Raw genomic sequence first — 72089 nt, 5'->3', positions numbered from 1 at the left:
ATCCCATGGACTGTAGACTGCCCAGCTCCTCTGCTCGTGGAATTCTCCAGGCATGAACACTGGAGTGGGTTTCTATTGTTTTTCAGTCGCTAAGTCATGTCTGACTCTGCAACCCCATGAACAGTCACATGCCAGGCTTCCGTGTCTTTCACTATCTCCTGGAGTTTACTGAAACACATGTCCATTGAGTTGGTGATAACATCCAACCATCTCATTTTCTGTTGTCCTCTTCTCCTCCCGCCCTCAACCTTTCCCAGCATCTGGGTCTTTTCCAATGACTCAGCTCTTTGCATCACAGGGGCTTCCCTTGTGGCTCAGCTGATAAAGAATCTGCTTGCAATGCAGGAGACCTGGGTTCGATCCCTGGGTCGGGAAGATCCCCTGGAGAAGGCAAAGGCTACCCACTCTAGTATTCTGGCCTAGAGAATACCTTGGACAGTCCATGGGGTCTCAAAGAGTCAGACACGACTGAGCAACTTTCACCTCACCTCGCATAACATGGTGGCCAAAGTATTACAGCTTCAGCTTCAGCAATCGGTCTTTCCAATGAATATTCAGGGTTGATTTTCTTTAGGATCGACTGGTTTGACCTCCTTGCAGTCCAAGGGACTCACAAGAGTCTTCTCCAACACCATGATTCAAAAGCATCAATTCTTTGGCAATCAGTCTTCTCTATGGTCCAACTCTCACATCTGTACATGATTACAAAAAACCGTAGCTTTGACTATATGGACCTTTGTTGGCAAAGTGGTGTCTCTTTTAATATACCATCTAGGTTTGTCAGAGCTTTTCATCCAGGAAGCAAGTGTCTTTTAATTTCATGGCTGCAGTCACCACTGGAGTGTATAGCCATTCCCTTCTCCAGGGGATCTTTCTGACCCAGGGATTGAACCCAGGTCTCCTGCATTGCAAGCAGGTTCTTTACTGTCTGAGCCACCAGAGAAGCCCTATGTTCGTTTGTGCATTCCTTCTTTCTCTAAGACAAAAAATTGTGCCGATTCGACACTGCCTCAGTAGTGTGGCCTTGAATTTGAAGGCTGCTACAATAATCTCCTGCAAGGGCTCGGAGCAGCAGTTTAAAATTTTGATTGCCTGAAAACCACTTCATTGTGTTTCTGGGTCCTGCTTTTCTTATACAACTTCAGGGAAGGACTTGAATTCCATCCAATTAAATGTGTACAACTTCAACTGTTTTGAATCTGCCTTCATGCAAATGATACTCTAAGGAACTGGTTCTTCAGGATGAAAAAAAGGGGACTGAATATCGCCTTGGATTTTTTTAACCTTTGCAGGCAAGCCCTTTTAATGACAAAGAATACAATTTTCCCTAAAAGTATTTATTCCTTTAAAAAAGAGAAATAAAAACAGTGTTTTCACTACATTCTTTCTTTCTCCTGTTTTCCCCTACAAGTGAATTTGTTCCAGCCACTGTGTTTTTGGTTGCCATTTTTCTTGCTTTGAGACTATTTGTCTCCATGACTCAGATGACCATCCTGGCTGATTTTTTTCCTCATCAGTGCACCGTTTTGGTAATGTGCAGAAACAACTTGAGGTGATTTGCAGGCAGTGACTGGTTACTGCACCAGAAGCAAATCTGCCAATTCCATCTGGGGCTTGTCACGGTTTCACATGCAGGTGACTGAATGGCACCTGCCTGCCTCTGCCTCCTCCATCACCAACACACACACACACACACACACACACACACACACACACACGCACTGCTGTGGGCTTCAGCCAACTCTGTACAGTGCAGTGCTCAACTGAAACTCATCAGAACACTTGGAAATGACAGAGTGAACACCAGGAGCCTGTTTCTAATGATATTTTCAATCACCAAGGATTTCCCTCTAAGCCATGCTTGTCTGTTTTTTCAAATTGCTAGAAAGGACATTAATAACGTTATCCTTCCCTCAAAATAGGGTAAGAATTTCATTGAAAAGGGGCTGATGGACTGGGTTTGAAACTCTGGGCTCCCTCCTTCTCCTCCAGTTAAAGGGTCAAACCAGGCGGGCAGCTCTAACACGCTGAGAAGTCAGAAATTCCCTTGTGAAATGATTCTTAATGTTTAAAAACAGAAATATTAAGCCGCAGTATTTTTGTTTGCTGTCAACCACTACTCTCACATAACAAGGGACAATGAGACCAAGAAATCAAAGACGAAGAAAACCCATGGAATCTCCAAAAACATTACTTCTTCTATCAATGTCTGTATCAATGCTACACCCTCCCACTCCATTTTCCTTAGTCAGCAACAAGAGGAAGACTGGCATGGAGGAAAGAGCATTGTCCCAGAGAGTCTGCAGACTGGGCTCAAATTCCAGCTCCTATGAGACTGGGAAAGCCACCTTACCTCTCTGGCCTCAGTTTCCTCATCTCTAATCCCAGCCTTTTGCACCTCAGTTATCAATATTGACATGAGCGAAGCATATCAGAGACACTGGCAATTCCCAATCCATTCTAAGAAATGATTGCTTTTACTGACCAGGAGGGCAAAAGAATTAGCAAAGGTCCATGAGGGAAGTACATGCAGGTGGGACTGCAGATCATCGCTAACACAATGGACCCATGAATGAGACTCCCCATTGCTATGCAGGTAAGTGAGGATGAGGAGGGGGTGGCAGGTAGGGACTGCAGTGGTCTTCTGCTCAGAAAGTAAATAATTTCCCCTCACTATCCACCTATCTGAGATCTGAAAAAGTAAGCAAATGACTCATATGCAGCCCTTGCCAACCTTTTATTTCTGCCTAGTATGGCAGGGAAAAAAAAGGCTCTGAAGTTCCCTTTGCATGTAAATAAAAAATTCTGGATAAAATATAAAAATTATATTTTAAACATACCACTAAAGTATCAAAATCAAAGAAATACACAGATAACAAAGATAAAGTGAAAGCAAGAACTCTGGCAGCTAAATGGGTTCCAAGCCTAGACTTGCTCTGAAAGTCTCTTCTGAAATCTGAAGACCCTGAATTTTAATTTTGAGGGCTTTGTTGGAGATAAGGTAAGAAGTCTATATGTGTGACTCTGATGTAAAGGTGGGATTGCATACTCTGTAAAAGGGCAAATGGTAAGTAAACCTGCTGCTCAGAAAAGGTCAACAAGTAAACCTGTCTATTTCGGCCTGAGTGTTGGATGGAAAAAAATTTCTTCCACCAGAACCTATATCTACAAGCTGGATCTCACACAGGATTTTGGTCTGAATTCATGCTACTTATGCGGCCCAGTAAATCTTAAGGTTTGATCCTGGAAACATGGATGAATCTCAAAAACATTATGCTAAATGAAAGAAACCCAGATGCAAAATACCACATATTATATGATTCTATTTATATGAAATGTCCAGAAACAGCAAATTTATAGAAGACTAGTGACTGCCTGGGGCTAAAGGTGAAATGCTGAATAAATATAAGTGGGCAAAAGGATCTTTGGGGAATTATGGGAAAGTTTTTTTAACTTTTTATTTTATATTGGACTACAGTCAATTAACAATGTTGTGATAATTTCAGGTGGACAGCAAAAGGACTCAGGATACATATATATATATAAGTATCCATTCTCCCCCGAACTCCCCTCCCGTTCTGCAGAGACCTCTGTGCTATATTCAGTAGGACCTTGTTGGTTATCCATTTTAAATATAGCAGTGTGTACATGTCGATTCCAGACTCTCTAACTGTTCCTTCCAGAAAAGTTTTTAAACTGGATTGTGGTGATGTTTGCTCAACATTGTAAACATACTGAAACTCATTGAATGGTATGTTTAGAATTTTGTGGTATGTGTGTGATGCCTCAATTAGTTTTTAAAAATTGTCCCAGGTGTACAGGCAACCAGCGAAAGGAGTGCAAGTCCTCACTAGAGAAATAAAACTTAAGAAAGAATTCCCACAGATAAAATTCCAAGTAAGATGAACAACTCATAGATGAATATCATAAAACACAAGAAACCAAAACATTATGAATTAGGACTAGCAAAAACATAAATAGCAGATCAAGCCTACATAAATGTCAGATGATGGAATTAACTGACAGAATAAATAATAACTACACTGCTAACTTTATTAATTATAACTATGAAGGAAAAGAGACACTTCAAAAGGCTCTAAATTCTACCAAGCATATTTGGAAGAGATATTCCAGAAATATTATATATTTATTTATTTATACTATATTTTTTTTTTCAATGGGTTTTGTCATACATTGATATGAATCAGCCATAGAGTTACACGTATTCCCCATCCCGATCCCCCCTCCCACCTCCCTCCCCACCCGATTCCTCTGGGTCTTCCCAGCCCACCAGGCCCGAGCACTTGACTCATGCATCCCACCTGGGCTGGTGATCTGTTTCACCATAGATAATATACATGCTGTTCTTTCGAAACATCCCACCCTCACCTTCTCCCACAGAGTTCAAAAGTCTGTTCTGTACTTTTTATACTATATTTATACGTAAAATGTAAAATTGCATATATAAAACATATTATAATAATATATAATTGGCCACACTGCACAGCTTGCAGGATCTTAGTTCCTTAACCAAGAATCAAACCTAGGCCACAGCAGTGAAAGTGCCAAGTCCTAACCACTGGATCACTAGGAAATTCCCAAAAACTATATTTTTAAATGCACCACAGAGCATAAGAAACACACAAATAACAAAGATAAAGTGGCAATACAGATAAAGTGAAAGCAAGAGTTCTGAAGGCTGAAGCTTATATACATTTTATATACACACATAAGCTTGAACTTGAAATTTTATTTTTTTTAATCTTTACTGAATTTGTTACAATATTGCTTCTATTTTATGTTTTGGTTTTTCAGCCATGAGACATGTGGGATTTTAGCTCCCTGACCGGGGATTGAACCCTCAGACCCTGCATTGGAAGGTGAAGTCTTAACCACTGGACCACCAGGGAAATCCCTGAACTTGAAATTTTAACGGACTGCTTAAAAAATAGGTTAATAGTAGTTAAAAAAGGAATTAGTAAAGTGGAAGGTAGATCTAAAGAAGTTAATCAGAAGCCAGGGCAGAGAGTTTACAAGACATGCAGGGTAGATTGAGAAGGTTTCTCAGATGGCTAACCAGGGTTCCTAAAAGACGCGCGAGAGAGTATGGAAGAAGAAATATTTGAAGAAATAATGGCTAATAATTTTTCAAAACTGTTGAAAAGACATCACTCCTCAAAATCAGGAAGCCCGAAATAAGTTGAGCCACCATAGTACAACTGGAGAAACACCAAAGACTAAAAGAAAATATTCAAAATAGGCTGGAAGATGTGAGAGTACGCCTACAAAGGAATGGCAGTTTGAATGACGGCTGACTTCTCAGCACGACAGTGAAAGCCAGAACCCAGTGCACTAATATCATCAATGACCTGACAGAATACAACAGTCACCTTAGTGTCCTACAGCCAGAAAAGCTCTCTTTCACAAACTCATTGAAAACAAAAAGTTTTTTAACCAAAGAGAGAGAAGCAAAAAGGAAGAACACACTACCAAGAAATTATCATTAAAGGAAACTCCTAAGGGTGTCCTTTTGTCAGACAGAAAATAATTTCCAGAGGCGAAAAGGAATGATGAGTAACAGACCAAAAATATTCACATGTGTATGAATAAATATGGATAAGTGTGAGTAAAATAAACAAGCATTGGTTATACAAACAATATTAATAATGTCCAAGTTGTGTAACTGAAAACAAAACTAAAAATTAATCAAAACTAAAACAAAAAACAAAACTAAAATCCAACAGAACTAAGCATAATGCAATAGTGGCCAATAAAAGGCACAAGGGGTGATCAGAGTTAAAGCATTATAAGATCTTTGTACTGTTCAAGAAGACGATAAAGATATTTAAGCTTTGTTAAGCTAACTAGGCAATTATAAATGAACAGGGTAATCATAAGAGAACATATAAATCATAAAAGAAGGGAAAAATAAAATGAGGATATTTTTAAAAAACTCAATCCAAAAGAAGGGAAGGAAAACATAAAAGCCAGAGAAGTATCAACAATATCAAATGATAAAAATAAATGCAAATATATCATTAATCAAAATAAATCCATTTAAATAAGCCAGATTATTTTGTTAAAACACATAGCCAAGACACTGAAGTAACCTAAATGTCCATCACGAGATGAATGGAAAAAGATGTGGTATATACATGAAACAGCATACTGCTGCTGCTGCTGCTAAGTCGCTTCAGTTGTGTCCGACTCTGTGCGACCCCATAGACAGAAGCCCACCAGGCTCCCCTGTCCCTGGGGTTCTCCAGGCAAGAACACTGGAGTGGGTTGCCATTTCCTTCTCCAATGCATGAAAGTGAAAAGTGAAAGGGAAGTTGCTCATTCATGTCCGACTCTTAGCGACCCCATGGACTGCAGTCTACTAGGCTCCTCCATCCATGGGATTTTCCAGGCAAGAGTACTGGAGTGGGGTGCCATTGCCTTCTCCACAATAGCATACTATTCAGCCATAAAAAAGAATAAATAATGCCAGTTGCAGCAACGTGACTGGACCTAGAGATTATCGTACTAAAGTGAAGCAAGTTAGACAGAGAAAGATAAATATCATATGATATCACTTGTATATGGAATCTAAAATATGATACAAATGAACTTATTTACAAAACAGAAATAGACTCACAGATATAGAAACCAAACTTATAGTTTTGTTTTCGTTATTATTATTGTTCATTCACTAAGTTGTGTCCAACTCTTTGTGATTTAAATAATAAAGTAAATAAGATATGAAACATCAAAAATTATTAAAAAATTTTTAAAGCACACTGTTAGCTTTATTAGTCAATAGAGGCCAAGTTAGGCTGAGGTTAAAAATAAGTGACCAAAAATCTTAGCTGCTTACAACAAAGATCTGTTTTAGTTATTTATTGCTTCAACAAGTTACCCCAAGTCTTAATGGATTATAACAATGACAATCTCTTATTGTTCATGATACGGTGGTCTGGTTGGGCAGTTCTATGCATGCTCATGGGCACTCATCTGCTAGGTCAGTAGGAGCTGCAAGTCTAACCCAGCCTCACCTTGGTAGGAACAGCTAGAAGGTGGAACGGTCTCCATAAAGTCTGTCAGCCAGCAGTCTAACCCAAGCTTCTTTACAATGCAGCTGGGTCCCAGGAGAGTGAAAGCATCTTGTGGCTTAGACTCTGGAGCTCATTCAATGTCACTTCCACCACAATCTAACAGTCAAAGAAAATCACAAGCCAGCCCAGATTCAAGGAAAGGGCAGCATAGACACACAGCCTACCCAGTTCTTTTCCCAGTCAAGCAACACGTCCATTGCAGGGCCATTCCATGCTGTTTTCAACCCAGGCTGATGAAAGTTTCAAAATATTTCCAGTGTCAGGTCAAAGTTAGAAGAGATCATGGTAAAGAACATGAGGGCTCCTAAAGTTCCCAAAGTGATCTTTGCTCATATTTCCAAATATGTAATTGGCCAAAGCAAATTACATGGCCAAGCCTGTTGGAGTGTGCTGGCTTTTCAAGGGGACTTTAAGAGAGATCATCATTAGAAATGTTACTGAAGTGTGAGCTAGTTGGATGAGGAGAGAAGAGGAAACCACAAAATGCCTCAATAATATGCAATGCTAAGAATCAGAGGCCAAGAGAATATTCTATGTGATGCTAACAGAATTAACTGACACTGACAGTTACAGGCTATTACGGAGCCCACGCCCAAGATACCAAGTTATTAGAAAGAGTCTCAAAGGGCTTATATCACTTCTGTGTTCAGCACACACCAAGTCCCCTACTGCCATGGAAAGATTTCTGGTTATAAAACTGCTAGAATCCCCCAAATTTTCCTCTAGGCCAGCTTACTCCCCTGAGGATCACAGGTACAGGAAAATGTTAGGATAAGTCAGTGTCAGTGACCATTTACTGACCATCTCCTCTCTATGTGGGCTTCCCTGATAGCTCAGTTGGTAAAGAATCTGACTGCAAGGCAGAGACCCCAGTTCAATTCCTAGGTCCGGAAAATCCTCTGGAGAAGAAATAGGCCACCACTCCAGTCTTCTTGGGCTTCTCTTGTGGCTCAGCTGGCAAGAATCCTCCAGCAATGTGGGAGACCTGGGTTCGATCCCTGGGTTGGGAAGATTCCCTGGAGAAGGGAAAGGCTACCCACTCCAGTATTCTAGCCTGGAGAATTCCATGGACTATATAGTCTATGGATGGAAAGATTCGGACACAACTGAGTGACTTTCACTTCATTTCTTCACTTCACTTCTCTGTGTGCTGTAGTGAATGCCAAACTGAAAGATAACCTCAAAGGTCAGGGAGGAAAGATGTCAAATAATAAAACATCAACACAAAAGCTTACACATAACAGATAGCTATTGTCTGCTTTCTGCTCTCCAGGCCACAGAGGCCACTGAGATATCTGTACTTCTGTCTACTTTCTAAGACACAGGAAAGTAGAGCAACCAACACGGCAACCTGTAAATGATAAAGCAAGCAGGAGAGAGTCAGGTGCTGGAAAAGATCCAAGGGAGGAAAAACCGCCAAAGACCGAAACGGTCATATGGAAGGAGGAGGAACCAGCGATGACTCAGATGGTGACACAAAATTATCCTTAGAAAGAAATGGAAAGCTTTTATAAAAAGTGGTAACAACATGAGCCAGGCCACTCTCCCCAGAAAGTCCCCAGAGAATGGGGTACAGGAAAGAACAGAAAGAAGTGTCCTGCAAAGAATTACATTATGACTTCCTCCGTTTGGGCGCCAAATCTCAACACCCCCACACACACAGAAAAACACTAGCAAGAGGCTAGAGCAGGTGACCCACTCTTCCCTAAGTTGGTCAAGCCGCCAATTCAAATAACCTCCCACTTATTTCCACTTTTGCTGGTTTGTTGTTGTCCAGTGACTAAGTCACGTCTGACTCCTGCGACCCCATGGGCTGCAGCACTCCGGGTTCATCTGTCCTCCCCTATCTCCCAGTGTTTGCTCAAATTCATGTCCATTGAGTCAGTGATGCTATAAGGGGAAGATAAGGGGTCTTGTTGACATTGTTTGAACCCCTAGGTAACTCCCCCAATGCTGGGCAGGGCTAAACCTGGAAATTGGAAAAATACTTCCTCTTCTAGGTCCCTTTCCTCCTGCTCTCTTTCCCTCTGTGGATGGCACCATGTTCTCTCCAATCCCAGCTACCTGCCATTGTCACACTTTTTACACCTTCAAGCTAATCAAAATATATAATCTCGGTGGGACTTCCTGCCAATGCAGTGATTAAGACTTCCTCTTCCAATGCAGAGAGTTTGAGTTCTATCCCTAATTGGGAAGGTAAGATTTCACATGCCTCATGGTAAAAAAAAGAAAAGAAAAAAAAAAAAACTCAAAACATAAAACAGAAGCAAAATTGTAACAAAATTCAGTGAAGACTTTAAAAATGGTCCACATGAAAAAATCTTTTAAATATATGGAAAAAAACTTTTAAATATATTTCTATAATATTGGGGGGAAATCTGATAAACTAATTTATCCTAACTTATAAATGGTTACTTGAGTTTAAAGAAATGTCCAAAGAAGCAAATCACTCAAAGCAGAATTTCAAGTGTTAGCAAGGTAGCAAGGAAGTTATTCTGAGGGGCAGATGTTTTTGCCTGAGCCCCTGAAATTCCAGAATTTCCTCTGGCTCCTCCTATATCTGGGCTGCCCTGGTGGATCAGACAGCAAGGAATCCACCTGCACTGTGGGAAACCTGGGTTCGATCCCTGGGTTGGGAAGATCCCCTGGAGGAGAGCAAGGCAACGGACTCCAGTATTCTTGCCTGGAGAATCCCCATGGACAGAGGAGCCTGGCAGACTACAGTCCGTGGGGTCACAAAGAGTTGGATACAACTGAGCTACTAAGCACCTCCTGCATCTAACACTTTGGGCCTATACCAAATCTTTTCTATCAATTCTTACTACTTCCTGCTTACAGCAAGCTTAAAAAAAAATCTATAGGGTATTTATTGCCTCCCTGAGCAAGAAAAAAAAGAGATGAAATTATATCAACTCCTCCTTCAATGCCCTATTGCAGTAGGAGAGCTTGACTATCAAGTAATTTCACATCATATGATATAAAAATGGAAGAGTGAAATCTGGCATTTTTGTTACATTAAATACATTTTTGCTTCTGAGCTAGCCAGATAAATACAGAATATGTGTCCTCCAAAAGTCAGGAGAGATGAGCACAGCACTTAAGAGTTTGTTGTTGTTCAGTCGCTAAGTTGTGTTCAACTCTTTGCGACCCCATGGACTGCCACGCCAGACTTCCCTGTCCTTCACTATCTCCCGAGTTTCCTCAAACTCATGTCCATTGAGTCGGTGATGCCATCCAACCATCTCATCCTCGGTTGCCCCCTTCTGCTTCTGCCCTCAATCTTTCCCAGCATCAAGGTTTTTTCCCAATGAGTTGGCTCTTTGCATCAGGTGGCCAGAGTACTGGAGCTTCAGCTTCAGCATCAGTCCTTAAAATGAATACTCAGGGTTGATTTCCTTTATGATTAGCTGGTTTGATCTCCTTGCTGTTCAAAGGACTCTCAAGAGTGTTCTCCAACACCACAGTTTGAAAATATCAATTTTTCCACACTCAGCCTTCTTTATGGTCCAGCTCTCACATCTCTACATGACTACTAGAAGAACTATAGCTTTGACTATATGGGCCTTAGTTGGCAGAGTGATGTCTCTGCTATTTAATACACATCTAAGTTTGTCATAGCTTTCCTTGCAAGGAGCAGGTGCTTTTAATTTCATGGCTGCACCATCCACTGCGATTTTGGAGCCCAAGGAAATAAAATCTGTCACTGCTTCCACTTTTCCCCTTCTATTTGCCATGAAGGGATGGGACCGGATGCCATGATCTTAGTTTTTTGAATGTTAAGTTTTAAGCCAGCTTTTTCACTCTCCTCTTTCACTTTCATCATGAGGCTCTTTAGTTCCTCTTCACTTTCTGCCAGTAGGGTGGTATCATCTGCATATCTGAAGTTATTGATACTTCTCCCAGGAATCTCGATTCCAGCTTGAGTTAATAATGTGCTATTAAAACTCCATGTGTCAAATTATTTCATGCACATTGCAAATGTATGATATGTCACAATTAGGACAGTGCTATGGTCTGAATGTTTGTGTTCCCCCACAACTCATATTGAAATCTTGGCACACACACACACCCCACCCCCACCCCCGCCCTCCTCAAAGGTGATGGTATCGGGACTTAATCACCTTTGGATGGTGCTTAAGTCATGATGGTAAAACCCTCATGAACAGGATTGCAGGCTCCAGGAATATCCTTAGCTCTTTCCACCAGGAGAGGACACAGCACACAGGTGTCAACTGTGAACTAGGAGGAGTACCCTCATCTGACTGTGTTAGTGCCTTGATCTCAGACTTCTCAGTTTCCCAGAAATGTATTTGAGAAACAAATTTCTGTTATTTATAAGCCACCCAGTCTTTGGTACTTTAGTTATAACAGCCTGAACAGACCAAGACAGTGTTGATATGCCCGAGGGCCAAGCTAAATTCTGGGCCTAAAATATTTAGGTTTCTGCCACAACCTTACAGGACTGACTAGGCAGGTAAAAATCTCCTACTGTCTGCTTTCACAGATCCCATTTTTCAAGGGTTAAGACAGTAATTTGGTTTAATCTTAGTGGTAAACATTTGCCTGGGCCGAGAAACAGGAGACTTGCTCGTGGGAGGTTTTGGTTAGAACATTCACAGAGTTTAGTGTGACGGAAGAACACAAGAGTCACCACCCTGCCAGGTTTATTGGTGCCCGGTGGAGCTAGAGCCCGTCTGCTTCCACGCATACAGCTCTGGGTACAGTCTAGGCCCCACACACACCTAGAGGGGAAGTCCCAACTGTTCAGGTGTGATGTACATTCCCATAGCCCCTGATCTAGAGTTTTTCTTGAACTGTATACATCGGTTGGGTCCAGATATGTGTCCTCTTTGATTGTATTTCCCACCCCCTTCCAAGCCACACTCTTGAATCATGGACACATTTTTTTCCTTCTCTTCAATAAGTATCTCTAACATGAGTCAGAGTACACTTCCTGTTTTACTACAACAGCCTCACAATGCTTCTCCCAGCTTCAGTCTTCCCTTTTATGAGCAAGTGCCCGGGCTCCCTCAGTTCCTGTTAAACCAGGCTTGTACAGAGTCACTAGCCTGCTTATTTAGGACTAATAAATGTCTTTGCTTTCTATCCCATTCCAAAGAGTTGATTCTCTCCTATTTCTTCCCCTCCTTTCTCCCCATTCTTCTCTCTCAATTTACAGACCTAAACTATGGGGGTAATAGGCCTGCCACTGAAGACACCCTACAAGAAAGCTAAAAATAATTTTAGCATATTAACAGTTAATTGATATCTCAGGATATATCTTCACAGTAGCTGGCATTATGGACAGTTGCAAAACAAATAGAAGGAAGGCAATCTGCAAGAAGCCAAAGGGTTAGCTTAAGTTGACCCAGGTATATCCCTAGCAGCTATGCACCCCTAAACGGCCTCCTTTCCCTTTGTTCTCAGGTAGAAAAAAAGATGGTAGGGGCTATTTGGAGTGGAGCTTGGACAAAAGCACTTGATAAACAAGGTCACCTCCTTTTCCCAAAGCCAACTGCAAAGTTTCCATCTAATGTCAGGAAGCCATCCTCCCCCAGCAGTCAATTCTTAGTAATCCAAAAACGTACTTATTTATCCCACTGTCAACAGAAATAAATTATGTCCTTCTTCCCTGTCTTTTCTCATTAAGGAAGGGGGCGGAGGGGGGGGGGGAATGAAGGAATGTAATCTATTTCCGTTGTGATTAACACTGGGCTTGAGGAACATTTCCCAAACCTTTGCCCCGGCAACTTTCCCCCTGGCAGAGGATAAAAGGGTGAGAGCCTTGGAGTTCCCCCTCAGACATCTAACTGGACTCCAAAAGCGGGAATCCCAAGAAAGAGAGCGGTTTCCTGCGAGGCTGTCAACTCACACGCATTTCTCATCCCACTGCCGCCCTCCTTCATTTTAGGCGCCCTGATCACCTAAAGTAGGCATCCGGTTTTTTTACTTTCAAAGCACTCTGGGCTGGAGAGAGGCCCTCCTCCAGGCAAATCCCGCCCGGCCAGTCCTCGGAGCGCGAGAAGGCGCTGTTGCCGCGGTAAAAGGACCAAGGCCGAGCGGCGAAAAGCATCAGTGAGCAACACTCACGAAACCTTCTGCTGAGTTTGGATCGCGGACCTAGGTCTGCAGCCGTGTGCGCCACGCCCGCCTCCGCCCTGCGGTGACTCGGTCCACCGCCAATCTCCAGTGCCGAAACGGTGCTGGGCCCCCCGGTTCTCCCCATCCGACTCTGGGGAATCCAGGGAGAGCGAAGCCTGGCATGACCCCTGTGCTCAGACTACCCAATCTGTCCCCACAGCACTCCTGCGTCTAGGCAGAGAGAGGAAAGGGGTGGGGTAGACTGAAAGTTAAAGGCTTTATCCCCACCCTCCTAAGCTTTCCAACCGCACAGAAACTAGTCAGAGAAGCTCGGACTCGCACCCTGGGCTGGAGCACCATCCGGCTGGCCTGCGAGATGCAATGTCCTCCGCGGAGAAGAAATCCAATCCATCCTCTGCCTTCCAAGACGAGTTGCCGCTCACGACAGAGATGAGAACGGCCCGGGGCCTGCAGAGGCACTGCCAAGCCTAAGGAGAAGCTTCAGGATGTAGAGGGCAAACGGCCTCTGGCATTTGCTCGAGGCCCAGGGGGCAGGGCGACGGTCCGCACAGACCACAGCCTGGGGAGTCCCGGGCCGCCTGCGGAAGGCGGGGCCGGGCTAGCCCTGCGCGGAGAGAAGAGAAATAGGAATACCCAGCGGGCGCGGTAGGCCGCCGCGCGAGGCCAAATTCTTTCTCCCAGCGAAAGAAGGCTCCCAGAGCAGGAATACAGAAGGGGCGGAAGACCCGTTTGTAAACCAAAGCCGCACCGCTTAAAACTGGCCCTTCCCTTCTCTTTGGAAACTCTACACTGGAGCCTAGAGACCTACGAGTTCGGTCCTACCCGAAAGGTGGGACGCTCAGAACAGGCCAGCACTTTCTTCCGAGAACCCGCCGAAGCGGGGCTGAAGAAGAGAGGAACGACTCGAGTTGAAATGTTTGCACTCTGTCCCTTGATTATTACGTGGAAAGACTAGAAGAGTTCTCGTTGCCTGTGCGTAATTCATTCTGCAACTCTCTGTCCCCGTTTCTTTTCCGTAAAGAGGGCCGGTCTCAACTGACAAAGTTTCAGATGTGGCTGTAACCCCAGTCCTGCTCTCAGGCGTAAAGATCGCAAGATAGAATAGGTCTGAGTTTACCATTCAGATATCCATTTCTCTGAGCCAACAGTCTCCTCCGCCACCTCCGAGTCTCCCGCCCCCATCCCGGAGAAAAAGAAAATCACTGTCTGATTTATATCTTAGCTTCTCCGGGTCAGAGGGTCCCGAAGCTTGCAGCGGGTATCCAGAGCTGGGCGCTAAGGTCAGCTCTAGATTTCCCCCCAGAAGCCAGTAAAAAGTGAAAGAAGCAAGAGGGAAAGTGCACCATAACCGGAAACTAGATTTGACTTTGGGAGTGAAAGACGCATTTAATCTAGAGATTTTCCCCGCTATTGCGGTTTAGCCCCACATCACCACTACCCACCCAACAGGTTTGCAAACCCGGCCTCAAGCCTAGGGAACTTGAGTCCCGCGCATCTAGGAGAGGGCAGTCTAGTGCCTGAAGTCACACGATTACAAACCGGACTTGCTCTCACGCAGCGCTGGAGCCGGCAGCGGCTTGCGCGCGTGTTGACTACGGCGCACAGTCGGTCTGCGGTGCCTTCCACCCGCCAGCACCGGGCTGTTCTCTTAATGAATTACTAATGAGTTAAAATTGGGCAGCAGGCTTAATTAAAGCGTAGAGGCAATGTGTTTACCACATTGTAATTGAACTCATTAGGGCTATGGCTTTTTGTTTTTTAAGCAGCCGCCTTCCTTCTCTGCGTCGAATAATCTATGGGAAGCGTTTATTAGAGAAGGAGGGGGTAGCGGAGAAACAGTCCATCAATTCTTTCAATGAAAAAGACAGGATGAGAATGGTGGGGGGTGGGGTGAGGAAGGAACCTCCAATCCGTGGACCCAGGGCTAGACCGAGGCTTCCCAAAGTTCCAAGGGAAGAGGGACCGGCGTTCGGAAAGTTGCCTAGGGAGAGACCAGGCGGGAATCAGAAAGATGACCTCTGTGACACCCCAGTACTCCCAAATGTGGCCCATATCCCCACCATCCCCCCGGACTTCGACTGGACTCGCCCCTCCAAGCGTCTGACACTCATAACGAGATGGATTCGGCTAACTTTTAAAAGCAGCATATGAGTTGGTTCCAGAGCTTTTCTCCCTGGTGGTGCTGAGATGGACTAATTCTCCTTTCGCCAGTTTCCTGGCACCCCTCCCCACCGCGCCCCATTCCCTGCTGAAGACGCATAAAGGGTGCCCGCGACCAGCGCTCCCTGCGGACTCCGCCCTCCGGGCCTGACCTCACCTCAGGTGGTCTTTTCCCCAGAGGACTGGGGGAGGGTGCCGGCTTTTAGCCTAGGCCCTCGGGCAGCGAGAGAGACGCGCACCTGCGCGCCCTGCGATAACCCTGCTCCTGGCAGGGAGCCCAAGCTTGCCTGCCCGGGCTGCACGCCCCCAGAGCAAATTGTTCCCTCTTGCCTCTGGCCGCGCTCCAGTTATCAGGCCTCCAACTCTGGCCTGCCTTCCCTTAGTTTGTACCACTGGGCGTGGAAGGGTGACGGGTGGGAAGCCGAGGTTGGCGCAGCGCTCCTCTCCTTGCCCTGCCCTGCCTGACCAACAGGCGGCGTCAGAGACCTAGGTCTGGGCTGGGGAGTGGGGTGGGGGGTGCGGATCTGAGCAAGCTAAGCGGAGAAGCTGGGCTCGAGGAGAGCGACCCTCACCCCAAACTTACGAACTTGCCCGGGAAGGGAGTAGGAAGAGCTAGGTGTCTGCGGAAGACCGCAGAGAGCGGGAGAGATCGGACGGGACAGAGTCGCGGCGGAAAACCCGACCGCGAGCGGGAGTGCAGAGGACCGCGGGCGGCGGAGAGCGGCAGAGCCGCGGCGGAGCGCGAGGCAGGAGCGGCGGACCGCGCGCGGACGGCTGAAGACCGCGAGGGCGGCGCAGACAGGTAAGTGGCCCCGTCCTCCGCGCTCGGCCTCCCCTCCTTTGGAGAAAACTGGGTTGAAGTGGACTCCAGGAACTTCTGATCGCCGCCACAGTCCTACAGCTGACCCCTACCTCCTCTCCTTCCTCACTCCCCACCCCGCCTCGCTTTAAACGCACACCCATTCCCAATCCCCACCCCGCACCGTTTGTGGATTTTGTCAAACTCTTCCACCCTATCCTACCTCCTCTCTCCGCCTGACCCGGAAGGTTGAGGTAAATTGTCTCTAATTTGTTGCTAAAAGATTAATTGCAGAGGGTGGGTCGATTTGATTAAGGCAATTAATCTTTGGTTACAACGTTCTAGTGCCACTTGCGGGGGTGGGGCGGGGACTGGAGAGAGAGATAGAGAAGATTTTTTTTTTTCAAGACGCTGTGGAAAGAGACTTCCCTGCCTGGGACTGCGGCCGCATCTTCCCTCCCACACCCCCGCAGCCCGCAGCCCCAGAGCCCACGTGCGGCTTCAGCAGCTCTAAGCTGGGACAGCGACTCCCTCGAGCGCGCCTGGTAACTTCCGGTCCCGGGAGTTCACACCTGGCCGGCGGAGCAGGCGCTGACCCGGAGCTTACACTTCGCAGGCAGAGGCCTGAGCTGACCCAGACGAGGAGTACACCCTCCCGCGTCCCCAGTGCCCAACCATTGGGCTTCTCTTTCCCCACTTCAAAGCAGGATCCAACCAAACTGAAAATCCCCAAGACTCAAGCCCACCCGGAGGCGGGAAAGGCAGAAACCCCCAAATGCTCCTAGTAAAGTTCCCAAAGCTGGAGTTTTCTCTTTTCGTGAATAATTAACGCTGGTCATAAATAACTGATGGAGGTAGTGGAGAAAGGAAGGAGGAGGAGGCACCGAAGAGCCAGGGCGGCCAAAGAGAGATCGAAGAGTTTGTTAAAGGACCATTAAGTAAGCCTTGCTGGGAACGGCATTTCTCTGTAGATGGCAGAGCGGTTCCACCCAGGCACCCAGTCATGGGGTAGAAGCAGGGAAGCAAGGCACCCAGGGGAATGGGGGTTGTGCTGACCAAGCCTGGAGCACCCATCCAAGACCCAGTCTCAGCACTTTACCCATTCCCTCCCCTCTGGCCCAGATCTATCTTCCCAGAGCTCTCTGAACCTCTAGTCACCCTCCAGCCATCCGTCATTCCCAAAGCGCTGACGTTCTAGGCTAAATAGTAGACGCAGGGGTGAGCCTATGCTTTGAGCTCTGTCAGTTCTGCCCAGGCCTTTGACAAGTTCTGCCCAATCCCAGCTTGCAGGCACCTTCCGAAAGCCACCTCCTCACTCCATCCCAAACTATACCATTTCATTCATTTTAAAACCTGTCTGAAATTTCGGGACTTCAGCCTCTTGCTGGTTCATTCTCATCTTTCCACATTAGAACCTTGAAGAACATGGTAGTACACACACACACACACACACACACACACACACACACACCACTGCTAAATGCTCTTATCCTGCCCCTCCGTCATCTCCAATTCCTGACTTTCTTTGAGGGTCTTAAGCATGCTGACCTCTGGCACCTTGTATTCACCCCAGTTCTGAACTGAGACTTTTAGGCAGGGGTCTCAGAATCTGGAAGAAAGCCCAAGAGGAAACCCTTGCTCCTAGGTTGGAGGCCAATGCCAGTCTTTTGACCCCTTTAGGAAACAGTGACCTCTCACCAGATGGTCAGGCTCAGATGGCCAGCATATGCTTTCAGAGTGAAATTTCTGAGGACCCTTAAGCCAAGGATCTAGCACAATCCTCAGGCCTTCAGTGAGTCCATTCTGCAAGCAAAGTCTTGTCTTTTCCTAGTACAACTTGTCACAGAACCTGGGAAGAAAATATTATAGACTGTAGCAACCACCACTGGCTGAGAGGTTGGGTTCTGACTTAAGGTCAGGCAGGAGCCTTTTTTGGTAGCCTTTCCATTGGTTAACAGCTTCCACCAGTCCTACTTCCGTAAGGACCAGATTTGGATATACCAAAGGCCAGCCTGGCTTTTCTGGGTGGGAGCAGAGAAGAGCTTCCAAAGTAGGTTGGTGGCCTCAAGGAGTCTAGATTTTTAATGAAAATTCTTACTTGTCATCATGTTATAAGAAAGAAAACACTAAAACCACTTTCTCTCTTCTACTTCATCCCCATCCCAACATTCCAAACCCTGAGCTCTTACCTTTTAAAGAACTGGGAAGTTCTGAATGGGGAAGGGAAAGGGAGAAAGAATAGGACAGTTTAGGGAATTGTCTTTCTGCCTCAATAGGGACACAACAACCCAATAGGGTTGTGAAACTAGACAGAGGGGTGGGAGGAAATCAGATCTGGAGGAGAGGAGGCCAGCCCTGGAGCCGAGGGTTGTTTACTTCTCATATAAAATATAACTCCCCCAAGCAGGAAGTTACTGCAAACAAGTATCAATAATGAATGAATCTCCTGTAATAAAATACTTACATAATTAGACAAGTCAAGTGGTTGCATTATGTTAACCTTTTGCAACTCTGAGCTGGAAAATTTTGCTCCAGAATTCCTCCAAATGCTTTTTTCATTCTCACGAGAGGGTGAGAGCCTAGTGCTTGCCCAACCTTCCTTTCTGTTATAAGATGGTTTTCCATTTCTGAATCAGAACGTAAGTACTTCTGAAATATAACAGAAAACTCTCTTTGGTGAATTCAGAACAGTCATTAACATTCAGTTTTAAGTGAATGTTAACAGTAAATAAAGAAATCTCTTGATTGTAATAGTAGTAACAAAGCAATAATTACCCAGTAGGTGGTCATCAGTAATGATAAATGTATCATTATTACTGTGTGAGTCTGGGAACTCGGTTTTGGAAACTACTTCAGACTTTTTAGTAGCATGGCTGGTTACAAAGCATTTCTTAGCCTGCAAAAGCCATATAATTTTATACACAATTTAGGTGAAAATAAATTTAAATCTGTATATTACATTTTTAATTTCAAGTTAGTAATTAAAGTTGGTTCATTATATCTCCTCTGAAACCCTCAGTGCTCATCTCCGTGGTTTGTTTGTACAATTTGTTTCTAAGACACCCAAGGTTACACAGTTCTAAAAGATGGAAAATTTAATTATTTGCCAACATTAAGAGTTTGTCGATGATACCATAATGCATCTTGCAAAAGTTTGGAACTGGTTATTGTCTTTGATCTGGTTAGCTCTGCTTTCACTTTGAACCCCTAACCTCAAGAGGGAAAGCCTTTTTGCTTAAAAAGTACTTTTAAGTACACAAGAATAGAAAATTCCTCTCAATATTCTCTCTGAATATTCAGGGCTTGCTATTCTTTTCAGGGGGAAAAAAAAAATCAATGACTCAGATTTCTACCCCCCTTTACCCTGGGATTTATTCTGCTAATATCTAATTTCACCTTTTGCTACCACTGAGCTAACAACTGCAGGCAGGAGGAAAGCTGAAGTCACGATGCTTATTGGGCAGCCTGAGAGCACATGATAGTTTAATAATGTATTAGCTAATGGGATCAAGCTTGATGGCAAAGGAAAAATTTTTCAAATAGGGAGGAGTGAGAGGGAAAAGAACAGGAAATGGGGGGGAAGGAATGTCTTCATTTCCCCAGGAAATAAAATCCAATGTTCCTTCCACCAGTGTCAGCTGGGGGGATGTTAAATGTATATCTATGTCATTTTCTCTCTTGTGACATGTCAACAGACAGTCTACAGCCCCTCCCCCTACTCCTATTCCTCTGCCTCCCCTCTTCAAGATATAAAAGATCCTGCTCCACACCCGTTCTGCATCCTCAGCCTCAGTTACTTCTTAAATTGCTTCCCTGAAACAAAAGAGCCAGTTTTTTGCTTTTTAAAACCTCAAACCACATTTCTTGTTCTTGGTGGTAGCTGAAGTCGTCATACAGTTAGACTCTTTTTGCATAAATCCACTAAAATACTCGCCTTAGTTTTCTCTCCCACAGTGTTTATTTCTTGTTCCACTTTCTCCTTTTCCTTTTCTCCTTTCTCCTCTCCCTTCTTTAGGAATGGCAATCAAAAAAGGCAAGCATCTTGCCTTGTTATTCATTATTATAGCAGCATCTTTGAGACGCATCTTTGCCAATGAAAACTCCATGTAGATGCCTATCCTTTTGTTGTAGCGGCCTAGGTTATTCAGGAGCAGAGACAAAAGCCTGAAGTGATGTGATCTAAATGAGCTCTGGGGTTTTCCAGCTGGGACCACCTCCATTTCAAAGGACTCCCTCCTTCCCAACATGGGGAGGAGGGAAGTGGAGGGGGCGGGTACATATGTGTATGCACGCAGAGAAAGAGAGGAAGGAGAAGAGAAGGAAGGGTGAGAGCCTAGTGGGCTATTCCTTATGCCAATGTCCTTCTTTGATGCACATTCCTAGGCATGTTCAGGGAGCATGCATCCGTAGCCTTACGTGTGTCCTCAGGTATTTTGTGTTCCTTTGCATTTTATCTTAGTCCACTAATATTTGCTAAGTAACCACCCAGTATACTAAGGTCATGTTCCATTCTGGATTTTACTGCTTCATGTAAACTATGTGCACATGTGTGTACTTTGCTGTATTTACAAGCTTGTGAGGACTTATGAAGAAATGTGAATTCTTTTTTATAAAGGACAAAGTCCAGTATATAATGTTTCCATTAGTCCTTGGCCTCTGTGAACTGGTAGTGTAAGAGCTCTCTCTGCCACTCACCCAAGGGCAAGTTTTCTTAGGAGAATGTTTTAAGGGAAATTAAACATTGGTTCCTTCTCCTAGTCTTTATTTCTTATAAAGGTTTGCTTGAAGGATGAGAAAGAAGCTCACTGATTCCCATAGTCATTGCTGCATGAGGAACTGAACAGGTCACTGCGGCTGGGATACAGTGCAAACTGTATTCATTTTCTCTTCCTTTCCTCAATTCTGATTTAGATTTTTAGGTCTGTGCTCTCATTGTACTTCTCTTTGGATACTCTGGCCCCAGGAAAAGGGTTCCTGTTTATGAATAGTATTTTAGAGAAGGCTCAGAAGATTTTCTCATATCTCCTATGACTTCTATAATGGATGAGTTTTGGTTTGCTCCTGGTCCTTTGTTTCCTTCATGTAATTCCAGCCAGAGCAATGGAGGAAAAACCAGGGAGTCTAAGCTCAGCTTTCTAGGTTGCAGAAAGCTCTTTTGGGTAGAAAGGGGGGACTAAGGACTATCAGCAATTATTATCATTACAGCAATTACCACTGCTAATTTTTATTATCAACTTATTTTAAATGGGTTGAACAAATAGAAGCTAAGGTTCTGGTCACCCGTATACAAAATAAACACTAGACCAATTAGGGGGCAGGATAAAATTTAAATGAAAATTTTAATGAAAATTTAAGGTTCCTCCAGGGAACCTGGTTCCCTCTCTGCTCACCATGAAACTAAAATACCTTTGAAATCTTTTATTCTGGAGCTATTAAAGACTCCAAACATACCTTGGAACTGTTCAGGTATAACCCTTGTCTCCATTCTCCAAGGAAAGTGCTTTTAAAGCTACCACATATTAAGTGACTACTATGTGCCAAGCATTTTACATATATTATCTTATTTAATCCTCACAACACCCCTGTGGGTTACATATCAATCTCTTCATTTTGCAGATGAAGAAACTGGGGATTTAGGGAGGTTAGGTATCAAAGCAAAATTCCACAACTATTAAGTGATTGAGGAGAAACTTGTACCCAGTTGCAGTCTAACTGAATTGCTTGTACTTTTTGATATACAAGAATTCTTCTATCCCTGCTAGTTCTGCTAGTCTTCCAGTTTCGTTCCGGGTCATGTAGGTCTCCTTTTGCAGACTTGGAACTAACAGGAAACCATTTCTTGCCTTACCTGATGCAGAAACATCAATGCCAAGGACACCTCTTGCAGGGACACAGAAGCAGTAATATTTCTGCCTAAGAGCTGAGAATGGGATAAGAGGGAATGAGTGAGACAGAGGCTGTTTCTTTGATCTGTGCTGTCATGGGCTCTCCAGTACCGAGGTTGGGAGTAGAAAGAGAGGGAATATCTGTTGTTTCTGATTTTAATAAATTTATATGAAGGCCTTTATCTTACTTTTGGGTCAATGCAAAACACAGGCGTGGGGGTGGGGAGTGACTGGAGATGGAGTCCTTTGAGATGGAGCAGGTGTGGCAGAAGTGGGGGGTGTGTTTCTGTGTCGCCTCTTGCCTGCCTCTTAAGTCTGCAAGGCCATTCTGGAGCCCAGAGCCCAATCTAAGGGCTCCAGTGATTATAGGCTGGGAGGCTTCTTCCGGGAGGGCGTTGAACGCGGTAGTATCTGCTACGCCTCGGAGCGCGGCACCGCGTCAGCACCGCGGACAGCTCCTCTAGTTTGGCCTTCGACTCAGACCCCAGAGATCAAACGCCGCCTCTGGGAAATAGTCAGCTTCCAAGGTGGAGGAAGCCCCGGTCAGGTGTGGGTTCGCTTCAACCGACTGTTAAATTCTGAAACTGGAAACCTTCATCCACGCAGCCGCGCCCGTTGCGTGCGCCTGCATCGAGGCATCGCTTCTCCAGTTCAGAGGCAGCCAGCTCGGTTTGTGGTTTTCCTTTGGGTCCGGTGTCTGGGCTCCTTTACCTGTCCCTGGCCTGGGTAAACCGCAGCCGCCCAGAACGGAGATGAGAGTGGAAATGCTCTCCTCCGTGCGGTGATAGATCATGCAAACGGGTGACACCAGTTTAACCAATAAAACAATTTGAATCAATTAGCCGGCTGAGGAGAGTCCCGACGTGTAAAATGCATGTCAGCTCGAATAGGAAAGCATTGATTAACTCGGCCCCTACCCGCTGCCTCCCACCACCGCCTGCTCCTCCCTGAGCTTACCAAGCTCTCGGGGGCCAGGACAGGGACTGACAAGGATCAGGCTCCCCTGGTCTAGAAGAAGAAAATGGAAAGGCAGTGCAGAACCATCAGGAGGCCTGTTCAAGCTTAGGAGACAGCAAAGAATTAGAGAGAGAGTGAGTGGTGGAAAGTTGCTCACCAACTCAAAACGTATAATCAGACTGTAATTCCAAAGTCCAGCTCCAGACTCGTGGTGAGGATTTGCTGGAGCACAGAGTCTAGCTTTGAATAACAGTTCTCCACCTTAATCTTTCAAATATATGATTGGCCTGACAGCTCAAACAGACGGCCTAGACTCCCTGGGGTAATAAAATGCCATGCTATTTTTAGAATTATTGGTTCAAAAGTACTTAACATCACACACATTTCTCTTTCCAATGAAACTTCTTTGCATTAAAAAAAAAATCTCAGGCTTGTTATGGCCAGTAAGTCACCAAGGTAAAGTATAAAAGTTTATGTTGAAAGATGATGTACGGGGGTGGCTACAGGTACCACTCAAGTGTGGATCCAGTCCTCAGAGTACCAAGGATGGGAGGAAAGGCAAAGATTCATCCCACTTCTCTTTTCAAAAAAAAATTTTTTATAGGGATCTGTAGAGGACAAGGAGCCTTTGCCGGGTACAGATGGGAACAGCAAAACCAAAAGGGGAGATCCCATGATTCTTCCTGCTTGGCAGCGACCACACATCTCCCTGTAGTACATTAATGAGGGGACAGGCTTTTCATTGCTTCCCATTTTTGGTCTTAAAATTTGTCCCATTTCCAGGCTTTCTTTCCATGCAGTTCAGGCTTTATTTCTAGTAGCCCGGGTTCTAGGAAGTGTGAGGAAGACGAGCCCTCCTTTTGTGCGAACCCCTGACCTCAGACCTGACTTCAGACCTCAGGGGCTTCCCTGATAGCTAAATCAGTAAAGAATCTGCCTGCAGTGCAGGAAATCAGGGTTTAGGTTCCGATACCTGCGTCGGGAAGATCCCCTGGAGAGGGAAATGGCAACCCACTCCAGTATTCTTGCCTGGAAAATCCTATGAACAGATGAGCCTGGCAGCCTACAGCCCATGAGGCCACAAGAGTCAGACACAGCTTAGTGACTAAACCATCATCTGACCTCAGAGAGGAGGCAGAATCAGGCCAAGGTCCTGGAAACTTCAGAAGAGCAGGTGGGTGGGCAGCCTTCAGCTTTCCACAGGAATGGATTTGTGAATGAAAATGACGCTCTTTTGGCAAATGAGCTGGGCAGGTGCCCTGTGAGTTTTCCTTCTTTTAGGATAGAAGGCTCGGAGGGTACTTAGGGAGCATTTGGTTGATTCCAGCCCCTTAGGACAGAGCCCAATTTGTGCCCATAATGCCTTCAGAAACTAGAAGTTGGGTGAAATATTACTTCACTGCCGTTTGAAACATGCTCGAACAAACGTTACAATTTTTGTCCCTCTGAAACTGTTTTCTGCATATTCATTTAAAATAGCCACAATTCCTCTACCCCTCACTTTTTGTTCAATTGACTCTTTGGTATTACTTACCTTTTGAAGTGCTTTCATACATTCATACTCGAATTTAGTGATGGTATGTTGATGCTATGAGGTAGTCCCGCCTGGCTTCCGGGTTAGTGGAGGTTGTTTTTTCAACCATTTCCACAGTGTGACTACCCAACTCTAAGCCTGTGTGTTTCACCAGGCGGCAATCGAAAATTTGGCTCTGATAGTAAAGGAAAACCTTAAAAGATCTCCCAATCACACTCCCTGTACGTATTCTTCTTAGAATGTCCTCTAAATAGGCAATTTTATCCCTTTCAGATAAAGGAGAGGTGGTCATTTTGACTCCTAACAGCTGATCCATTAGGAGGTAATACACTGACACTTCACTATATTGTATGTGCGCTTTTCTTTGTGGAAGCTATGGGAAATGGTCCTTTCCTATCATCATTATTGTTGTTGTTTCCTTTTCTTAAAAGGGCTTGCTTCTACATAATTCCCTGAGAATTTACTTCCCTGGGAGCATCCACAGCTTGTGTAAGTGCAGGTCAAGGTTGGGGCCCTCCCTGCTTTCGTGTCTCAGATTTTCCTTGTGCTGAGGTAGCCTGCATGGCTTTTACAAAATGGGTTAGAGAACTAATCTGAATGAAGTTGACTGATGAGTGCACACATGCTCTCATTGAGGTCCTCACTCAGTCGCACTTTCCAAAATAGAGAATGCCGCTCTGCATCCTGTCCTAAAAAAAGGGCAAATGTATATTCCAAAGTGAAGACATTCTCCATGCTTCCTTCCAAATTTTTAGATTGGGCACGCTATTCAGAAACTCCCTTCCTCCCCCGCTTTTCTCATTGCACAGTGTTTCAATGGAGCGCTGAAACTATTCTATTCCCGGGCTAAGTGCGGTTCCTCTATCTTCCCAGACACAGTGAGGCTACAGATTTGCGCTGCGTACCCGAGGGAGTATTCGCAAAGGAGGGTGGCTCAGAAAAATGAGGGGAGGAGACGATAATGCGCAGGGATACAGTCAATTTAGAGGTGTCCTTCTAGAATCCGGGGCCTCCAGGATCCAGGTCCCCGGGATGCACGCAGACTACAGGGCTCTCTACGGCTGAATCAGATCTGCGGCTCCGGCACCGCGGCTGCGCTTGCTCCGGGTTGGAGAGGCTGTTGTCGATTGCGGGTGGGTTTAGGTGTTAGCTTTCGTGCCTGCTGAGAAAGGATCTGCTCGCTCTGCCTTTCGCTCTCCCTCCTCCCTCCCTGTAACATGCCAGCCCTTTAATGTGGAGTGTCAGGGAGACGGTGACGTCACCTTGCCCGCTGGGTGGCGTCCCCTCGGTCCGACACGAGTTCAGAGACAGAGAAAGGCGCTGTCAGACTGCGCTCCACCTGGGGCTCGCCTGCCGCGGTTTCAGCGCGCCCACACTTTCTGCGGTCGAGGGGACGCCCCGCCGCAATTCGGGCGGTCCTTCTCAGCCGGCCGGGGTACCAACGCCGTTAGCGCCGACGAGCGCCAGCATCTGCACGCGGAGCCCTCCGAAGTCCCGCCTGCTGGATTCGAGGACCCGCTTGGATGCTTCGCCTCCGAGCGACCTCGGAAGATGGGCCCGCAGCCACGCGAGTAAAGACAGCTAGGGGTTACCAGGTACTGCCGGAACCAGCCGGCCCCCACTCGGCGCACAGCTCGCGGTCCATGATTTGGGATCCCCAGCGGTGGGATTTTCCCGGTGAGGTTGAGGGGCAGCGGAAGGCTTCGGTGGTGATTGGTTTGGGAGCCAGGGGAGTTTAGCTGGGGGTCGTTGGCTCGTAAGTCGGATAAGGAAGTTCGACAGCTTCCTCGGATCAACTTTTAATTGTCTCTTCTTCCTTCACTCACTTAAAAAAAAAAAAAACAACTCCCTACCTAAAGCTCTTGTTTGTGTCTCTGCTCTGACAGGAGTTTCTGGGAGCGCTTGGGGTGAAATTGGATCACACCCAGTCGGACACACGTCTGCCCGATCTAGCGCTGCGGAGGCGGCGGGTCTCTAACGCAGAGCAGCTCCGCGATAGGGCCAGGCTTGCTGAGCACACCGCTCCGGAGCAAGAGTTGCCATTATCCCAGGGTCTAATAAGATGAGAATCTTGTTTAGGGGCGGGGATGAGCTCTGAAGGACCATTTGGCAGAGCTAGGGCTGGTTATTTCAGGCCCAGGTATCACGGTGCCATTTAACGCCCTGTCCCCTGGAAATACTGATCCATCCGAAGTGACAAGCCCAGCTTTCCTCTCGTTGATCGCGTTTGTTCACCCTTCCTGGAGGCCACAGAATGTAATGAGAACTGAGGATCCAGAGGTCAGAAGGGCGAAGGTTGTCAGGATAGACGTCACAGGAACCCAGAGAGGACAAGGATAAGACCATCTGGGTAAAGCGGTATGCTAGTGTATTCAGTGAAATCTCTATAGTGACGAACTCCAGTGGACTGGGGGAGGGTGGCGATGCCACTGCCACCTGTGATTTTCCAGGGCAAACCATAGTCTTAGCAGTTGCCCTGGACAAGTAGCTGTGCAAAGGTCACCGTCGGTTTCTCGGGGAATGAGCCACTTTGCTTGTTTTGACTTAGTGTCGTCACAAAGGTCTCTTTCGCTTGCTTTTGGTGTTATTTTCAATTTACTGGCTGTTTTCCCCCATTAAGTACCCCACTGACAAGAGATGACAGGAATTTTACTGCAGGCCCAACCCAGGGCTTCGGCTTTCAGCCCTCCCACAGATTATCAAGGCCAAGGTTTATCCCTACCGCGGGGCACGTTTTCCCAGTATAAGGTGAAGAGGTATCTACACAAATCAGAAAAAGAAATGTCACAGAAAGTGGTTCACCTTACACCTAAATTTGCCTTTTCAGGCCCACCAGCAAGGATCCCCAAGACTGTTCAGTTTCTTTGCACTGATTCTGGGCTTAACACTCTAGCCTGGACTTACTTGCTCATTGTCATGGAAATGACAGGAAAACAGTATCAATATTTTCAACTCTACAACTTCATCTTTTTAATTGACCTATTAGAGCCAGAACCACTCAATTTTGCAAGTAGCTTTTAGAAAACTTGAAACACCTATTTTGGTGTAACCTTGCATATAGCTTTGTACATTTTCCCCCAAAATTTCTAACTGAAGTATCAAAATATCTAATGGCAAAGATCAGGGAGAAGGGCTTTCGTTTGCTTTAATGAGCTATGTCTCAACCAGCAGTGAAGTTCCGCCAAGGAAACCACAGATACCACAAACATTGCTTTTTTAAAAGGCTTGGGTTTATTGTTTTAACCAAAATCAATCTATTTTCAAGCAAATGTGAATGGTCTCTCTTTTACAATTTGGGTTTCAATGGTCAAGCCTCAGCTTTCCATAACTTCTGTAACCTGTCCTAGTTACACTTCTCATCATTACTTCCTAATTTCTAACAGGCATGCCATTTTATTCTAATGGCTTCCATAAATCCGGGATAAGGTCTTGAGTTTCTTAGGAAGTGAATTTACTTCTTAGGAAGAATTTACGTGGGATATTTAGAACTGAAGTACTTCCAAATCCCCGCGTTTCCAAAGGATCACCTGAAGAAATTTAAGACAGAGGACTTCCCTGTGTCCGAAACTTGGTCCCTTTGCCCAGTGATAATTATATCTTAACCAAAGGACGTTACTATGACAATTCTTCAGTTAACCGCACAACCCACCCCTCTCTTTGGTAAACTGAAGAGCTCTAGCCAACGCTTTCTCCTTTCCCTTCCAGTCTCCAAGGCTGACCCGGAGGGCTCGGCCCGGGCTTCCCCGGCGGAGGAGATGGCTTCCAGCCCGCTGCCGGGGCCCAACGACATCCTGCTGGCATCGCCGTCGAGCGCCTTCCAGCCCGACGCGCTGAGCCAGCCGCGACCGGGCCACGCCAACCTGAAACCCAACCAGGTGGGCCAAGTGATCCTCTACGGCATTCCCATCGTGTCGCTGGTGATCGACGGGCAGGAGCGCCTGTGCCTGGCGCAGATCTCCAACACTCTCCTCAAGAACTTCAGCTACAACGAGATCCACAACCGCCGCGTGGCGCTGGGCATCACGTGCGTGCAGTGCACGCCGGTGCAGCTGGAGATCCTGCGGCGCGCCGGGGCCATGCCCATCTCCTCGCGCCGCTGCGGCATGATCACCAAGCGCGAGGCTGAGCGCTTGTGCAAGTCGTTCCTAGGAGAAAACAGGCCGCCCAAGCTGCCCGACAACTTCGCCTTCGACGTTTCGCACGAGTGCGCCTGGGGCTGCCGCGGCAGCTTCATCCCCGCGCGCTACAACAGCTCGCGCGCCAAGTGCATCAAATGCAGCTACTGCAACATGTACTTCTCGCCCAACAAGTTCATCTTCCACTCCCACCGCACGCCCGACGCCAAGTACACGCAGCCGGACGCAGCCAACTTCAACTCGTGGCGCCGTCATCTCAAGCTCACGGACAAGAGCCCCCAGGACGAGCTCGTCTTCGCCTGGGAGGACGTCAAGGCCATGTTCAACGGCGGGAGCCGAAAGCGCGCGCTGCCCCAGCCCGGCACGCACCCCGCCTGCCACCCTCTCAGCTCGGTCAAGGCGGCCGCGGTGGCGGCGGCCGCGGCGGTGGCCGGGGGCGGGGGGCTCCTGGGCCCGCACCTCCTGGGGGCGCCACCCCCGCCGCCGCCCCCGCCGCCTCTGGCCGAGCTGGCCGGCGCGCCGCACGCCCCGCATCACAAGCGGCCGCGCTTCGAGGACGACGACGACTCGCTGCAGGAGGCGGCCGTCGTGGCCGCCGCCAGCCTCTCGGCCGCCGCCGCCGCCAGCCTCTCGGTGGCCGCGGCCTCGGGTGGCGCCGGGGCGGCCGGGGGCGGCCCTGGGGGCGGCTGCGTGACCGGCGCGGGCGCGGCGGCCGGCGCCAAAGGGCCGCGCAGCTACCCGGTCATCCCGGTGCCCAGCAAGGGCTCGTTCGGGGGCGTGCTGCAGAAGTTCCCGGGCTGCGGGGGCCTCTTCCCGCATCCGTACACCTTCCCAGCCGCCGCCGCCGCCTTCGGCTTGTGCCACAAAAAGGAGGACGCAGGCGCTGCGGCCGAGGCCCTGGGGGGTGCAGGCGGCGCGGGCGCGGCGCCCAAGGCCGGCCTGTCGGGCCTCTTCTGGCCGGCTGGCCGCAAGGACGCCTTCTACCCGCCCTTCTGCATGTTCTGGCCTCCGCGGACCCCGGGCGGGCTTCCGGTGCCCACGTACCTACAGCCCCCGCCGCAGCCGCCCTCGGCGCTCGGCTGCGCGCTGGGGGAAAGCCCGGCCCTGCTGCGCCAGGCCTTCCTGGACCTGGCCGAGCCCGGCGGCGCGGGCGCGGGCGCGGGCGCCGAAGCGGCGCCCCCGCCGGGTCAGCCCCCGCCGGTCGTGGCCAACGGCCCGGGCTCCGGCCAGCCGCCTCCTGCGGGCGGCGCGGGGCCCCGCGACGCGCTCTTCGAGTCGCCCCCGGGCGGCGGCGGCGGGGACTGCAGTGCGGGCTCCACGCCCCCGGCCGACCCCGGCTCGGTGGCCGCGGGCGCCGGAGCCGGCCCCGGGGGCTCCCGGGGCCCCGCGGCACCCCACCCTCACCTCCTGGAGGGGCGCAAAGCCGGCGGAGGCAGCTACCACCACTCGAGCGCCTTCCGGCCGGTGGGCGGCAAGGACGACGCGGAGAGCCTGGCTAAGCTGCACGGGGCGTCCGCGGGCGCGCCGCACTCGGCCCCAGCGCACCACCACCACCACCACCACCACCCCCCGCACCAGCACCACCACCACCACCACCCGCAGCCGCCGTCGCCGCCGCTGCTGCTGCTGCCGCCGCAGCCCGACGAGCCGGGCTCCGAGCGCCACCACGCGGCCCCGCCGCCGCCGCCCCCGCCGCCCCCGCCGCTGGCCCCGCAGCCGCACCCCCGAGGCCTTCTGTCCCCCGGTGGCACCAGCTGCAGCTACCCCAGCGAGGACAGCTCCGAGGACGAGGACGACGAGGAAGAGGAGCAGGAGGTGGACGTGGAGGGTCACAAGCCCCCCGAGGGCGAGGAGGAGGAGGAGGAGGAAGGTCGAGAGCCCGAGGACGACGACGAGGAAGACGAGGAGACGGGGGTCCTGCTAGGGGACCCCTTGGTCGGCGGCGGCCGATTCCTCCAGGGCAGAGGGCTGTCGGAGAAGGGGAGCAGCCGGGACCGCCCGCCGGCCGCCGCGGGGGCTTTCCCGCTGGCGCTGAACTCCTCGCGGCTGCTGCAGGAGGACGGGAAACTGGGTGACCTCGGCGGCCCGGACCTGCCCCCGCCGCCGCCCCCGCCGCTGGCCTCGCAGAAACCCAGCGGCGGCCTCGGCAGCAGCCCCGGCAGCCCGGTCCACCATCCATCACTGGAGGAGCAGCCCTCCTACAAAGATGTAAATATCCCCTTTAGGCTTCTTCTAGCTAATTATTATTATTTAAATGCACCTTTAGGCTGAATCGGTTACATATGCGCAGGAAAGATGAATCACCAGATTTCCCCACGGAAATGAAATATTCAGTGTGTTTGGAAGGGCTTCTTTCCTACCAAGGGTCCTCCATAAAATGTGGTTTAAGGTCTCTCTCTTACAAAGCCTCTGGAAGGCCTTGGGGCCTCTTTTTCCTCCTGTGTTTAAGTTGGCTGCTTGTAGAAGTTGGGAAAGACCCCCTAAGTTGACCAAGTCCTTCCTCTAGTCTACCGATCTCCTTGGCCCAAGGCCGGGGCGCCCCCCTGAGCAGTTCCCCCAAAAGCAGTGGGGCCACAAAAGTGGTGCAGTCTGAATAATCCTATCATTTTTCTTCTATATAATTCAGTGCCTCCCCCAATCATGACCCCAAAAGATCAAAAATACCTTGACTTCAAAAGTTAAGTTCAGTTTCATTTGAACTGCTTTAATGGATACTTGAACCCCAGAGCTCTAGCCAGAATGAACCCTTCTGTAAGATATTGTGTCCAGTAAAACAAAAGACAGGCTCTTTAACAAGACTGGCTTCTCCCAAACCAGTCTCCACTCAGGAGAAAGCGCTACCCAGGACCCCTGAAGACCAAAGTTAAATTTAAGTGGCTTGGCATTCAGTGTTCACTCAAGTGTGCATAGAAAGCACTCTCAGGGACTTGAGAGTCAAGTGCTAATGTAGTGTGGATGTGCCAAATAATGTGGCATGTTCCTTTACAGAGTGTATAATAGGTGCATATTTAACATACTACTTCGTAAAGGATAGGGCAGGTACATGGAGTCCTGCACTTGTATTTAAGCCCAATAACTATTCAAAGAAGATAATCATCAAAAAAATGAAGTCTCCTGAGGCTCCACGGAGTCACTTTTATTGATGCTTCTTCCTGCTGACTGTTGACATTAGCATATGGTTTCATCCAGGCATTGATTTGTGTGTCTAATTCTTCTCCATACAGAATCAGAAAACTAAGGAAAATAATCAAGTTATTTTATCTACCAAGGACGACAACAACTTTTCAGGTAAAAGAAAATAACCTCCCCGTTTTCTTTCCCATATTTAACCGTTTCTGTGAGACTTATACCCAGCATTTTCCTGCTCACACAGCCATTCTGTGGGTTTTCATCCACTGTATTTTATGTGTTTTTTTTAATGTCACAATTTATGTTTTAAAGAGCTGCATTTCTGTAGTTTCCAAGCAATGACAATTTTTCAAATAACAGCACTGTTAAATGGTGTTAGTACTCAAAACATACACAGATACATGTTAAAATTCTTGGATATTTGTGTTTCCCACTTGTCTGTATAGATCACTTGTAGATTTTGTGTTTTGTTTGCTTCTAGATAAGAACAAGGAGCATAGCTTTTTCATCACAGACTCTGATGCTTCGGGAGGAGATTTTTGGAGAGAAAGATCAGGTAGGCTGGGACAAATATAAGGAATGAGTAGTCAGATGACAGAGAAGGGTTGAAATTCATAATCAAAAGACTGAATATTTAGTACAAGGGTAAAGATAAAAAAATCAATTCCTAGTAGATATAACTAAGAAAAGCACAAATGGGAAAGCAGTGACATTAATAGCAATAAGATTATTAATTGCTGGGCATATTTCAGAAGAAAATTCAGAAATATATCAGGTTACACAATGAAACAGGCTGGAAAAGCATAAAATGACAATAATTGAAATGTTCTCTTAGAAACCTTCCATTAAAAAGGATCACAGCTTATTGCTTTTAATATCTGTCAGAAAGACATTAAAGGTGTTTTATGACATCTATGCCAACATTTATATTATCTCCATGATAATGATCTCTACACAAAATGTATAATACATTTACAAAAATTACATTATACAAATTAAATGAAACCACCTTTTACTGATTGCTAAATGTCTCCAAGGGGTTTGGGAAAGACGTGATTAGAAGTTTTGATACTAAGTTGTCTATTGCAGTGTCTTAAGGAGAGGGTTTTGTTTCTTGGGAAAAAGGAATCTAATTTTCCATTTATGTAATGCAAACTGCCTTGGCTTTGACTATTCACGGTTAATTGACTGTCAAACGAGGTTGTTATCCTGCGGCAATGTCTGCAAATTTGCCTGTCAAATGAGACAGAGAGAGCAAGCTAGGAAGTGAGGGAGAAGGAGAAAGAGTGGTGTGGGGAGCAGAAATAAAGAAAATAGGATCTTAAAGAAATCTTATATAACAGCAAAGTACAATGAAAAAGGTCTCCAAACCTTTGTTTTTATTTTCTCATAAAGGAAACTTCTCAATACTTTAAATGGCAAAAGGCAAAAACATCTATTTTAATGAAAAAAAAAAAAAAACCTGAATATATCATAGGAAGAAAGCTATATATATTATGAGATATTTCCAAATTATTTCCTGAATATTTTATATAAATATCGATCAACATCCAGTTTGGGTTGACTTTGCTAAGGAGTTACTGAGAATAATTTAGTGGTATGTCTTTGGCCACATCAAGTCTCCATAAAATTCACAATGCTGGCTTTTGTGCCTTGTGATTTTACCTAGTTGTTAGCACATTTTAAGTGTTTTTCTTATCACTTTCACACTAAAGTATAACCCTTTAAGAAAAAAATTTTTAAATCATCTTTCACTAATTTGCTCTGTGTCTAACATGATAAAGTTTTTTAATGTGGATTTTTCTAAAGTGCACACATAAAGTCACAAAGGCAGTGATTTTTGCCCAGGAACTACCTTTTCCCTAAGTGTGATATTTGACAAAATTGAGGCTTGAAATGGAGAGGATTGCTACCAAGGCATTTCTGGTGGGTTTGCACAAACACACACACACACGGGTTTATAATTCTATTCAATTGATTCTCTAATATCTAGCCATTTCCCAGACATTTCTGGATAGTCAATTGCTTTTCTTTGTTTGATATGTGTAGAAATTAATAGCCACTGGAAACAACACATTCATGAATATAAAAAAACAATTTTGAGAACGTTCCTCAGCCTCAGATCAAATGATATTTAGCAGCTCTGTATAGCTAAAAATAAATTTAAAAGTAGCCCAATTTCTCCCATGCCTGGAAACCACCGATGGGAGTCTATATGTATCCTAGTGAATACAAATTAATCGAGCTGTTTCAACAGCTGATGTGGATGGAGACCTTTGCTAGGTCGGTGTTGTACAACCATTGAGTACTTAAGAGAATTCCCATTCCTCTCTAACCAAAATAGACACAACTCAGAAAGAGTTTAAAAGCAGTGTCACATCCTAGTGGCTCTGTCAATTGGGGGGAATTTTTATCTGTTTTTATTTTATGTACAACCCTATCTTTGAGCATTCCCATGAAGCTCAAAGTCTAATAAATGAGAAAACTTGCAAATAGCAATGACTTATATTTTTAAAATAATGTATAACCTACTCAGAGACAGGATGGGGAATCCCACTTTTCATTTACTTAAGACAAGTTTTAATTTCATGTTGCTTGTTAAAATTAGTACTTTGTAATGTATATGCTTAATTTTAAGGTTGTTTTTCCTAAGTTTGGAAGTTTTTATTTTGGCTATTGGTGATATTAAAGTTCAAATTATACTATATATGTATTTAATATAAAATAACACATTTAGGGAATAATTCACATGAGACTTCATTTCGCTAAAGCATAGCTCATTAGAAGTCTCTCTGCATCTAAGCTCTAACTCTGGGTGCAAGTTTTAAAGAAAATAAAAATAAAATTTTATAAATATTCTATAAAAGATTTAAAATGTACATAGTTTTTAAAGAGGTATCAATAATTTGTACAAAATTGTGGTATAATTTGATGTTTAAATTGTTAAAATAGTTTTCATAGATTTAATGAGAAGATCCAAGTTTCACAATCTGAAATCATCTTTTTGAAACTTTAATTTCCTACCTTGTCCTTAATAGCTAGTATTCATAATTCTTATAAAAATTTTAAGTCAACATTTCAACAAATGTGTATACCCATTAGAAATCTAAATGTATTAGAACATATTGATTTCTTTACTGAATTACCTCTTCTTGATTCTGTATACATGAATAGTCTCTGTAGATTTGTTAAAAACTGAATTTCTCTTCTTTGTCTTCCTCCAATTTTCATGACTGGGCTGGTTCCATTTGAATATGAGTTCCTCCTGGCCTTGGAAGGGGTGAACCAAGGATGATAGCAAGAGTGGATCAAAACCACAGACTAGACTGTTGTTTGATGTTCAGATGGAAATACGAATGCCAAAAGGAAGGAAGTAAAAGTACAGTCAGGATCTGTGTTCACATAAAAATTCCTCAGTGCCTGGAACTCGGGGCGGTACAGTCAATAGTTATGTTGGTAATAACACCTAGTCATACTATTGATCTGTTACTGGTCCCTCCCTCACAATAATTAATTTGATACAGATTCCCAGAGAAACTTGTTCGACATCGATTTTCCATATTACAATTTCATCCTCACATTATTCAGGGAAGCATGTAGATAGTTGGTTATATCATATTATTATTGTCCTGTATTGAATGGGAGACAGGTGGGACGTGAAAGAGATGAAAATATATTATTGAAATGAACAAATGTTTGGGTGAAGAATATATTTTTTTAAATTTATCTTGGAATCTTGGGGTCACAAGAATTTCATCCTCATGGTTCCTTTGCCGAGCCTGTAGAAATGATGTTTTAAACACCAGAAAGTGTTAGGGAGTTTGGGCTTTTGTAGGACTTGCTATACTTTTGGCTATACATGCTTGTAGGGAAGATCAATTCATGGTCTTCACAATACAATACACATTGGAGAAAATCCCAAAATGGTCACTCAATTGATCTATGCGTGCGTGCTCATTTGCTCAGTCATGTCCAACTCTGCAACCCCATGGACTGCAGCTCACCATGCTCCTCTGTCCATAAAACTTTTCAGGCAAGATATACTGGAGCGGGTTGCCATTTCCTCCTCCAAGGGATCTTCCTGACCCAGGGATCAAGCCTGCTCTCTTGCATCTCCTGCATTGGCAGGCGAATTCTTTACCACTGAGCCATTTGGGAGGCCCCAGTTGGCCTGTTTTGGTATTAAGGTACTTACTTAAGATCAAACTCCAAGAATCCATTCATTTAGCAAAGTGTCAAAAATCCAGATGAACCAAAAAAATTATGAAGCCTTGTGATGAAGTGCTTTGGAGTGGTAGCAATAGACTGCTTTATCCAGAACACCTTGCTAGTGAGTGGAGTTATTTTTCCCCATGTAACAACTGTTAACTTCCACATGTACATGATAGCATTCATTTGTTTATTTACTCAGTTACTCCACAAATATTTCAGAACACGCTCAGTCGTATCCGACTTTTGTGACCCCCATGGACTGCAGCATGCCAGGCTTCCCTGTCCGTCACCAACTCTCAGAGCTTACTCAAACTCAGGTGCATTGAGTCAGTGATGCCATCAAACCATCTCATCCTTTGTCATCCCCTTCTTTTCCCAACTTCAGTCTTTGCCAGCATCAAAGTCTTTTTAGATGAGACAGTTCTTCACATCAGGTGGCCAATGTATTGGAGTTTCAGCTTCAACATCAGTCCTTCCAGTGAATATTCAGGACTGATTTCCTTTAGGATGGACTGGTTGGATCTCCTTGCAGTCCAAGGGACTCTCAGGAGTCTTCTCCGATACCACAGTTCAAAAGCATCATTTCTTCGGTGCTCAGTTTTGTTTATAGTCCAACTCTCACATCCATACGTGACTGCCAGAAATACCATAGCTTTGACTAGACGAACTTTTGTTGGAGAAGTAATGTCTCTGCTTTTTAATAAGCTGTCTGGGTTGGTCATAACTTTTCTTCCAAGGAGCAAGCGTCTTTTAACACCTACTGTATGCTAGCTATTTCTCCAGGCTCTAGAGATTCAGAGGTAGAATCAATACCAGTCCCTGTTCTCAAGTTACTTTCAATAAAAAAGAGGAAATGTATGAACTATAAGACAGTATGAATACTATAGTAATCTAAAACAATATAACAGCCAATAAGATTTATATAGCCATATGTCTCTTTAGCCAGGGTTTAATTCAATCATCATTATTGGATAATATCAGTATTTTATTTCTGTGCATATATAGTATAATATAGAATAATGAAATGTCTTTATAAACTACCTAATAAGTCAGTATGCAGTTTTTTATTTTTACATGAATTTTTCACTCCCATGACAATCATAATTATAGTTTATCAGGAGATTTCTGACCTTTTTCTAAACATAAAGATAGACACTTGGTTCAATTTGTCCCTAATACAGATTCAGTTTAGCAACAGTATTTAGTTCTAGTTCATTTTTTTAGTTCACCATTTTAATTAAGTTTGGCTTTTGTTCCACCTTTCAGCCCTGTTGGTAACTGTTGAGTGAAAGTGAGTGTCAGTTGCTCAGTTGTGTCTGATTCTTTGCGACCCCATGGACTGTAGCCCACCTGGCTTCTCTGTCCATGGAATTCTCCAGGCAAGAATACTGGAGTGGGTTGCCATTCCCTTCTCCAGGGGATCTTCCCAACCAAGGCATCAAACCTTGGTCTCCTGCATTGCAGGTGGATTCTTTTACCAACTGAGCCACCAGGGAAGCCCCTGGTAACTGTTACGTTTCAGCAATTTCAAAGAAATTACATTTTTAAATGATTTTTTTAAATCCTTCCTATTAGTGGTCATTAACCTTACTCATAGCAGATATTATACTTCTTTGTAATTAGAGGGACCAAACAAAGTTTTAAGCAGCCAAAATCACCCAGAATCCAGAACCTTTCTCTATAGGTCTCTTTAAAATAAGACCCATGGCTTTAAAGCCAAGTAATATAAGATTAGGGGGATGCCAGTTTGGTCAAAATATTACCTACTCAAAAGTTTAAATGACAGCATTTTGCTTGCAATCCTAGAGTCAAGTTTTGCATATCCTTTTTGAATAACTTCAGTGAAGTTAAGTGATTTGAAATTGAATGCAGCGGGGTAAGCCAGTGAGACAGCTGAAAGCTATTGCAGGTCAAGGAAATCACGTGAAGTGGAGTCATCCTCGATTTCAATCCCTTTCATTGTGTAGAAACGCCAGCACCATTGGACTCTCAGCGTGGCTGCATCTTGTTATATGTATAGAAGTTTTAAAATCAATTTGATTTTCATTGGTATGATTCTCTAGTGTACTTAATATGCTATGGACGGATTCCTGAGCATAGAAAGAAGCAGTTACGCTTCTCATGAATATATAGCAGATGAGGCACTCGGATTTATTATTCCATTCTATTTTAAAACACGCTTATGAATTTTTTTTTAAGTAAAAGAAGAAAAAAATTTCTAAAAAGCATAGACTGGTAGATCTGAGTTTTAATTTTCTCACCTACTAGATGACTTTGACTACTTTGGGTCTCATTATACACCTCTAAATTACTACCAACATTTTTATGAACAATGACTTCATGTATTTAAATATATGTATTTGAAGTGAACTAATCCTCATATTTCAGATATAAATTTCTTTTTATTTATGCAAACATTTTCTTTTTGTGGCTTTTAATAAGATATATGCAACTCAAGGAGACAGAGAAGGACAATTTAAAACTCTCCAAAAAAAAAAAATTAAAAATAGCATTAATTGACAAGTTCTAGAACTCAAGAGAATTCTAAATGAATTCACAATTCACTAATCAAAAAAATGTGATATGCTGATTCAAGAAGCAATGTGTATGCAACTCACGATAAATTTTGATCACAAACTATAAACCCACCGATACTAATCTTGCTCTTGTTCATTCTTTTTGGTTAATGGAGTTAATATTTAGTTAGCTCATTTTATAGCATACCCTCTCCAGTGGTATTGATTTTCTTTTCTCTTCTGTTCTGTGACCTCACTACAGTGCCAAAAGTCACAGGGGAGGAGTTTAATGTAGACTTTAACACCAAGAAATTAACACAAGTCCACGTCCCACTGATAGAGGAGAAAATTACTTAACCTTGCTTTCTGTGTAATTGATTTTTTAATGCCTTAATGCAAAATGTTCTTAAAAACCTCTCTAAACCATACATTGGGCTAAATCTTGATTATTGTTCAAAGTACCAGTTATATAAATTGTAGATTAACTTTGACCCCATCCAAATTGTACCTCTCAGGTAGATTGTTAGGGGAACAAAAAATGAACTTCCAGAAGTCTTAACGTCAGATTATAAAACTAAGATTAATTATGAAAATTCAGTTTTCTTCACAAGTAAAACATACATAAGAGACTCTCAATCAACAGATGCCAGGCCTGTGCTGGGGCTGCTGGGAGGCAGAGTGCAGGACCTCAGCCCAGAGGGCACGACAGGACCCCGGGAACTGTGTGCAGACAAGAAGCTTTGCGTACACATCTTGCCTTCTCTTCTAGGGTCCATTCCTCTGCACCAGAACACCCATGGTAGCACATGAGTCCCCACGAATGACAAAAACATGTGGATGAAATTTTTATTCCTCATCCAAATGTTAGAATGCATGTGTATCTCATGTATAGACGCAGCCCCAAACCACAATAGTTTCATTGACTAAATTTACCCTTCAGTGTGCATTTTCTGAAATGTATTTTCTCCAAATGTTTTTCATCAATTGTTGTCAACAACCATCCTGGGGGAACAGAAGGACCTTTCAAAGACAAGCAACTTGCTAACCGCTGGGGCTGCTGGCTGGGGTAAAGCCACAGGGTGCAGGTTGCAGGCTCAGAGGAGACTTTAAAAGGGAGACAGCCAAGATAAGGAGTAGGAAGCAGAGTGGGATTGAAAGGAGAAGGAAGGAGGGCTAGGCAAATGCCAACAATTTTACTCTTCATCCAAATGTCAGGCATTTTATATTGTACCCTCTGTACTTAGATGCCCTGTATGCATACAGGATACAGGACTTAAATGATCTTATTTATTGAATTTAAGTTTAGCTTGAGAACATAATATCTATTTAATCAACTTTTCCTCCCATCTCACAGCCACCAACAAACAGAACAAGTTATCTGACCTACTCATTTGGCTCTTCAAATTAAATGAGCTCTAAAAAATGTAAGATTTTTTTTGCAGTTGGAGGCCACAGCAGACGTGTATGTGAATTAGCATTTTCATGTCTTGGTTAACATTCAGTGCTATAGTTTTGTTTGTCCCTGGAAGAAATTTTCCAAATGTCAGATAGAAACAAAAATTGAAATAATCACAAACTTCTCCAGTAAACTGAAAATATAGAGTAAATCTTAGACTGTACAATGGATCAAAGTATGCTTTTTTGGTCTGTAGGAATGAGTTAGTACTTGAAAAACATTATGATAATTGGAGTTTCACAATAACATTAATTTGTATTTCTTTCACAAAGCAGATTCGATTAAATGAAGTACAAGCATTTGTAGAATGTATCCGTACCCTTCCCTAGAGCAGAGGCATTGGGGGTTACCTGTAGAGCAGGATTCCTCTGCTTTCAGAAAGCAGATTTTCTAGCTGAGGGAGACCAAACTAGTGTAGGGAAGAGTCAGTGGCACTTGGGGGACTTCTGATTTTGGATGGACTAGGGGGGGTGCACCGTAGGAAAGAGAAACCACCTAAAACAGAGCCAGCAGATGTCTGCCTTGGGGAAAGGGTTTGTGCTTAGTGACAGAGAAATTCAGGTTGGTGGAGCTGGATGGGACAGGGTTACTGGAGAACCTGGAGTGGGTCATGCAGTGTAGGCCACAGGGGACCACTACAGGGTCTCGAGCAGAGGTGTGCCATGATGTTTAACAGAAAGTCTTTACCATTGTGCCTTGAAATGTAGCACTGGTCAATCTATTGGCTTTTTTAGGGTTTTTTCCCCCCTTTGGATATTCCAGTTTCACCCTTCATCTGCTATTTCCTGCTCGTGCCTACTTTGGCATGGCGAATGCTCACATCCATCTCTCTTGTACTTCCAATTTCTAATGACTGTGTGCGTGAGGGCAGAACCAGGGGTCGGGTGGCGATGTGGGACTGCCTGGTCCCAGAGGACCCTGGAGAGACCAGGGAAGCAGGAACCATGTGGCTCCAGGCTCTCTGGGCTCCGCTGCACTCAGCAGAAGTGTAGTTTCTCTGATGTGCGATCGTGCTGTCTCTACCCTCTTGGGGCGAGCAGGCTTCACAGGCAACGCCACGAATGTGCATTTGTGTAGCCTCATCCTGAGCTGTGGCTCTTTTATGCATTTTATGCCCGAATTATCCATCATTCTCCAAGTTTAACCTATTTCAACCATTTTCTTTATCATTAAGATCTTATGCCCCCCTCCACCCTGGCCTTTGTGCAACTTTTTTTTTTTTTTAAGGGAGAATATAATGGGAAGATAGTAAGCATTTTCATTTTGGGATGTCTCCAAACCCATTCATTAATTTTGGAAAAGTAAAATGCATTTAACCTGATGGAATATTTATAAAAATGGGAAGTTCATTGTCAACTAAATCTCATTTATTTAATCTACTATTAGACTGCTTTCTTTTCTTTTAGCCAGATGGAAAACATTAGCAGTAGTAGTGAACAAACATATCCAGGCTCCCAGAGGTCATTTTTAACCACCATTAACAATCTGGTTTTCACAGATTAGTAATATACAAAAGGCAACCGTCCAGTAAAGGATATACAAAAGGCAACTGAAGCTTCTATGCTCCTTATTTACCTAACATTGACCGAATTTTTAAAACCCTTTGTAAGTGAGACATTTGAACCTTCCGAACTCAAAATTGGCAGATTTTCCTGAGAAGCTGTAGCAAAATATCTGTTTATAATAGACACTGATATAAAATATTATTAAAACCTCTACGAAGTAGATGAAAACTTTATTATGTTACCAGTAGATTTGCCTGTTATTTATATAGTTTTCATTTACTACCTATTTGTTTAATGCTTCATAGACATGTAAACTTACTAACTGTGAAGTGGAAAAGATATGCATTTTTACATATCATATATTAACTTTTGAAATTAATTATCTAGTTGAAATGTAATATAAGGTAAATAGTCCACAAAATACATTAATAGATCAAAAAGAAACTGGTCTATAATGTGATAAGCAAATGGCTTCTAGAGTTGCTTATTCAGAAACTGTCTCATTTAAATCATGTGTTGAGTGGTTGGGGAAGTTGTAGAATGATGAATTCTCACTATGTGCTGTAGATAGGTACAGAAATGTGTGCACGCTCGTTTTATCTCTTGTTCAGCCTCAACATGTAGATATGAAACATCTATGAGTTTAACTGGTTAGCTGACTCTAAAGTAAACATAGACAAAGCTGCACATAATATGAATTTACCTTCATTTTTAAATACCATTTTTCTTAGTTTATGGGGCTTCCCAGGTGGCACTAGTGGCCAATACAGGAAATGTAAGAGATGTGGGTTCGATCCCAGGGTGGGAAAGTTCCCCTGGAGGAGAACATTGCAACTCACTCCAATATTCTTGCCTGGAGATTTCCCTGGACAGAGGAGCCTGGTAAGCAACAGTCCATAGGATTACAAAGAGTCAGACATGACTGAAGCAACTTAACACATGCGCACGCATTCCTGATTTATGTATGTATGATTTGTGGTCAGCCTTCAGGTTACTCTTCTTTTAGTGTTAGCTGCTCGGTCATGTCCGACTCTTTGTGACCTGGTGGACTGTAGCCCACCAGGCTTCCTCTATCCATGGAATTCTCCAGGCAAGAATACTGGAGTGGATTGCCATTTCCTTCTCCACAGGATCTTCCTGACTCAGGGATCAAACCTGGGTCTCCTGCACTGCAGACAGATTCTTTACCACTTGAGCCACCAGGGAAGCCTTTCTTTTAGATAATAGTAATTTATAGGAATTATATTGAGATCTGTATGTAAAATACTTTGTAAATATTTTCTCATTATTTTACTATATGGAGAAGAAAGTCAAAGTATTAATATTCAAAAGTCTGTAGAGAGAGGTAATATCCCAGATGAGAGTGAGAATGAGTTTGTGCAAATATGATCTAGATGATACAGAAAATGGCTGCCATTAAAGAATTCAGGTATGCCCTGGATGTTAATAACAATGGGGAGCCAGGGGAAGCGCCTTCCCATAACTGTGCACATACTTGTGAATATTTGTGTATTTGTATTTACATATGCACACATATGCACACATGCTCATCTGCACACACATACTCCTGACAGTCATCAGGTAAGCCACAGAATTGCTGTTTATAATATCATGTGGAAGATTTATCTGTCTGTCCTTGATACTATAGGCTGCTGCTTTGGGAAGAAATTCTTCTTTCCTCTTTGCAGAAATTTTTACCTTCACAGTAAAGTTTTCCAGTATTCCTGCAGGTGCCCAGGACCACTTCCATTCTATTTCTTGCTGAGGAAGGAAAATTAAAAAACAATGAGAAGAGAACTGAAATGATCCATCTGATCTGTGCTATAATTTAGAATTCATGACTGCCCAGGTCCCTTTCAGTGACAGTTGGAAAGACTTTATTGAATACCTGGCATGTGTCTAGCACTGTAATAGGCACTGGCCATACAGAAAAGATAGAGTACCTGCCTCCAAATAATACGTTGCCTCCTAGGTGCAGAAGGCTGCGAGGAAATAGCACCAGGGACACAGAAGAGCTAACCCAAGGGAGAGAGGAGGGGCATTCAGGAAATCTCCTCAGAGCACATTTGCTGGACGGCCACATAGCTTTAGATGAAAATGGAAAGCTTAATGAAATTATTTGGATAATTGCAGATAGCAAGTTGAGATTTTTAAAATAGTTGAATGATTACATTTCTTTGCTTATGTTTTCTGGATTATATAGGCTCAATTTATGACTTAGCTATACACTTTCTTGGCGTGCTATCATTCTAGTTAGCACCTGCAAAATAGTTAAGAACAACAATCTAAGCTCTATCCATAATATGGTTTGTATGGTTGAAGATGAGTAATTAAGAAATTATCATAGTTAAGAAATTATCATCAGTAAGCATGTGATTGTTACAAAGTTACATGACTTATTTCACACCTCTCACTTAGGCTGATTTCCTCTTAAACAACCTATCAATTATTAGGAAACCACTTCCCTGGTGGCTCAGAGGGTAAAGAATCTGCCTGCAATTTGCTTTGATCCCTGGGTTGGGAAGATCCCCTGGAGGAGGGCATGGCAACCCACTCCAGTATTCTTGCCTGGAGAATCCCCATGGACAGAGTAGCCTAGTGGGCTACAGGCCATGGAGTCACAAAGAGTTGGACACGACTGAAGTGACTTAGCGCGCACACACACACACAGCAGTCTCATATATTCTCTCCCAGGGACAGCTAAAGCCTCCTCCCACTTCTTCTTCACTGCCCACTTTGGTGACCCAAGAAGACTGAAGGCTTCTTCTTCTGGTCCTGGGGGCCTTCCAATTAACAGCAGGCTTCTTCGCTTCTAGAAACAGAGGGACTCTGATCAGACTTCTACCAGATATGTCGACTGTTCAACCTCCTCTTTTGCTGTTCTAACAGTTAGCATCGTGGTAAAGACTGGGTGGTGATGGGGGCCGGGATGCGGTGACATCGAGAGTGTGCTTTCGTGGAACCACTATCGTGGTGTAGGTGGACTCTGACCTCAGTTCTGTCCCTCCAACCCCGCCCCGCCGTGGTTTAGGGGAAGGATACAGGAGCAAATGAGGACAGCATCTGGCTCTGAGGACTTCCACTTTGAAGTTATATTAAATGCACTCTTTTGTAGATAGACAGAAAGTGAAAGTAAAAACTTGCAGAAAATAGTCTACACAAAACTAATATTTTTTCCTCCTTTTTTACAAGGTGAACACACACAGGAGACGAATTCGCCTCATTCACTCAAAAAGGATGTAGAAAATATGGGGAAAGGTAAAGAAAAGTTTTAATTCTGTGGAACTTCTCTTAGCTTTAAAAGACTAAAGAGATAATAGGAGGATATTTTTGCTCTACACCATATTTTAAGCTTGACAAGCAACATATGAATAATATATGGACCATTGGGTGGATATAATTGAGATTAATGCATACATATCAATCAATACATGACACTGTAATATAATACTTTAAAATAATATATTACATTGATTTATATTCATGGATTTCTGCACAAAATCTATCCTATGTCTATGCAACACTTTTTAAACTAGTAAAATATTTTGTCTTATAATAATAAATTGCCATATATAACAGTTCTCTGGAGAGTTATTTGTAAAGATTAGTAAAATGACTCTTTTTTTTCTTTATTAGAAGAACTTCAGAAGGTTTTATTTGAACAAATAGATTTACGGAGACGACTCGAACAAGAATTCCAAGTGTTAAAAGGAAATACATCTTTCCCAGTATTCAGTAAGAAATCACTTTTATTTCATTGCATTATGATATTTGATAACATTTTTATTAGTCAGTGTAAGTACATGATCTTCCTGTGATCTCTTTAGTATTTGGAAATTTTAGCCTGTTATTTATTTTATCAGCTCACAGATAAAATTTCTTATAAGAACCTTTTGGTATTAATTATATTGGTAGATATGTGTTTGTGCATATACCTATTGTGTACATTTAAAACATGTATGCAAATATACCCTTAAATATATAGATATATTTAAATATATTAATATTTTTAAAACAAACAAACTACTCAAGTGTTTTTTTCTCTAAGGTAGGAAAAACAAAAGAATAGTTAATAGCTTTTCTCAGATAGTGCTAGAGAGCTGCCTGGTACTTGAAATATGAAGATTTAAAAGTTAACAATTCAATATACCTATATTTTATTAATTAAAATTAGTATAATTTTAGTAGTTTGAGATTCTCCATCCATATTTGGCATTAAAATTTCATTCCAGATTTATTGGCAAAAGAAATTATGGCATAAAAATTGTTGGTTCTGCTTGCAGAGTCCTGGAATTTCAGAAAGACCTATGATAGGTGTCCGGATTTCTTAAATTCTCCAGTCATGTTCTGAATCACTCTTAGATAAGTACTGGGTTGACCAAAAAGTTCATCTATGACCAAGTAAATCACAGTAGTGTTTTTCAAACTTTTTGAAGTTTCATTTAGTCATATTCCTTTCTCCAGAGAGAGGAAAGTGAGAAATAAAATAATATGTAAACATATTTAATTTTTTTCTGGGACACTTTGAGCATGTCAGTACCCTTTGTTTGTTAAACCAGAAATCAGAAAACTCATGTTGATAATTCCTGGGCAAGAGTCACAGGCAAATATCTGGAAAAAGACTTTTCAGTAATTGTGGCAATTTTAATAGTAGGAACACAAAGGTCTGCCAGAGCTTCTCAAATGTAATCGTCCGCATAACTGAAAGACTTGCCCTCTTGGGTAGCAGTTTTGAACAGTACTGGGTTCCTGGTAACATGTCAGACTAAGTTATACCAGAATGTTTAGCAGGGATAAAAATGAAGAGGGCTCATGATGGAAGAGAGTTCTAGCCACAAGAAACAACAGATTTGGCCAAGTTTGGGCTCTGTCAGTATCCACATGGGAGGTTTGGAGCTCATGATGATACTTGAGTATTTTGAATTTGGAGAATGCTTGCTGTGGCTTAGAATAAGATCAAAGGGAAGAGAATGACCAACAGCTCTAGATAGTGTGTTAGGATCATGATATTTGTAGTGCTAAGAAAAAGAGGAACATAGTAAAAATATCTTTGAGACCTTAAAAAACAGATGCTTCCAAAGAATCCAGGATCCTCCAGTTTCTAAAAAAAATGTACCTTATGAACGACTATACAGATCCTTGCAGCAGTGAGTAGACACTGAGTGATTTGTGTCCCCTCTAAGCTGATGTTTATCTAATTGTTGAGTTTGCGGATCCAGCAGACTGGATCCAGACCCCAGTGAGTCCCCAGAGTGTCTGCCTAACTCCCTGTGAAGCCAGGATAGCCATAATTTTTCCCACTAATAAAAGTTGATCAACTGTTTCAAGGAATTGAGACTCCCCTGGCAGCACAGTGGTTTAGACTCTGTGCTTCCACTACATGGGGCATAGTTCAACCCCTGGTCAGGGAACTAAGACCCTACATGCCATGGCACAGCCAGGAAAAAACAAAATCATTTTAAGAAATTAAGTAATTTACACATTTCTTACTAATTATCATAAACCATGTAGATGTTTCTGTTTTTTTCAAAAGTTGGGATCCCAGTTTCCATTCAGACCCATCACTCATCCTTTTGTTGTGAATTAAGATGACTCCTCTGTGTTGCCATGTATATGAAACACTTCGATTAAACAACAACAGAAAAGTTTTACTCTTTTTTATCTGCAGTGTACTCCACTGACCAAGGAAGTGGTGTGGGTACCCAAGTTTGAATAATGCGTGGTTTAGACCCACCACAAAGAGGCAGTTAATTTCACACCAGTGAAAATAGCAAATGCCCATTATGTGCTTGTTAACTAAACGTGAGAGGCCGTGAGGCTGGCCGACAGATTTAGATTCGCTCAGGTGGAGAGGGGAGGACGGAACTTTGTAAAGCCACATCAGAAGGAAGCAGAGAGGAAACCCAGCCAGAGAGTTTTACCGGGAGGTGGATTCAGTCAGGACAGTTCAGATCTAATTCCCTTAGAACACTGGGGACATAGGCTGTTATCACCTGTGACTTACAGTTCCAGACTCAAAAATCCCCTGAGTTACATGAGTCAGGTGCTCGGGCCTGGTGCACTGGGAGGACCCTGAGGAGTCGGGTGCGGAGGGAGGTGGGAGGGGGGATCGGGATGGGGAATACGTGTAACTATATGGCTGATTCATGTCAATGTATGACAAAACCCACTGAAATGTTGTAAAGTGATTGGCCTCCAACTAATAAAATAATATTTAAAAAAAAAAAAAAAAAAAATCCCCTGAGCTACTTGTGGCTCTGCCACCTCCGGTTGTAGGACCTTGGAAACTGTAGCATGGGCCAGATAACCCCAGTCTCATAGAAAGATGAGGGCTTCATGAGAGGATCCACGTGAAAGTCCGAGAACATCCCTAGCATAGGATACGTGCTTGATAGCATCAGCAGTGACAGTGATGGTGATGAAGAAGCGGGAGGAGGAAGAGGAGATTATTCATTAGCATTGAGTTCTTGAAAAGCATCTGTAGAATACAGAGCATGGTGGTTAGTAGCTGGGTCTCCAGGTTTGGACCCCGACTTCCCCACAGAGTGACCTTAGACAGATTTTTTACCTGACCTCCTTTTCAACTGTGGAGCAATACTACCACCCACTTTGTGGCATTGCAGAGAGGATTAAAATGTATAAAGTGTTTAGCATAGTGACTGATGCATAGTAATATGAGTTGTTGTTACTATTACCATTTTAAGTATAATACTTATGTTCCTAAAGGAGCTTTACAGTAAAGCAACTGATATTAGAAAGCAGAACTTCTAGAGCTTTATCAGGCTATAGTTATAGAGGATGGGACAGGCAGCGAAACTGGTTTTGATACAAGACAATTCCGTTTAGTTGTCCAACTGAGCAGACAACCGAAGAGAAGTCAGGAGGGGATCTTCAGGAAAGGTGGGAGAAATGTAATCTAGAATTGGGTAAAAAGAAGAGTTAGAGGAAATGGATGAGGAGGAGCTCCACCTCTGTCAAAGTCATTGAGGTGATAGTGGCACAGCTGGTCCCACGTCCTGCAGTGACATCCTGTGTTTAATTGGATAGGAGTAAATGGTCAGAGGCCCTGCCCCCAGCATGCCACCAGACTCTCCCACTGAGGACTGGTCTGATCATTGTTGCAGCTGCAAATCCAGTCATCATTTTGTCATGACACTGTATCTGCTTTTCCTAGTGAATCTCTCCTTCCTCCCTTCTCCAGCACCCGGCACCTTCCTTTATGACAGCATTCAGGCCTTTGCTGTAGCTTTTCAGTCATTTTACTGTCTTGCCACTAGCCATCAGTGTAACCTCAGAGCCTAGCCCTGACCTGGGACCTGCCAAAAGGTTTCTGGATGAGGTCACCAGTGGAGAAGGCCCTCACTCCCCCTCCCCTCTCTCTCATGTCACTGCTGCAGGGGGTAACCCTAGGTCCTCACCTCTCTTCCCCACTCCAGCTCTTTCTGCTTGCTGCCATTAGCCCAGCCTTCCTAAAAATCTACTTTGGTGCCACATCTTCCACCCCCTATAGTGATTCTCTGTTGCTGATCATATTGCAACTAATCTGACTCCTGACTCGCGTTTAAAACCCTCCATAATCACCCCATCCACCCTGCTTATTTCCACTTCTCCCCCTGTTCAGCTCATTACCCCATGTACAGCCCTCATCCCTCATTTTCCACCTCTGCACCTCTTGTTTCTCTAGTCCAAAAAACTCCCTCGTCTAGGTGCTCCTCATCGCGTGGAACATTTCTCAAGTTCCGCCACCTCCAGGAAGCCTTCCCGCTCTTGCAGTATGCATTCTTTGCTGAAGTCCTAGTTCCACTGGTGTTTTGTGTTAGCTTCTCACTGATTTTTTCACCCTCCGCCTGACAGTATTGTAAATAAGATAAGGAAAGAGTCTTTGTTGCTGACCACCCAGCAAATTGTGGGCATATAGCGTACTCTCAATCAATGGTTGATATAAGATTTGGTGTCATATTCAAAGAGATTAAAGTTCATAATGAAGATGAGATTGGATCACTGATAAAGGAGACTAGTGAGGACTCATTAATTGAGTCCTTGGATTTGTAGATATGATGACAAATTCATGGCACTGAGAGAACCAAGTAGAAAGGCCAGTAGTTTACAACAAGGAAGCGCTAATGACTGAGGCTTTGTGAAAAACTTAGCTTGTAGGTGTTACTCATGTCATCGTTTTAGATTTTTATTTTAAAAAAATCTGTTTTCCAAGTTCCTTTTAAGATTACTTCTTAGAAGACCCAACTACATTTCATCTATCCAAATATGGTCATCCCATCTTTCACCTGTGACTGTTACTAAATTCATTCTAAGATCAGTAGAATCATAGAATTCTTTGCTCACTCTTTGTATAGTGTCCTCTGGAGAAGGAGGGAAGGGAGTTTCTAAAACATGGTATGGATCAAAAGTCTCTATTATCCTTTAAAATCAGTGACAACAAAATGAAGGCTGTGTAAATGAAATAAGCACCCAAGCTTATTGCTTGATAAGTAGGCTCTACTGGGGGAATTAGATCTACCGTATGAGTCCTCTTATTTCTGGTGCCAGGAAGGTAGGCTGGGTACTTCTTGTTGCTATTTGAAAGATTGTTTGGCTTTTCAGACTGTCCGTGTTTGCAGAACACAGGTGTTGCCTCTGTGTTTGGCTGGCAGACTGCCTTCGGTGCTTTTTCTGCCACCTCCTTTTATGCTGTCATCTTCCCAAAATAGTTGGGCTTTAAGTAAATCTCATTAGAGAAATCAGCTTACTGCTTTTTCCATCTCCAGTTAAATTGTGCCTTCATCGCCTTAGAACATAGCAAACTTTTTAGTTTTTTTCTTTTGCCAGTTAGCAATCTTTATATCTCCCAAGTTATGCTTGTTGTAGAAGAGTTTAAGTATGCAGAAATATAAAAGAAAGAAAGTAAAAAATCACCCATAATCTTGTCACCTAGAGAAAACCAATGTCAACATTTTGGAGTTTCAGCCTTTCTAATGCATATTAAATCATTTTTTAAACAAAATATTATACACACTATTTTTTTAACCTTCCTTTTTTCTGCTTAACGTGAACTTTTTTCCTTGACTTCCCAGCAGTCTATAAATGTAGTCTTATATTGGACATTAGAGTTTATCCTAGTTTTAGACATCATTGTTACTAAATCTTTGCACAAATCCATGATCATTTTCTTAGGATAAACTCCTAAAAGAATTGCTGTGTCAAAGATATGATCTTTTCAAAGGTCTTGCAAAATTTTATGTTGCTTTCTCAAAAGGTTGTACTAATTCATATTCCCATCCTTGAAACACCACGTATCATCTTTTCTTTAGATCTTTGGTAACTTAAATGGAAAAAGTGGTTCCTCATATTATTTCCTTTTCTTTCATTGCTGAGGATATTGAACACTTTGCCTATATCTGCCATCCCTTTGTACATGTTGTGAATGCCCATTATATTCTTTCCTCTTATTTCTTTTGATGTGTTCATTTCCTTATGGTTTGTGTGAACTCTTTACATACTAAAGTATTAATTCTGTATCATGTTGCAAATTTTTTTTTGCTTCAATTCATTTTAAAATGTTGACTTTGGTGTTTTATGTTCACGTTTGTCACATCAAAGCTTTAATTTTTTTTCTAATCAAATCTATCAGTCTTTCTGGCTTGCTTTTTGTCTTTGACACCTTTCCTCACTCCAATTTTATAAAAATATTCACCGTTTTTCTATCACTTTACTGGCTTTTTTTTTTTTTCATTTTAATTTAAAGAATTGTATTGTATGCCATCAGAGAGCCATGAGTGTGAATTAAGTAAGGGCTAGTTACCATCATTCCACTCTAAATTGCCCTTAGCTCTTCCCTCCTCCAAAATCAGACTCTCCTGAGATTCCAGGGAGGTGGCACAGCCAGCTTCAGGCACGCTTCGTTCCCACCCACCTCAGTTCCCACCCTGATCAGAGGCACTGCGGAGCTCGAGAGGGACAGAGGAAGCTGCCAAGGCTCAGAGGGCAGGTCTCGTCTTCACAGATGGATGCCTGCTTGGGATGACTCTGGCCTCTGGAAAGCACACTGATCTTCTGAAGGTGTCTGGCCCAGGCTTGGGGCCAAGGATGCTGGTGGAAGGCTGGTTCCTATTGCCTTGTGCCCAGTCTATGGGCTTTGACCCACCTCCAGAGCATCCTGAAGTGGCGGGTGGATGCCAGCCCCTCATACAGTCCCCGACTCCTAATTGTTATCAGAGCAAATCAAAATTACCCACTCCCCATCTACCAGCACAGGAAAGAGAACTGGGTGTCTGAAGCCCAACCAAGTCAACTCACCTTGTCATCAAATCTTAAAACACTAGAGCAGGAAAGGGCCTTACAGAGCACATCGTTCCATACCCTTGCTTGTTCGGATAAGGGTCTGAGCCTACAGAGCTGGGTAACTGTCATTCAAGGCAGATCCAGGTCTTCTGGTGGATATTTCAGTGCTCTTTTCATTCCTCATTCATTAACCAGCCCCTGCCGTGTGTCAAGCACTGTGGTGGGCTTTGGAAATTTTAGAAGTGTCTAAAATATATCTGCCTGCCCTCACTGTTTCACTCAGAGACACGTGTATAACAGCTAATCATAGTACAAACTGTGGATGCATTAACAAAGGTATGTGTAGAGTACTGGAGGAGTAGAAGAGAAGAATGACCAATTCTGGCAGGAGAGGGCAGGAGAATCAGAGAACATTGTGGGAGATATAACATTCGAGCTTAAAGAAATGGGAGAGGTTTGCTGGAAGGGCAAGGCCACACCAGCGGCGATCACACGGTGGCTGGGAGTACAATGCGTGTGTGAAGACGAGCGTGGTTTGGCGGGTGACGGGGCGCAAGGAGCTTTCTCCACCCCCTTTGCTGTAATCAGCTGTTCCCCACTGTTCCCCACTCAGCCTCCACGTTTTAGCGGAGTGCTGATCACATCTCCTCCCCCTTCCCTCGCCCTTCACCCTCCATGGGAATCAGGCCTCCTCCTTTAATCAACCCTTGCAGTCCTACAGACTTACCTCTATTACAGCGACTTTCCCATCAAGTTCTGAGATGAGAATAGGAAATGGGTCTTTTAAAAAATATATGTTATAAAAGGCAAGACTGTGGAGACGATAAAAAGATCAAGTCTGCTAGAGATGGAGTGGAGGGGAACAGTGAATAAGTAGAGCATGGAGGATTTCAGGGCAGTGATAATATTCTGCCCAATATTGTGAGGACAGAGACATGTCACTATATACTTGTCCAAACACATAGACTGTACAACACCAAGAGTGAATCCTAAGGTAAGCTATGGACTTCAGGTGATAACGGCATGTCACTGTAGATTCATTCTTGGTGGTCAGTTCTGGTGAGTGATGTTGGTCATGGGGGAGTATGTATAGGAAATCTCTGTAGCTTCTTCTTAATTTTGTTGGGAACCTAAAACTGCTCTATTGTTTTTAAAGTATCTTAAAATTAAAATAATTAAATTTAAATGTCTTAAAAATTATTAAAAATATGTGCTTGAGGTTGGGAAAGGGATTCAAATATCATAGAAAGATTTGTTTTTCAGTTGCTCAGTCCTGCGTGACTCTTGCAAGCCCATGGACTGCAGCATGCTAGGCTTCACTGTCCTTCACTATCTCCCAGAGTTTGTTCAAACTCATGTCCATTGAATTGATGATGCCAACCCTCTCTCCTCTGTCACACACTTCTCTTCCTGCCTTCAGTCTTTGCCAGCATCAGGGTCTTTTCCAGTGAGTCAGCTCTTCACATCAGGTGGCCAAAGTATTGGAGTTTCACCTTCAGCATCAGTACGTCCAATGAATATTTAGGACTGATTTCCTTTAGGATTGACTGGTTTTATCTCCTTGCGAGTCCAAGGGACTCTCAAGAGTCTTCTCCAGTACCATAGTTCAAAAGCATAAGTTCTTCGGTGCTCAGCCTTCTTTATAGTCCAACTCTCATATCCGTACATGACTCCTGGAAAAACCATAGCTTTGACTAGATGGAACTTTGTCAGCAAAGTGATATCTCTGCTTTTTAATAAGTTGTCTAGGTTTATCATAGCTTTTCTTTCTTCCAAGGAGTAAGTATCCTTGATAGAAGTCAAAAAATAAAAAGAACAGTGTTTTTAGTTTCTAAGTATCCAGAATCTCATGAATGGTAAAGGGTTTATCATCTTGAAAGTGATGGGAAACCATCACGGACTTTTAAGCAGGAGAGTGAAAGGGATTTGAAGAGGAAGGAGGTGGAGGCCAGATAGTTGGTTGGGAAATTTTTCAGGGAAGAGGTGTCTGCATTTGGGAGGTAACAATGGCAAAGAGAGGAGAGGATGGAGGTGGAATATACAGGACTCATACCAACTGAGTGTTGAGATGAAAGGAAGAGAAGAAAAGATGATGACAGAGTTTCTGGTTTCTTCAAGGCCCTTCCCTGGCCATCCACCACAGATTCATATGAGATCAGGTCAATTTCTCAATTAAAGCTGGAAAAGCTGAAGTTAGCCAAGTCCCCATTTTAAAAAGATCACATGGAAAAGATGAAACAGCAAGATACACATTAAGAAGTCATTCCTTTCTGGAAATACGATAAAAATGTCAATATGTAGAATGGCAAAGATATTTTGCACAATATCTCTTAAAAATCCTTCTTTCCTTCTCTGATTGAGGCATGTGTGTATGCATGGTAAGTTGCTTCAGTCGTGTCCAACTCTTTGCAACTCTCTGGACTGTAGCCCACCAGTCCCACCAGAATCCCATGGACAGAAGAGCCTGGGAGGCTAGGTGGGGTCGCAAAGACTCGGACATGACTGAGTGACTAATACACTCTCAGAATTTACTATTTATTCTGATTAAACTACAGTCTTGGAGAAATATGTATTCAAATAACCATGGCACAGAGAGCTCACCCAGGTGCTCCGTGATGACCTAGACGGGTGGGCTGGTGGGGAGTAGGGTTTGGAGGGAGGGTCAAGAGGAAAGGGATAAATATATATATTCTTATGGCTGATTCACATTGTTGTACGGCAGAAATCAACATATTGTAAAGCAATTATCCTCCAATTAAAAAATTTTTGTAAAAAAGGGGGAGTGTTTCTATGGGACTGTCATTAGTGTATTATACCATCAATATGCTATATATACCAAAAGTAGATTTTGCACTTTAATTAATTTCTTTCTCTGTTTCTCGCTCCTTCCAGATAATTTCCAGGATCAAATGAAAAGGGAACTAGCCTACAGAGAAGAAATGGTGCAACAGTTACAAATTGTAAGATGCATTTCTACTTAAAAATAAATGCAAGGTGATGGGTTTGTTTTCACAACCACCTGATGTGTATGAAGCTGCTCTTGTATTTTGCCTTGAAATCCTTTGGTCCACTTACCTCTCCGCTGGTTTAGATGCTAATTGCCAAGAGATTTACTTAGATGCAGGATAAACAGATGTGTCAGTATGTTTCCTCTAACTGTAACTACCTACCATGTGTTAATAGACAGATGTGTACATCGTCTCTGAGAGTGAACCAGAGGTACCTGCACCGTATTCCACTGTGCAAACCTCCGAACACAGTGCTGGTCTGCGCCAGAGGCCCAGGGAAGGGCCATTGTCTTTGTCTTCCCCCTCCTTCCACCATCCAGACCTGAGCCAGGCCCACCGCTGTCAATAGAACTTAGTATAAACACAATTCATCAGTTAAATTCCCTTGAAGGATGATGAAAAGAGACGAATTATTTCCAAATGAAGTATGTTACTCACTCTATCCTAATCGTGTCTGAAAGTGGACACTGACTAAGATCTATTGATGCAGAATCAGGAAAACAGGAAAACATCTACTAATTAATGGTGTGAGTTTTTTGTTTTTGTTTTTCTTTTTAGAGTTGTTTTTTCTTTTTTCTGTTTTCCTCACCCTTTTCCCGCATGCAGACACATCTGGTATTATTTATTAGTGCTCTGAAAGCCATCTCCCAAGCTTCCTCATTTTCATGAGTACAATGGGGAAATAATTTCTGCTCAGTTTTTGTAAGATATTTTTAATCACTTGGGTAAAGACATAACACTGATTCTTAATGTTATTCACAGCATGGTTGTTATAATTTGGGTTGTTGGCGTTTCTGAGCTGGTCCCCACTATCCTTCTACCATGAAATGTTTGTCTACGCAGACTCGCCTCTCTTGTCTAGAGAGCCAGGCATCTAGCTCTCTGTCAAGATTATTTAAGAAAGATGGTTATTGATGTTTTCTTTCTGCGTGGGAGAAAATCGTGCTTGCTTTAATGGAGATTGCCGAGAGTCATTTTGAAAGCATCCTTGTATTTCACGATGTTTCCCCCATTCTGAGGGCTCTATTAAAAGTGTTGCTAACTCTAACCCTCCTTCTGAGGTTTTCCTGGATCTCAAGTGCTGGTTAACAACTCTCAGTTCTGAAAACCACCTCAACCTAAGATCCTCTTAAACAGGATCTTTCTTCTTGTTTGGGTTTTGGTCATGTTAGTTTTATCTGCACCTAAATTCACTGGGGAACAGAAGCATTTTCTTAATCAATTGACCACTAAACTCCCCCCCCCCCACAAAAGTTTAAAAAAGAAAAATATCTACTGCTCTTAGCTTTTGATACCTAGATAATAAGAGCTGCTTATTAGTTGCTGTGAATTTATGTATTGCTTAATTTGTCCAAAGAAAGACTATAAAGATAGACTCAGAGGTTCAAGGATATAAAATTTTAAGACTTTACTTATTTTACATAGGATACAGTCTTCAGACTCTTAAAACTTGCCATACATGCAGTCAAAAATCTGTGACTCCTGGGCGGTGATGAACATAGCAAAATGGGCATTAGGAAAGGAAACGAAATAGCTACTTTAGTGCTAGTTATTAAGACCAGTTATGCAACTTTAGTGTCTTAATTTTCTTTGACATTTGGTTTCACTGGTAAAAAAAGGATGTGATATTGCATCCATGTAATAAGCAGACAGTATTAATAAAGGAAAAAAATGTCTCATGTCTTTTGAGATATTTGGCATGTGGGATGGTACAAACTGGTGTTACAAAATATCTTTATTATATTATATTACAAAATATTCTATCATCATATAGTCATTTATCTAGATAAGTGTTATTAATTCATATTCCTCTAGATAGTAAATTTTCCTGATTGCACATTAAATTCTTTGGGAGGAGCTGGAATGTTTCCCCCCGACCCTTGTAGGTCCCACGTAATTCCTGAAATCCACAAAAGCACATCTACACTGCCAACATGAAAACTGGTGAAATAGGCATGATTTGTTCCTTCTGCTTCTTCCCCTCTTTTTGTGTCCCCTATCCTGAAATGTCCAGGTCTTAATGTTGCCTTCAACACCAAGCATGGTGTCTAATATCAAATAGCTATCAGTAGACACTGCTGAATTAATCACCACCCATGGATGCCCCTGACTCTGATAATCTTATGTGGCCATCCTCTTAATTCTTTTCCAGATTTTCCTGACTTGGTCCTGATTTCCCCAAATATTTTTTTGTGCTGGGTAACTACTACCAAAACTATTAAAAGAAGGTTTACTAGAGAATTGTGCATGCGTGCTCAGTCATATTTGACTCTGAATGGTAGCCTGCCAGGCTGCTCTGTTCATGGAATTTTCCAGCAAAATACTGGAGCGGGTTGCCGTTTCCTACTCAAGGGGATCTTCCCCACCCAGGGATCAAACCTGAGTCTCTTGCATCTCCTGCACTGGCAGCGGATTCTTTACCACTGCACCACCTGGGAAGCCCCACTAGTGAGCTTATGTATTTACTGCACTGTCCTTGTGACTAACAGATACAAGCTTTAAGATCTGCAAACTCGAGTTCGAGATTCATCCTATATAGTTCATTGTACCAGTTTCTAAACGAAAGAGACCTCCTGAAGGGCCAACCTAGTATCTTGATAAGTATATGATAAAGCACAAGTCCTTTAATAAGCATGAAATGCAGCTGTAAATCATAAAATGCTATGCCAGTATGAATGATCAATTTAATGGCATGCTCTTTCCCAAAGTAGAACCTCTGTTAGTGGAACTATTGGCTAAAAATACATTTGTGCAAGAAGGACTTGTGTTCACACTACACCATCTGCTTTAGAATTGAGGCAGTGGACTCGAGATTTCTTGAATGGAAACTTATCCTGTCCCTTATTCAGCTTGTATTTGCTAGAGTACCTGGAGAAAAATGTCTTTAGAATTATATCTAAATCAAGAAGTTGATAGGTATCACAATTTTTAACTTTCTCAATATTTTTAGTTTAGTGCTCTAATTCACCACTAAATGTGGATACATACTTTGTTCCTTGAGAACAGAACAATTCACCAAAATTATTTTATTCACTTATGCTTAAATTATTTTATATTTAAAGTGTATAGAGCATATGTTACAGAATAGTCATTTACCTGCAGAATAGGCTTCTTTTCCTTTAAATGAGATAAAAACCTACTGTATCCTGCAGTCATAGAAAATTCAAATATATTAAAACCGTCATATTTTGCAACAATTCCCATAGACCCACAATGCATTTATCCTATGCTGTTACAGTTACACAGTGTTCTTATTCAAGATTATATTGAAAGCATCTTGGGTATCATTGCAATAGAAAGAAAACATGAATTTCTTTGGTGCCTGCGTTTTTAGATTCTCTGCTGACTGTAATTTCTATACCATTGCTTCCTTTTCCAGTTTGTTAAATGCAAAGTTGTGGTGACTATAGATTCAAGTGATTGATTCTCTTTGTACATGTGTAAATGAATATGCATTATTTCAATGTGAGATTTAAAGCATATGCAGTTTATTTAACATACCTGGGCCACAAGCTAAATTTTTTTTTTTTTTACAAGTAGCTTAAAATTAGAGTTTTACAGTTCTTAACACAGTTTATGTTATAGTCCCCCACCTCTGCCTTGGGTTTTCAAATGCTTAAAATGTTTTCGTTACCAAACTAGATTTATTCATACAAACAAAGAAATATATTCCTCTCGGTATGAATTGAAAACGTTTTTAGAATTAGCAAGTTCATGAAGATGTTTATTACATTAAATATAATAAAGAGCAAAAGATTTCTCATTCACAGGTGAATTATGATTCTAGGGAAAAAGTATTCAATTTGTAAACCAAAACCATCATCCTTTAGGATTAAGAAGAAAGTGAAAAAACCATTACAATGTTATATGTAGTTTTTTTAAAAAAATTTAAAGAAGGAAATGAAGGTTATTTTACTAAGTGTATGACACTGTTTTAAAGATTTTTCCTAGTGTATGGTTGATTTACAATATTGTGTTAGTTTCAGCTGTACGGCAAAGTAAATCAGTTATACATATACATATAGCCACTCCTTCATAGATTCTTTTCCAATGTAGCCCATTACAGAGTACTAAATAGAGTTCCCTGTGCTATACAATAGGATAAAAGCATTTTTAGTTATCCCTATTAGTTACCTATTTTATGTATAGTAGTGTGTATATATCAACTCAATCTCCCAATTTATCCCTCCTCATTTTTAACCCCTGGTAAGCATAAGTTTCTTTCTACATCTATAACAGTTTATAACCCTTTGATTAAAGTTTTTCCAAGTACTAGAATATAATATAATTTACAGCATGAGCCGAGATTACTATGTCTTGATAACCTTTTTTTTTTTAATTGCTAATTTGGAAACATTTCTTTTTAAGCAAGTACATATATGTAGAGACTACTACCGTTAGGTTTGTTCAAGGCATGTCATAGTTGAAGGCACAGTTGTTGAAGACATTAGTCATAGTTCTTGAAGAACATTGTGAAGCTGCAACAGAAAACACACAATAAATGGCTAGACTCAGATTCATATCCTTTGAACTTGCTGAATCGCTGCTAAGGGGCGCATAGATTAAGAAAAGAAAAAAAAAAGCTTTAAAATGTGCTGGTCTTTAGGTGCCCTCTACTGTTTTTCCAGAATGCTGCAGTCACACACAGTCAAGGGGAACCGGTCTCAAAGTTCTTCATTCAAAGCCTCAATTAACGTCATGTTAGTCCACTAGATTTAGTACTAATGTTTCGTTCCCTGTGGACTTGTGAAAAAGCAGCTTGCAACTCTCTGATGGTGTGAGCGCTGTGCTTCCTTGCAGAGAATGGAGCAGTGACAGGTCTTTATCTTTGTTGTAGGAATGTTCCCTCTTTGGCAAGGACACAGCTCTTCAGAGCTATACGTCTTTTCTTGGAGGTGCTCTAGGATTGACTAGGATGGGAACTTGCCCAGATTTCTACTCTCTGAACCTGCAGAGTTTTTTAAACATATGTTTTACATATTTTTAAAAGGTAGATCAAACACTTTATTTTTAGAAAATATCTCTGGGTCCCTAGAGGATTTTCATTTTGTGACTACATGGGTAACACATCAGAGGACTTGATCTAAGTCTGAACGTCTGTGGAAGCTGCCTTAAGATTCTCCAGGAGATAGGCTTTGACTAAAGTGGGTCCTCTTCCAATTATTGATCTATTGCCTTGCATCTTGACAATGCAGTCACTTGTTTCTAAGTTATAAATCCTTTTTCACCTCTTTCTCTTTTTGAGATGTAGATCCACTTTAATGTCTGAGCTCAGGCTAACTTTCTCTTGGCACAAACTAGGAAATTATCCTTTTTGGCAAAATCTCAATACTTTTGATATGCTAGAGCCAACTAGGTAATTTAGAAGTCACATAATAACTTTCAGAGGTTTTTGTCCATGGTGATTTCCAAGCTGATCAAGATGAAAAGAAAGCTTTTATGAATTCTAATATGTGAGGTTTACATGGCATAATTATCTTAAACAGAGCCTCTAAGGTCATGAGCTTCCCAAGTTGGGGAATACAGAACCTGATGCACCACCAATCATAAACGTGCCCATTATTTGATGTATCATAAGAAAGGAAAGCTTCTAGCTATTATTCTAAGATGCCATCAATTATAGTATAGCCAATTTCAGAAATGTTAGAATGTGAGGGAGAGAAGTGTATCTTAGAATCAATGAAATAGGGTAGTTTCCATGAGCAGTTGGGCCGTGTGCTAATATATTCTTTATTTATCATTCATGATTGGAATTAATAATTCTCAGCTCACAACGTAGGATTAACAATTCTTCACACAGATCTAAATTTCAGTCTGGAGATTTGAGGATCAAATGTTATTTGGAAATGTCCTTTTTTTCCCTGAGTCCTCTTAAAGAATTTCCTTATCAGCTTCCTGTCTTAATGAAATGCTGCATTGCTGTTTCTGAAAAAAAGAGGATAAAGGCATTCCAACTTAGATGTGAAAGTGGTGCCCTTCAGGCAGTTTCTTTAGGTTAGAGTGAATAGTTTACTGGCTTTGATGAGATGGCTCATGGTGATATTAACTTATCTTGTGTAGTGCCTGGTACAAAAGATACTTACTAAATCTTTGTGGCATCTAATCTTGATGTTGAGAATGCTTTCTAAATGCAAGAGTGACCCAAATGCATTTTATTAGGTAATCCTCTACACCCCAAGGTTTACATCTTTTCCACTTGTTATCCTAAATAATAGAATTCCATTCAAGGCTCTCTGATAGCATTCATCTAAAGAGAGAGGTGATCCATGTATTTTGGCATATTGTTTCATACACCGTAGTGGAAAATCAGGATTCAAGTACGTCTCTGTTAATAGCAGGTATAGCATAACACAGAGTGAAAAGAAGAGGTTACTAGAGTAGGTCCCTGTGTGACTGTTCCTGTCATAGTTACCTAGCTGACCTTAGCTCTTGTCCTAAGATATGAGATTAGGACACTGAACTTTTTATGGTCCTATATGAAGCAACTTCAGTGCTGCTGTTATGCCCTTTATCAGATATGTTTCTGTCGTATACACCCATGTTGTCGTTGTGTATCTAGACACTGAGACAGTTATTTTAGTTTTCTCTCTCTTTTTCATTAAAAAGACTATTTGCTTTGACAAACCGGTTATTATGACAAACTGGTCCAGTTAATCTTAGTCACTAGCGTCATTGTAGATGTGTAGCTCCTTCCCATTAATAAAGGTTCGTATTTATGCACTGGTAGATCAGGAGAGTAAAACGTAAATATACTGGGAATGTGAGGAATGTATAAAACAAGATACAAAATATTGCTTAATTGAGTGACTATAATTTTATTTCCTTCTCTGCTTTTACATAATATCAGCCACAGTTCATGTTATGTTCTAGAAGGCTGAGTGTTTCTTTAAATGTAAAATAGACTTATATCACTAGAATTCTGAATTTAACCTTGTAATAATGAAGGTAAGTAACATAACTAGATTTAATGGAGAGGCAAATCTAAATAATATTATACATGTAGTCCAATTTCAGTTATTTGAATTTTCTAGCATATAAAGTGTGATGGACTTTCATTCAAAGCTCCAGTATTGAAAAGTATTTTTCAAGTTTATTCAGGTAGAATTCTCAAGGGTCATATTTTCCATTCAGTGCAATTATTTCTGATGCTTCATAGTAGTTATTTGGAAATTACCCAGAGTAATAGTTTGTATTTAGTTAGTTAACCTTATTTGTGATTTATAATGAGATATTTGATCACTCTAGTTAAATGAAAAGTTACATTGAACTAGCTTGTAATCACAGTCTTGTTTGTGACCTTGGACATAAGAATACCATATTATTAAATGCAAGTTTTTTTTAAACTTCTTAAGTCAAATGTCACATAGGAACCTCAGAGACTCGCTGTAGCAATAGTCTCATGTGATCACCTGTTCTGTCCTGATATGCCTTAGGAATGCTCTATCCCAGAAGCACCACACTGCTGGGGAGAATGGAGACCTTTTCTCCTCAGGGCAGATCCACTGGCATTCAAATCGCTAGGCGCAGTGAAGGGTAAGGGTCTGCATTACACATCTGTCTCCAAATTTAGCTCACCTGGAGAGTTTTGCTTGTTTTTATCTTACAGATTCCCTATGCAGCAAGCTTGATCAGGAAAGAAAAGCTTGGCGCCCATCTCAGCAAAAGCTAAAAGGTGAGCTCAGCAGAGAAAACAGACAGTTCTCTGAATTGCTCGGTTGTGTTCCTCACTGATGTGCTTGAGATAACCCAGGCGCTGAGTGGTGCTGCAACCTGGGTTTAAGCCGATACCCTGTTGAACTTCATTCTGGGCCTGGGACTTCCTTAATAAAAAGCTAAGTGCGTCTTACAAATTCTGTGGACATTTTTTAAAGCTAAGGAAATCCTCAACTGAGTCTTGCACATGTGATCATTCTGTTTTGAGGTTTTCTGCTCCTCCTGGTTCCTCCTAACACCCCGATTCCCGGTACGCTGAAGGAAATCAGAATGTCTAAAGCCATGCTTACTAGGTTTCCTCTTCTTTGCTCAAATTCTTGCTGAAATCCAGCTTTCAGTGAGTCACTGGCAGATGGTGCCGTGAATGACTGCAGGCGACATCGACCTTCGAGAACTGCAGGTTTAGCCGTTCGTTCTTTTATAAAACAGTCCTTGTTTCTCTACAGATGAAGCCAGATCCAACGTCACATATCTGGCAACAATTTAAAAGACAAGAATTCTGGACACCTAGGGGAAAGAAGACAGTAAAAATTCAATGGCTGTTTATCAGTTCAGTTCAGTTCAGTCACTCAGTTGTGTCCGACTCTTTGCGACCCCATGAACTGCAGCACGTCAGGCCTCCCTGTCCATCACCAACTCCCGGAGTCCACCCAAACTCACGTCCATCGAGTCAGTGATGCCATTCAATCATCTCATCCTCTGTTGTCACCTTCTCCTCCTGCCTTCAATCTTTCCCAGCATCAGGGTCTTTTCAAATGAGTCAGCTCTTCGCATCGGGTGGCCAAAGTATTGGAGTTTCAGCTTCAACATCAGTCCTTCCAATGAACACCCAGGACTGATTTCCTTTAGGATGGACTGGTTGGATCTCCTTGCTGTCCAAGGGACTCTCAAGAGTCTTCTCCAACACCACAGTTCAAAATATTCAGAATATACCTAAACATTTCAAAAACAGCTTTTTATGATATAGAAGAAGATATATATAATTATTAGAACTGAAGGAATGCAAAGCTAGGACACTGTTGTTTTTGTAGCAATACATTAAGATGACCTAGCAGCTACAACAGCTAAATCAGGGGAAAACTCAGATGTCAGAGGTGGTGTTTGTGCATGCTCATGGCCAACTAGGATTGTGGTCATTTATCAATTTTATTCATTCCCATCAGAATGATTCTACCCACTCCTTCCCTCTGGAACCTATTTTCAACTCAGAATTTAAGGCAAAAAAAATTCTATGCAATGCAGGTTCATGGTTCCTTTTCTTCACTTCATGTTTCTCTTTTGCCTATCACAAGCTTCCTCTACTATGTACATATGACAGTTCTACTTCTTGCCATCATCTTATTAGTGATGCATGCATGCATGCTAAGTGGCTTCAGTCGGGTCCAACTCTTTGTGACCTTGTGAACTGTAGCAGACCAGGCTATTCTGTCCAGGGGATTCTCCAGGCAGGAATACTGGAGTGGGTTGCCATGCCCTCCTCCAGGGGATCTTCCCGACCCAGGGATTGAACCCACATCTCTTACGTCTCTTGCATTGGCAGGTGGGTTCTTTACCACTGGCACCATCTGGGAAGCCCCTTATTAGTGATAATCTTCAGTATTTGTCTTAAACAATTGTACGTATGTCACATTTCATTAGGAGCTCAAAATTCTTTCCAAGGCAATCTCTCATTCATTCCTTTCCCTTAATTTTATGCTCAGGGAACCGAGGTTTGGTGAAGAGAGATATGATGTTTTATGTCTCTGTTGCAAAACCAGGAAGAGATTCTAGGCCTTCTGACTTTAAGTGCAGTATCTGCTTAGTCCTTATACAGTGACTTCTGTGAGCAGATATTTAGCAACAGAGTTGCTCAGTCATTCTGTTTTGAGACATTCAGATATTGTCATTCTGTTTCTGTCTGCATGAAGTCATACACTTACACAAATGCACTTGTGAATTTAGCTTCATTCTGTACATTCAGGTATTTTTCGTAAGTCTGAAGTTGATTTGAGGTGCTTTCTTTCTCACTCTTATAGACCAGGTTTGTCCCAGAAGTGTGAAATAAATACTTTTAGGACATTAAGTCTAATAAATCTTAATGCAGGATATCAAGGTAGTCAGAGCAAGAATCATCCAAATGAATACTGATAAACCCATATGTATAAAAGTTTGAAAATGTCAGATGACTTTTCTTTCAAATCAAAGAGTAAATACTGGAATGTGCTTTTTAATTAACCTTTTCATTGAAGTATAGCACTTTCACCAAAGCCTATAAATCACCATGAAGTCAAGTCAAGTCATGAAGTCAAGAATTCAAAACTCAGTGAACTCACTCAGGTTCTCCCATCTTGTGCCTCTTTCCAATTACTCCCCTGGCCCCAGAAGACTAGTTTTGCTTGTTTTTGAACTTTAATGAAGGACATTATAGAGAACATTCTCTTGTATCTGGCTTTTTTCACTCCACCTTTGTGATACATCCATTAGACTAGACTGTACTTTGATTTATACTTAGGGACTTCAATAAACTCTTTTTACCCATCCACTTCCCCAACTCATCTTCTCTACTTGTCGCACATGAGCTGCTCTCCACCTGCAAAATGAAGACTTACCACCCAGAAACCACGCCTTTGATGGTGGCATAGTGTACAGTGAGGTGGAAAAAAAAAAAAAGATTGATTTGTGTTTAGTAAGTAATGCTTCCTCCATGCTGATTTTGTTTCCATCCTTGCAGACAACAGGGATTTCTCTAAGTAGACCCTGGTGCTTTCAGAAGATTAGTGGTTACTTAAATGCTGAGCTAAATCAGCCAAGCAGAGAATCACAACCATATTGTTAGAGGCAGTATTTGATTCTCAACATGCCAAGCCTGCAAGGAATTACCCCAGGAGAGATGACAAAATAAAAATCATTACACCAAGGGAGAGAGACAAATTCTGTCTTGCTGAGTGACCACAGGTTTCCAAATTAGGGACTGATGCATTAATGTCTTATGCAAGAGTGACCCTTAAGGTAGTGAGCTGTGTTCTTGCCACCCAGTGGATTCCAGTGTGACTATTAAGAGGAGGAAGCTTTTCAAAACCACAGGCAGTCTACTTAATAAGCTGAGCAAGTACTGCCACATATCCCTGCTCTACAAATCTTGTTTGTCCTGCATTAGGACACCAGAAATTCCATGTCAAATCAAAATAAAAGTCCACCCATACCAAGGGACTAACTGTGCCGTTCCATTAGAAGAGCCAAATTGCAGTTTTTAACAATACCAACCTCAAAACTGAGGGGTATACGCTGAATAGCTCTTAATTTTCCCTTGGTAACTCCTTACAGATCCATTATCCATGGATTCATCAAAACCTTTCTTCAACCTAGGCATAGCCCCCTTTGGGGCAATGAATTCTATTTGTTTAGCTACCAGCTGTGTAAACTGTAGTTTATTTTATTTATCTTTCAACTACCTCCTAAAACAAGCCCTTGTAGATTAGACATTGTACTGTTCTGTTCATTCGCTTTATCGTGAGCTCATAAGTACAATGGAAGTGATTTGGAAAAGTATTGCAACATGTTGTGCATATTATCCTTTCATCTGGAACTGTTTTTAACACCGGAATTATTCCTGATGGCCTTCCTTAGCTTCAGTCCTTAATGTGCCCCAGTTCCTACACAGACCTTACAGTGTAATGTGTGTGAAATCTACACCGCAAATAAAAACGTCATGATGTTAACACCAATTTAATATTACTTTACATTCTTTTTTCCCAAACTCCCTTTAACATTATGCAAATATCATCCTTGTGACTCAGTGAAACACTTGTGTCTTTCACAGAGAACAGGATCATTTTTTACAAGTAAAAAGTGAATCATAGGTATGGCTCATTCATAGTCATACAGAAACTTGCTGAACAAGCTGGAAATAATTATAACTGGCATTCACTGAGCACTTACCATGCCAGATACTTGGTCAAATTCTTTGCCACATTTTCTGTTTTGATCCTTACACCTCTTTACAGTTGATCCTATTACTGTCTCCATTTCATACATGAGATCACAGAGGTTCAGTGAGGTCACTTAGCTAGAAAGTGACAAAGCCAGGATTCAATACAGATCTGTTTGACACTACGCCCCTTCTCTGTTTTTCCAGGATCATTGGGCTGGTTTTGAAAGAGTCTGGCTTCTAAATCTGACACTGCTCCTCTATGTCATCTTAAGTAATTTCATTTACTATCTTTGAGGCTCATTCTTATTTATGAAATGTGGATGGCCAAACTTGATCAAAACCTGCATTAGTTCTGAATGTTGACAATCACTCTTAAATGTCAGTCTTCTGCCAAATTCTCTCTTCTTTCCCACAAATGAGCTGCTTTTATTAAAGTCTGTTCAAAACCCTAGATAATACCCAAGGGTATAACCCACCTACTTTTGACTTTTTGTCTGCATTTTTCTTCATCACTGATTGCTTCTTTACTTCCTTCTAGAGAGTTTGAAAATATGATTTTTTTCCCTATGCTAACAACATCTAGCTCTTTGGTAAACTCCTGTCATTTTTACTGCACTTCTGGGATAACTGCTATTAAAAAATGGCAAGAAAAAGGCCTTAAAAGGGTGTGGAGGAATTGTAATTGAACACTTTGTGTTTTCCTTTTGTAACAATCAAAAATAAAGGGTGAGGGCTGGGTAGCATGTCTATTTCTCTCCTCTGATGTCAAACAAAAGAGTCCCCATTGAGAATGAGAGTGTGCTACCATATTTCTGTGTGTGTGTGTGTGTGTGTGTGTGTGTGTGCATGCTCAGTAGCTCGGGTGTGTCTAAATGCTTTACGTCAACTGTTTTATCTTCAAAACAACCTATTGAGAGAAGTACTGCTACTCTCCTCATTCTCCAACTGAGCAGACCGAAATGCAGAGATGAGTCAGTTGTGTGGTCTCACTGCTAACAAGCGGCAGGGTTTGAACCAGGTTGCCCACACTTCATCCACTCTCCTCTGACTTGTAACCTGAAATCATGGCTTGATTCACATCTTCCATTATCAGTTATAAATACGTGGTTAATAAACCGATCCAGTGGCCTCATTGATGCTGAATGGCACAACCTCCACTCATACCTCTAGAGCTGCCCTAACACCCAGGACAAGAAAAGCAGATATAACTTGGACCGTCCAGCCAAAGCCAGCAGGTCACCAGAGCCTGTAACTGCCTGCCCCTTTACCACAGGCGTCTGTCAGTGTTTGCTCCCAACAAATCAGAGCCTCTGGAACCCAGCAAAATGACCTTACTGTGAAGTAAGGGTAGCAAACCCCCACGCTCTGATGGAATAGTTCTAGTTTGGCTCAATGTCAGCAGATATGCATCATCTAAGGTAGCAGGCAGACACAGGAGGAAAGGAAGATGCTTTCATGGTCACTGTTTAAACATTTTTACCTAAACTGTGCTAAAAATGTCTCCTAGTAAGGATATACTAAATATTTACTTTAAATGTTTTAAAATTATCTGATCATATCACACCGAGGTTGTCAGTCTGTGCATTTTGTCTTATTCCAGGTGCACAAAACCACTTCCTCTTGTGCTCTTGTAAGATACAGCCTGCCCCTGAGCACTTCGGACCCGCGCAGAGCCTGCAAATGGAAAGGGCTTGGGAATCAGATACAAAATCCGGTTCAGGAGAACCCAAGGACAAGTGACCTCAAAGCAGCGTGGACAACCATGTAAAATAGACTGTAGCGGCCATTCACTAGTGGGGGGAGGGGGAAACCAGCCAGCGCAGTCAATGCTTGTCGCATCTTTTGGTGGAACCAAAGTTCGAGTCTGTGTTTTTAAAGGCCAACCGAACCCAGAGCGTGGGAGTGCTGTTAGCCGACCGGGGTGGGAAACCCGTGGACAGTTCCGGGGGATCTCAGGGCTGCACACTTGGAGAGAGCAGCTCTACAAGACTGCCTTTTACATCTGGAGAAGTGATTCTTGGTGAAAAGACAACATGAGACCTGTCCTAGAAGCGGGGATCACGTTTCGTCAGCTAGGATGGCATCGGCCGTAAGAACCTGCTTTTCCTAGCACACTGGACAGACTTGTGTGTGGCCCCTTCCTCTCTGGTACTTTGCCTGCTGTATGAATGAAGATTGTATTCCTCTGGAAATATTTTACAGTCTAATATTGAGTGTAATTAAGAATATAATCATGTTATCAAAAATGGTATTTAACTCTGTTGTAGTTTCTTTAACATTCATGTGGATAAAAAGTCTATAATAAAAAAACTATGAAGTAAAGGTTGTGTTCATGTAGTTAAATAAACATCTGCTTAGGGGCAGCACTAATACTTCTTAGAATTATTTTGCCTTAAAATGTTTGAATACATTATTTTTGGAAATGGAATTTCTTCAGAAATGTTTATTAAAGTCTAAGTTAGCCTTTGGCCATTGTCAGCAGCTGGAATCCTCCCCATCATGATGGTATCTTTGTGTGGATAAGGAAAGGTTCTAAATTTTGGCTATGTCTTCTAACAGTATTGCTGAGGTAGTGTGCCTTTCTCCTTACTGTGATGTTGAATCAAAGTCCGTGAGATCATTTTATGCCTAAAATTCTGCCTCTCAGATGAAAGAGATAGGTCAAAATGGTGATCCTCTGGAGCCAGGATTTCTAAAGTAATTCTGAGTTGAATGGAAGTCTACTGTGGATGCTCTCCTGCCCTGGAACTGCTAAAGACCATCCTAACTGAAGAGACATCTCACCAATGGCATCCCTTTACAGATTTCAGATCAAGTTGAAAATGCATTGCGATGATATTTAATACTTATCCCCCACCATCTTCATTATCATGAACTATCAATACAAGCTTCACAATTAGCCCACCCTTGAGATAAATTTTCTTATCTTTAGCTGCCACATTAAGAAACCAAAGGAGGGATACTCAGTGACTTTCTTCCCAGCCCATGAAGGATGGGAGGCTGGACCAGAGAAGGGATATAAACAAAGTCCTGGGGTCTGAGGACAGGTCCCCAGTGACAGTAGCAAAAAACAACGTGAAGACGCTGCAGCTGACCGCAGAGAGGAGGATGTTCTTCCAGGAGCCACGGCATGGGGCTCACAGAGCCTTTCGGACATGACACACATTTCTGAAACACATCCATGCTTGGCACGAGGAGAGAAGCTGGTCAGTCAAGTTGATGGAGAATTTTCTCCTACAGAATCTTTAGATTACATGTAAGGATGGAAGCCTAGCATCCTTAGCTTTGTACTCTAAGCCAGTAACACTGGAAGTATAGAAAATTACCAGGAAAGGCACAGACCCGGCTTCATGACCAGCCACAGGGGAAGCGGAGGTCATCTTCTGCAGAAACTACGGGACCAGATAACTGAAGGGTAAGGGCAGAAGCTCCAGAGGAGAAATAACTAAAGATTTGCAGATGAATTTAAAGTCTTTTTCTTAAGCTGCCATGTAAACAAGGTGGACCACAGTATATAGGGTCGCAAAGAGTCGGATACGACTGAAGCAACTTAGCACGCACGCAAGCAAGCCTGAAATGTCATTTTTTTCTTTCCAATTGCAGTTTTATTTGTCTCAGAGTTATTAGTGCTAAAATATCAGCAAATGATCTTGCAGCAAAAGAAAAATTAGAACCAGATAACTTAAAATATGTCTGGGAGCCTAGACAAGTTATTCATGGCATAGCCCTGAATTGAGTTAATGGTCAAGCTCAGAGTGGGAGACCATTGACCTCTGCTGCTAGAATGCTGAGACTACATTAGTGCCTTGTGGACCTCCAGCTAAATTCCAGGTTGCATGGAAACCCAGCTCTGCATCTTTCCTTGAGGGCTGGAGACTCCTGTTTCCTTTTACTCGTGGCCTCAGAGTCCCCCCATCTTCCAAGGTTTTTTGGTTTTTTTTAAATCAGACTGAGTCTATTCCTCACAAACACTGGCGCTTATCAATCCTCTGTGCAACTCTGAAGTTATGCACTAAAATCTTCAAAAGGAAATCCAGCATATAATATGGAAACATCATTAACCCATTTATTTTCTCGTTGAGCAGAGTAAACGCCTCCTCTCTGTTCTAGCACTGTATCCTAGCAATGCTTGATTCTTCTAAGTTGGAACAAAAAGAATTTGTCCCTAAAACTGGATGTGATTGTGTTATCTGAGCTGCCTTGTGGAAACAGACAGAACATCCATCTAGAACACCACATGGGGCTAAAAATAAAGCTACCCTCCAGAAGGACAAATAAAATCCTTGGCTCCATGAAATGACAGCCAAAAAAACACTGTATTCTTTACTTCAACTATTTTATCATTCCAAGGTTAGCCCACATATTAGCAAATGTAGAATATGAGCATTGCAAATAAAAGTTCTGTTTTAATTCCAAATGAAATTATAAGATCAGAAAGGGCAATGGCAAATCAAAGCAGAAGTCCCAGCCCATTCTATTGGGATAGACTAGACAGCTCAGACTGATGCTTTTGATCCTCAGAATGCCTGAGAATTGCTCATCTATTTGCCACAGGCAAGGAGAATGGGACATCATATCCCAATTTCCTTAAATTGTGCAAGAAATATAGCCTCAGCTCTTTGGAAAATAGACAAGAATTCTCTCCTAGCTACAGGGGATATAAACGAGCAGAGAGGAACACTTTCATTTACGGGTAAGAGTTTAAAGCAGCATTGGTCAGCAGTGAGGAAGGTCAGAGAAGAGGAAAACCATAGCCATTCTAAGGACAGGTAACCACGTCATTCATTGGGGTGAAAGTGAAAGTGTTAGTCACTCAGTCATGTCCGACTTTTTGCGATCCCATGGATTGCAGCCTGCCAGCCTCCTCTGTTCATGGAATTCCCCAGGCAAGAATACTGGAGTAGGTAGTCATGCTCTTCTCCAGGGGATCTTCCCCACCTAGGGATCAAACCGGGGTCTCCTGCACTGCAGGTACTTCCAGCCAATTTCAGGCCTGATGAAGAGAGCTCCTTTGTCTCGCTCTACAAATTTGAGTGCACAAAGCTCAAGTGTGACCATCTTACAAGATTCCCCATACACAACTTACATCACAGTTTGCAATTATACACTCTTTCTGGGGAGGTATACACTATAAACTATATAAGGGCAAGGAAGGTTTGTTTCAGCTCACTACCATCTCCCTAGTACTGAGAATAGTCTCTGGCATGCAGTAGCGACACAAAACATTCTTTGCTGAACAAGTTGAGTGAATCTCATTTATTTTATTTGGGCCACTCATAAGAGCCACTCATTTCACTGTTATTACTTTAAACTCAAAGAATTTTGACATTTTATTTGGTTTCAGGTGCCTCTATGTGGCAAACTGCCAGACTATTCTCAGATGGCAATACACCTCAATAAAAGAATACCTTCCCAGCTTACATGCTGTCAGATGTGGCCAAGACGATGGAGATAGAAATAGGTGGAACTTTCAGGAGGGTCCCTTCCAAAGAGTTTGATTAGTTAGGCAGTGTTTCTCTTTCCTGATGTATGTAATATGGAGGAAGCCTCGGAAGTCTTCTTGGACCATGAAGGTGATTTTTGAGACAGAAGCTATATGCCAGTGTGGCGCAGAAGGATAATAGAAGCCTGGGTCCCTAACAACTACTGAGCCCCCATTCCAACTTCCAAGCTTCTTTTGTATTGGAGAGAAATG

The 72089-nt window shown here is 42.9% G+C and overlaps 1 protein-coding gene across 1 annotated transcript; it reads left to right on the top strand.

Annotated features, from left to right (window-relative positions):
- Window positions 1-28286: 28286 nt before the first annotated feature.
- Window positions 28287-68128, top strand: SKOR2 (SKI family transcriptional corepressor 2). The gene is made up of 8 exons (XM_065935174.1): window positions 28287-30875; window positions 31892-31955; window positions 32278-32352; window positions 44678-44743; window positions 45122-45220; window positions 54656-54723; window positions 62378-62443; window positions 67995-68128. The coding sequence occupies exons 1-7, from the start codon at window positions 28287-28289 to the stop codon at window positions 62438-62440; spliced, it is 3024 nt and encodes a 1007-aa protein (XP_065791246.1). The 3' UTR covers window positions 62441-62443; window positions 67995-68128.
- Window positions 68129-72089: the final 3961 nt, after the last annotated feature.

Source organism: Muntiacus reevesi, chromosome 4, assembly GCF_963930625.1.
Source record: "Muntiacus reevesi chromosome 4, mMunRee1.1, whole genome shotgun sequence".
NCBI classification, from domain to species: Eukaryota; Metazoa; Chordata; class Mammalia; order Artiodactyla; family Cervidae; genus Muntiacus; species Muntiacus reevesi.
Note: the sequence above shows the minus strand (reverse complement) of the source record. Positions and strands in the feature narration are given on the sequence as shown.

Bases quoted from the DNA above. Each gene is read 5' to 3' on its own strand.
- SKOR2 (XM_065935174.1), top strand. From the start codon at position 28,287: ATGGCTTCCAGCCCGCTGCCGGGGCCCAACGACATCCTGCTGGCATCG. The intron at 44,744-45,121 runs GTAAAGAAAAGT...TTTCTTTATTAG, and splicing joins TGTAGAAAATATGGGGAAAG to AAGAACTTCAGAAGGTTTTA. The intron at 45,221-54,655 runs GTAAGAAATCAC...CGCTCCTTCCAG, and splicing joins TACATCTTTCCCAGTATTCA to ATAATTTCCAGGATCAAATG.